General features: G+C 33.2%; 1 protein-coding gene across 1 annotated transcript; it reads left to right on the top strand.

Moving 5' to 3' along the window:
• Positions 1-237: 237 nt before the first annotated feature.
• LOC126772214 (D-beta-hydroxybutyrate dehydrogenase, mitochondrial) lies at positions 238-41,390 on the top strand. Its single transcript, XM_050492480.1, has 8 exons — positions 238-391; positions 13,021-13,149; positions 15,488-15,667; positions 30,094-30,297; positions 31,180-31,333; positions 33,613-33,800; positions 37,056-37,229; positions 39,764-41,390. The coding sequence occupies exons 2-8, from the start codon at positions 13,033-13,035 to the stop codon at positions 39,920-39,922; spliced, it is 1,176 nt and encodes a 391-aa protein (XP_050348437.1). The 5' UTR covers positions 238-391; positions 13,021-13,032; the 3' UTR covers positions 39,923-41,390.
• The last annotated feature ends 18,269 nt before the right edge of the window (positions 41,391-59,659 follow it).

Genomic DNA, 59,659 nt, shown 5'->3' on the forward strand with positions numbered 1-59,659 from the left:
CATTTGTACCTAAATAAAAAAAAAACACAATTTGGTACAAAATGTTCAAAGCGAATCTCACTAACTAAATGAACTTAACGTAACGTACGTAGAACAAGAAAAAACAGAATGACCTTGAATTCACTCCAAGGACAATGTCGTGCGTTTTAACGTTCGTCTGATGGTAACCCGACAGGTTTAGATTCGGATCTATTCAATCCATCCGAAAATGTAGTACCTATGTAATAAATAATTTTGTGTACGTGTTTAAATTTAACGCATCGACCGGTGTAGCGGCGATTCAGCCGATTCAGCAAGTACAGTGGCATCCCGCGGCCGCCTCGCGACGTCGGAGTCGATGAAGACCGGAGTGAAAAAGGCACGACCAACTTTCATTTTCAACGCGGAAAAAGTACGTTAATTTCGTGATTAAAAGTTACAGTTCATATTCCTAATTATTAATACGAATGTTTAAAGATAATACTAATTATAAATGAATTTAATGTAATCGCTAACGACAGGAAAGTTAAAATAAATACAAATTTATTTGTGACAGTGATTTTGTATTTTAATTTGTGAAATAAATTCAAAAGTGCTTATTACATCGGACGTAGAGTTAGTCAGCAGGGAACTGGTAACTATTCCTTTAAGTCCGGAAACTATGTAGTAACAAATTGGAAATAAGTTACAAGTTTGTATTTCGTTCGTTCAATTCGAAGCTTTCAAAGGACTTTCCATGTAATCATTAAAGGGAATCCATAAATTAGTTCGAATAATGTTTTTGCGTACTTTTAGGTTTTGTGTAATAAAGTTTTTACATATTTTATTATGAAACTCTTGATATATAAATATCAAGAGTGTTTCTGAATAATAATAAGATTATTGTTTATAGGTCTGTGCGTCTGAGAATTTTATCTTTTGTTCAAGAGCTATTCTACGTTGACTGTTTTTGGTTATTACGGGTTTGAAGGGTAATCTAAAATTTTAATTGGCACAACTAATCTTTTTTTACGTCTATAAAAAATATCGTTATTAGAATAGATTTTAAAAATATTAGTACATACATCTATTTATTAAAAATTATTTGTTTATTTTATTTAAAACTTTAAAGTCAAATTTATTATTTACGATAAAAATCTTAAGCATATTGTAAACCAATTTTAAAATCTAATTTATTCTATTTATTATACATTAGTCGTTGGCACTGATTACGACGATTCAGATGTAATAAGATAACAAAATTAAAGACGCTTTTATTTTAATGCGCTTGCCAATAGATCAGTGAGTTATGTCAATTTAGAGATGCGTTGATTACAATCATACTAATGGATATCAAAATCTCATTTGATATATCTTTTCAGTATATCTGTGGCAGAATAATTGCGGTGTATTTGTTTGCTTAACAAAATTATACAAGGTGAACTCCGCTATAAAATATGACCCGCGTAAACATACTATGCGTATAAATAATCCGGTCTGCAGCTGTAATAGCAGCGGTTGGCGGTCATTTAAGAGCTTTTATACATTACTGGATTACACAAGCATTTATCGAAATGACGTCGACTGAAAAACGAAGATGTAATCTGATAAATTATAACCGAATACAATTATTATGCTTATATCTAAATAAATACTAAAGCTACGACTTGATTTATGTTTTTCGTTATATACTGTATATATGTGTCACTATCATTGCATTGTATTCAGATCGCAAAAAAGGTTTTGGTAAAGTGAAGTAAAAGCCGTTGAATGTCCCACTGCTGGGCTCTTTCTCTTTTAAAGGAGATCTGTCTTTTAGTCCATGCTACTCCACAGCGGTTTGGTTACATATATGGCAGAATTTCTCACACGTGCAAGTTCCCACGATGTTTGCTTAAACCGAGCACGAGGTGAATTATAAACATAAATTTTTAATAATTCCATTAGAAAACTAATATTGTTTGGTAAATATGATATACGAGAAAAGGTATTCTATATTTGTGCTTGGGATATTAGCTATTCTAAATGCGAGTATACATTACAACCTATGTAGTGGTTTCCGTGAGATGCGTGCGTAATAAGAGATAAATAACAACAGTTATAATACTTATGTTTTATACTAATAATGTCTTTAGTAGATAATTATATAAAAATAACTACGATATTTATCATTTTAGTCTTTGTATTTTTAATGTAAGAAGTCATATTTTATGAGATACTGATTTATACATCCAGTGATATTTTTGGCAGTCGACATTGAGAGACTATTTATATCCTATTCACATACAAAATTCAGTTTTTCTTACGTAACTGTATGTGCGCACTTCTTTTTGTAAAGGATAAATAGGAACTTTTTGTTTAAATCTAAAAGACCTGCCCAAAAACAAGAAAGGAAAGAAAATAAATAAAAGGTCTATTGTAAATGTAAACGTTTATTGTTTATTTGATTAATGAAAAATTCTCAGTCGGCTTTTACGTCACAGGTTGAGATGGTGTACCTAAAATATATTTTGATAAATCCACTATAAAATGTTACATATTTTTAAAAAAATTATATAATATGAAAAGAGCAGAGGTGATTTAAAATCAGTGAAATATTCAAGAGCCATGGGAAGCGTCTGTAAAGCATACTCAATGCTTTCGCGATCGAGGTGTGCAAAATATATATGTAGGTTGAATTGGATTAATTTTAGTTTAAATATATTGCATGGTACATTGTTATCGTCATTTTGGGCATAATAGTTATTTATTATAATAATATTTGAGTATCATACTTATTTATATAGAGTTCTACATAGTTGTAAATTATATTTAATACGTTCTATTTATTTTACTCCAAAGCACGAGTTCAAAAATAAATAAAAAGGAATATTAAAAAAAACCAAGCAATTATCCAAGATTATCTATTTAATAAATATTTCGTCCAGACCGATTTCGGCCAATCTCAAGAGAGATTAGTTAACTACGCAGGAGAAATGCACAAGTGTGTACTCAAACACAGGTGCACTCTCTATTCCCTAGCTCTCACAATTCGATATGACGGCAATCCGACATGACCGGGAAGAGTTCAGGCGCAGGACCAACGGTTTTACGTGCTTTCCGAGGCAAGGGAATGTATACACCTCTAGCTTTCAGATTTCGGACACTTAGAATTTTATAATTTAGCTACTTAGAATTTTCTGACAGAAAAACCTAGGAATTGAACTCCTTACCTCCGGGACGTCGGCCTTACGTCTAGCTACTAGACCAACGAGGCAGTCAATATAATTATCATCAAAATGAATAATGTTACATATAGCTTAGCTTTAGTCCTATTGCTGATAAGATTTTAGGTGTTATTTGCCATGCAAAGAAACTTTGTTTACAGACAATAATGAAATGAAGTCAACAATTAATGTTTATTTTTTGTGAAAACAGGACTTTGTTTGGATATGAAGTCGAACAAGACACTATAGAAACAATCTTTGTTTCCATATAACGTGTCGACGACTAACAAAAAAAAATACAAATAAAACCCTTTCTACTGAAATAAATTCAACTGAAATATAACAATGAAGAAAGAACAATTATGAAAAACATAATTAAAACAATTGACAAAAGCTGCAAAACCAGAACTTTAATTTGTTTCTTTTTTTTACAAAGCTTTTTTTTCAAACTTTTCGTTCGAGGAAAAATTCACAGTCCGTTTAAGGGATGAGAATAACACAATATAATATATTGTTTTAATAATAAATTAATCTTTTATCTTAAATCTTAATAGACTCAGTTTTGTCAACTTTCCCAACGTGGCAGAATAATAACATTAATTTAAATATATATATTAAGATAACCGCTCATATTTAGGTACAAATTAAAATTATCTATTTAGTCTATAATTACACTTCACCTTGCTATAATCTTAAACATGTAAAAGGGTTTTCTGGAATTCAGTAACTATTTAAAAAAAGTATAATTATTAACATTTTCATTATAATATTCACTTTTTGAGGATACTGTTTGCGTCACGTATTCAAGTGGAAACGTTATGAAAAATTCAAATTTTTCAAATAAACAAACATATTACAATAATGTAGATTTTTTTTGTAATTTGTAATAAAGGTTATATAAAATAAATACAAGCGTTATAAGCCAACAATCAGTAATTTATGTTTATAAAGGTAGATAAATTACCTTTAAATGTTAATTATTTTTTTAAACACCGTTAAAATAATACTATTTTTTTTACATTCTGGATGTTTTAAGAAATGGCCGTTCTTACTCGACTTATTGTCGTATTTTAACAACGCATTATAAAATACGTTAATAATCAGAAAAGGCATTGTCAAAATATTTAAAAAATGTCATATAAACGTTTATAAACCGGTAAAACACTGGTTTCTTTATTGCTGCAATCATTGATTGGACAATCTAAATAAGAAAACAGCATTCTTTAAGTTAATACTCCCCAAACAGTATTAAAAATAAAAGCCTTAAATATTACAAAGTCAATCGGAAAATATGGTATCTGTGTTGAAATATTAGCCAAAATAAATTAAGCTTTATTTATAATAATATTAAGCTTTATTCGAGTCAGAATTATTTATGTATATTGAAACTCAAATGTATAAAAACGTGAATCAATTCCCATGAGGTCACCATTAATGTGAGAGTACTATAGATATTAAATCCAAAGTAAATATCCGTCTTGTTTAACTTTTCAATACTTGCGAGAAAGACAACGCCCACGGGATATATATCAAAAATGATATTAATCTGGCGAGGGAATGTTTTAGGTCGCTTGGGCGTTGACTGTGTAAAAATAAACCTGTATCCGCTGTAGTGAGCAGGCAAAACCGATCCGCGACATTTACAACGGGTGCACTTTCTATTTATGAAGCCACAGGCGGCCACTTCGTCAATCTAACTCGCTCCAGTTACGAGTACTATGACTACGCAAAGTCAGTAATACAAATAATAATAATATGGCAACGCATTTACGGGCACTTAGATATACAAAATACCTTATGTTAACTAACAGTTCAATAACTTTATTCATAAACATTTAACATTATACAAAAACAATGGAATACATTTGTAAATAGCAACCGTATTAGAAGATTTATCTATACAAAAAAAAAACAATATCAAAAATTAATTACCTACTCCTATATACCTACTTATTACTATAACTTATATATTAACGTACTATATTTATAGGTACTATACTGTATTTACATGACTGCCTCGTTAGTGTATTGACTTGATGTAAGGCCGCAGATCCGGAGGTCCTGGGTTTAATTTCCAGGTCGGGCCAATAAAAAATTATTGGGTTTTTCTGTCAGAAAATTCTCTCAGTAGCAGCCTGGAAGTTGGAAGTGTGTGTGTACACACGAGAGTGTTCTCGTGCCTCGCAAAGCACATAAAACCGTTGGTCTGGCGCCTGAACTCTTTCCGGTCGTGTCGGATTATCGTCCCATGTTGTTAGAGAGTGCACCTATGTTTGCGCACACACTTGTGCACTATAATATCTCCTGCGTAGTTGGTTAATCTCTCTTGAGATTGGCCGCCGTGGCCGAAGTCGGTCTGGAAGACATTATTACTGTATTCAAATCAATCTTTGATATATTTGTCTGCTAACAAATCAATATATTTCAAATGTTGATCTTATAACATTTATAAAACATGAATAATTAATGCATTAAAATAATATTTGTTCTAAGCGTAATAATAACTTTCTTTAAATAGACAAGTATTTATCATTTCTTAATATAGGAATATTAATAATAAAAATAATACGTACATGTTTGTTGACCTTTGATATTACACTCAATGCTTTCTACAATCAAAATTGAGATTACTTGGTATATTGAAGCTAAAAATAATCAAGAATTATCTTAATAATATAACCACAAAAAATGTATTTTTCTATTTTAGTAAGGAGGACGAATAGCAGAAATTATTTTCGTATTAAAAAAAAACCTGGCATATCTATTCCTGACGCCCTTAGAGATAATGACAAAAATACCTATAATGCAATTTTGTTAGTAGTAATATTCATATAAATTATCGAGTTAAAACACATTTGTTTTCAATTTCAATGAGTCCAAATTCTTGGCTTACCAACCCTTCAAACCAGAACAGAACAATACAAAGTAATACTGTTTGGCATTAGAATACGTGACAAGCACAAAGCCCTACCACTTTACGTTTACGTAGCTTTGAAGATAGCCGCCATCCATCTCCTGGCTCCATCATTAGATCAGCTCGATATTACAAAATAATTTTATTGTTAAGCGAATTACATATATATACCAAGTGTTAAATCGATATGACTTACAACAACTTAATTAATTAGATAAATTCACTTACACGCTGACTTTGTTGCATACAAGTGAAGGTAAGGATTAAGGTTAAACTGTTGTATCGACTTTAATGAAAACTTTATTAGGCGTTAATTATGCTATTATGCGTCGGAATTATTCTCAAGATATGAGAGAAATAAACATCCACGGAAATTGCTAGCATCCTTACATAATATACACACAACAGGCGACTCTATATATTAAATATTTGTTAAAATTTAAACTTACAGAAACGGTGTCACACAAATCTTTCATGATAGGTTAACGAGAAATCTAAGGCGATTTCGAAATTAAGGTATTTTTTTTAATATATTATTCCATTTTTTTTTTGTAATCTCGGGCCAATTGCCTCACCTCTGTATCAATCGGTAACGAAGACCCAGCGGGAATACATCGTACCGCCCGCCCAACGCAATTTTCTTTTTAAGCATCTTTTAATCTCCTATAGATAGTTCCTTGGATTTAATTTTCAAAGTTCAAATGTCAACTTTTATAAAATAATAACGCTGTAATCTATTTTAATATTATTTTATCTGTAATAGGCAGATATGGCCTTGAAGATTCTATTTTGTGGCTTTCTTTTCACACACATTACCGTGTAAAATTTGTTGTTTTTCTAATATTCTTCAAAATCCAACCAGGAATAACTTCTCATAAAATATGAATACTAAGAATTTTAAACTTTCAAATCGATCGAATAATTAATATTTTTTGCGTAAAATGTATAGAACATCGTTAGTTATTTAATTAAAAAAAGCGTCTTACTAAATGCTATAAAATGGTGAAAACCGTTATAAGAATTCAATCCGACCACCACGATCGCAGTTTCTACTACTTCTCTCTTTTATTTTATAAATTCGTTTATTTTATATCTTCGTCTTTTTATTTTATAAATTCGTCTGCTATTTTTTCTTCATTTTTCTATAGTTATTATATATATCTACTGCCTCGTTGGTCTAGTGGCTAGATATATATAAGGCCGCAAATTCCGATGTCCTGGGTTAATCCCAGATCGGGCCAATAAAAAGTGATTGGATTTTTCTGTCGAAAAATACTCAGTAGCAGCACGAAGTCTGGATGTTGGAAGTGTGTACATGTCCGTGTCTCGGAAAGAATGTAAAGCTGTTGGTCCTGCGTCTGAACTCTTTTCAGTCGTATCGGTTTTGCCGTTCCATCGGAATCTGAGAGTGAGGGAATAGAGAGTGCACCTCTGTTTGCACAATTCCGCAATGGCTCTGGTGCAATTGGCTAGTCTCCCTTAAGATTGACCGTCGTGGCCGAAATCGGTCAGGACGAAATCATCATTCATTATTATTTACCTTACCTTAATGTTTCGTACAATTATTTAATAATAAATTAATAAATGTGTTTTTCAAATGAAACTTCTTTTGGACCGATGAAAGTATTGAGATATATGTAACGCTTCTGATGCGATAAATAATTTCTGTAGAGCTATTATATAAGAACAATCTCGAAACTCAGCGCAGAACACGTTCGTGAAATGTTTAAAAGTGATTTGCGAGATTGACTATAATAATTTTAGTATTTAAAGTATTAAAATCGCGTATCACCGTAAGTGAGTTTAATTTAGAGTTATACGAAGTGAGTTGTTACAGAATGGCGTATTTTATTATAATTGTATATTTATTAAACTTTGCTATTATGTTTTATATTGTCTGCGGCAACCACTTGGGCAAACACGCCTCCACACGTTGCCCATCCCTATCGTGGCAATATGTCGCTCGCTTTACGTCTCTTTTCCATTTTTTTTCCCAAATAGTAGCGCAACAAAACAGAAATAACGGTCGTACAGCGGTGCACACCCCCACCATACCCTCGCTGTTTGAGGTCGAGTTCTCTAACATCCGTGGACTCCACACTAACCTCAACGCTGTCCACCACCATCTCGAGACAGCACGGCCAGCAATGTTGTTTCTCACGGAGACACAAATACTCCGTCCTGCCAATACCAGCTACCTTAATTATACCGGCTACACGCTTGAAGAATCCTTCAAAGCGAAAGCCGGGGTATGCTTGTTCGTCAGGACGGATGTTTGCTGTCACCGACTGCGCTGCTTGGAGGACCCCTCCTTCTCCATGTTGGTGGTACGTGTGGACCTGGTTCGTCAGAGCCGAGTCTACGTGTGCCTCTACAGATCCCACAATGGTGACTTGGAGACAAGCCGATAATTTGACCATCTTAGTCGGGTGGCAGATGCTGCGCAAGAGCAATTTCCTAACGCGGAATTGGTGTTTTTCGGGGATTTAAATGCTCACCACGAATCATGGTTGAAATCCCTCAAAACTGACCATGCTGGAAGGACTGCTCATGCTTTTGCTCTCACACGTGACTTGACCCAACTGGTTGATCAGCCCACCAGGATCCCAGACATTGATGGGCAAGCACCTTCTCTACTGGACCTTCTGCTGACTTCTCACCCGGTGGAATATCAGGTTGTGGTTCAGGCTCCTCTTGGCTCTTCGGATCACAGCCTTATATCTACCAGGGTGCCACAGGCCAAGCTGCCGCCACTAGCGGTATGCAAACGTCGCGTTTGGCACTATAAGTCGGCAGATTGGGACGGTATGCGCGATTACTATGCGTCGGTCCCTTGGAAGGAACGTTGCTTCAGTGGGAATGACCCAACAGCCAGTGCCGCTTCTGTTGCTGACGAGATCATGTTGGGAATGGAATACTACATTCCTAGCTCAGATCTCGTCAGTAGGGGTACGCGTAACCGTTGGTTCACTCGTGAATGTGCCGATGCTGTATCATCTAAGCAGGCGGCATATTGCAAGTGGGTCAACGGCTGCATTGCGGGGCATCTAACATTGACTCACTGAAAGCAAACTACAATAAAAATTCCAAGTCCTGTAGAAAGGCATACGCGGCATGAGCGGATGCACAGCGCATTGGTCATGACCTTGTTTCACATCTTAGGGGCTTAGCTTCTGGCGTCTGACCAAGTCTGTGCAAAACAATTTATGCCAACCTTCGCTGCCACCGTTTAGAAATCCGGACGGATCGCTAGCTCACAGTCCGCAGGAGAAAGCCGACCTCCTGTCTAAACTCTATGCCGACAACTCTGTGATCGATGATTGTAGTGCGCAGCCACCAACAATACCTTCATGTGGCCACACGATGCCTGACATCAAAATCAGGCAACGTGATGTGCGTACGGAGCTGCAGTCACTTGATATACGGAAAGCTAGCGGTCCCGATGGAATACCTAATGAAGAGCTAATGTGCAAGCGGTTCCCAAAAAAGGGGATCGGTCTGACCCGGCAAATTATCGACCAATAGCTATCACCTCAGTACTTTGTAAGGTGATGGAACGGATTCTAAGCAACCAACTGATCCCTTACCTAGAAGATCACTGTCTAATTAATGATCGTCAGTACGGGTTTCGACCAAAACGGTCCACAGGTGATCTTCTAGCGTACGTAACACACCTCTGGGGTGAAGCTATCGACAAGCATGGAGAATCGTTGGCTGTCAGCCTCGATATCTCCAAGGCTTTCGACAGGGTCTGGCACAGAAGTCTTCTCTCCAAGCTACCGGCATATGGTCTGCCTGCTCAGCTATGCACCTGGATTGCCAGCTTCCTACACAAGCGTAGCCTTCGTGTTTTAGTAGATGGTTGCGCTTCACAATTCTATGTAGTGAATGCTGGGGTCCCCCAGGGATCTGTGCTATCTCCCACACTCTTTCTTTTGCATATCAATGATATGCTCTCCCTTGGGAACATACATTGCTATGCAGATGATAGTACAGTGCATGGTGGATACCACGGACGCGCAGTGGCTGGGCGGGCGAAACTGAGGAGAGGCGGGAGAATCTTGTCATTGAACTCGATAGGACGTTAGAGCTCATCGCCAAATGGGGCTCTGATAATCTTGTTGAGTTTAATGCCAAGAAAACACAGGTATGCGCTCTCACGGCGAAAAAGTCAACATTTTCCCCTCTTCCCTCCCTCTGTGGTACTCCGCTGGTGATGCAAAGCAAAATCGCCATGCTGGGGATTGACGTTCGCTGCGACCTTAGTCCAAGGGATTACATCGAGGCTGTTATAAAAACAGCTTCACGGAAACTCGGAGTTCTGAACAAGGTGCGGCGCTTTTTCACGCCACAACAACTGTGCCTGCTGTACAAAACACAGGTACGGTCTTGCGTGGAATATTGCTCGCACCTTTGGGATGGCTCCGCTAAGTACCTACTTGAGGCCTTGGACCGGTTGCAGCGACGAGCCGTACGCATTATTGGCGACGTAAAGGTCACAAACACCCTTGAACCTTTACAATTGCGTCGTGAGATAGCAGCACTGAGCGCTTTCTATCGACTGTATCACGGCGAGTGCTCTGAGGAATTATTCTCTCTAATTCCTGCTTCCCCTTTCCTTCTTAAGTCCACGCGAGCTGGTTCTCGATGTCACCGCCTAACTGTGACATCAATTCCATCGCGAAAAAAGAAATTTGGCAACTCCTTTCTTTGTCGCACTTCCAAAAAATGGAATTCCTTACCAGCTCACGTGTTCCCCTCCTCTTACATCCCGGGTTCCTTCAAACGAGGCGTGAAGAGGCATCTTGCGGGCCGGCAAGGCGAAGGCGGCTAGTGCAGAAAATCGTTTTTCCCGTCTGTACTGGCCGTCGTCGCGTTTGGACTCTACTACCACTTACCATCAGGTGGAGTAGAGTCATTTGCCCTCCCGGCGAATATAAAAAAAAAGCCTTCATGAATTTCTACTTAGCTTTAAAGTTTGGCTAATGATGCCTACGGCGTTCAGTCCACCTTTTGTTCCGACTCTGTTGATCACTATAATTTAAATAAAATGATGGGTTCTTTATAAATATTTTTTGTTTGTATTACTAATGAGCTTCTCTAATCCTATTACTATTTCTTTTTGGTTTTTATATAATTGTATGTGTTTTCGAAGCCATGATTACATTGTTCATTTACCAATCATATTTAGGGCTCATAAATTTGAAGAACAGGCGAGTCAATGTAATGACATGCGCAAATAACGTCTTGGTTTCCATAGTTGGCGGCGCATTGACACTGAAAGTATTATTTGATGGTACTGTACCATGCAAATGTATAGACTTCGGTGATTTCTAACCGTCAGATGGCTTATTCGCCGAGCTGAATAAAATAAATACAGGGGGCCAATTCTACTAATATATAACGATTACGAAACGTTCCCGATTCGGTTCCAATATAACTTTGACTATTGATATGATATGATATTAACATATACGGTATATGTTATGTCAAACCCAAACTTAGTTGTTAGCTTTTATGCCGATAGTTGATAATTAAAATAAAGAATAATAAAACGGATAAACGTCAACGATCACGCTTCGATTCGTATCTAATGTGTAAATAATTTTTAAGCCTTCATTTAAGCTTTATAATAGAAGATAAATCGCGTTTATTTACTACTAGAAAAAAAGCTTATAAATTTTGCTTTCTTGCCCTTAAGCTCTATTTTCAAATGACACAGTTCAAATTGATTTAAGAATCAATTAGTATTAAGTCAATATTAGAATAAATAAGTCTAATACTAAATTTATTGCATTATAATAAATGTATTTCAGTGGCGGTTCGCTATATATCTAATAATAAACTCTATTACTACATTCTTCAATGCCTACATTGATCATTATATGAGATCAACGTGCCAACTCTTTATTAGAAGTATTTTATTTATAAACTTTGTCGATAGTTTTTTGCCATTCGATCAATCGTGTAACGGAACTGGCAAACATTTTATTTTACATGATGGATAAAAGACCTTGTAAAAAACAGGTGTCAGGAACTAGATATTTCAGTCAAATTTTAAAGAAAAATGTTTATATTCCGAAGGCATATTGAATTTCATATCACTAAGCAAAAATAGTAAAACTCACACTATTGTTATAAGGATACACATCCCTGATCTACACTAGATATCGTTGATTTTTCACCTGAACTATTCACAGTCGTGTCGTCATTATTGTCGTCCTATCGGATTATGACAGTGAAGGAATAGAGAACTGACCCGTATTTGCGCACACAAATTTCCGTTATATCTCCGGCGCAGTTGTTTTGTTAAGCTTAGCACTTTAGCCGAAATCGATCAATAGGAAATCATCATTATATTTGTTATTATATCAACATATCAACGTACCGATAATATGATATAAATTGCCGTACGAAGGCAGTTTGTTAAGCTCCCTTGCACACAAGTCAATTCTTTTAGTATAAAGAAAATAATCATTTAATGCATGAAATAATGAATTTGCTTTGAGACTCGACGTCATTGTGGGGTCTTTAAAATACAAATATGATACTAGAGGATGGTAGAAATCAACTTAAGAATATTAAGAAAATATTATAAAGAATTCAATCATATAATATATAAACATAAAAATAGTGACAGATCCAATTATTTACTTTTTGAATCATGCCAATGGCGCCATTTTTAAGCATTTAAAACTGTTGTCATTATAAAAAGTAAGGATTCCTTAGTATATTATGAGTATATATTCTTTACGCAAAAGCAGTAATAGTAAAATTTGTGCAGTGTTAGTATTTAGGTTCGCCATCTAAAATGCATTTCTATTTTATTTATTCAACAAAAAATATATCTCTACTGGTATATAATTAGAGGATATTCAAAAAAGTGCACAAATCTACGATACTAAAATGAAGAGCAATTATAATAGTTTCCTGTTTTTTCAGAATTGAAAAATAATGGCCGCGGGCGACGTCACTCGCCGCGCCTCTATCACCGCGCCCTCCATGCACCGACGGCCGTCGGCGCGAAGAGGTTCGCTTATCAAGAACTCCCAATCTCCCGCAGCGTCACAAGTATTTATTTTTATTCTATCTTATATGCTTGAAAGCAATACTTAAATAAATACATTTGTAAACTTAAACTTTTATTATTTCTGTAAAACAAATTTAATATATTTTTTACCTCAACTTTTAAATACCAATATTCCTTATGTTTTTTTTATATATATAATAGGAAGGTGGACCAGCATATGGGCCACCTGATGGTAAGTGGTCACCAAACGCCCTTAGACATTGGCATTGTAAGAAATGTCAACCATCGCTTATAGCCAATGCGCCACCAACCTTGGGAACTAAGATTTTATGTCCCTTGTACCTGTAATTACACTGGCTCACTCACCCTTCAAACTTATGTTACGTTTGCTACGTACCCTGTCAGAGTAATTAGATAGATCCTCTAGAATTGAACTTCAAAAATATTTATGTATCTACCGTCATCCATTTTCTAATGTCTTGCAAAAATAAGTCTACAAAACAAAAACCTAATGAAGTTTTCTTTTATATTGTTCTTCCAATGATACCGCAAATTATGCATCCTAAAAATTTCAAAAATATAATTTTTTTCAAGATTCAGATTATACATAATTTTTAATTGAAAATAATCATAAACAAATTGTAATGCCTAACTAAAGAAGAAAGAGACTTTAGTATGTAATATTATCATATAGTAGTTGCGATTCTCAATTTCACTGACTTTAAATTTAAACTATTGACGTGCCAAGAGTGAATTGCTCGTTCTTGTGATAATTTGTGGTGAAGACGACAAAAATTTTACAGCCTTGGAAAATGTGTCTGCCGCTGCTACGTACACATGTTCGAGAATGTTATTCTAGCCTCGTATATCTTACAACGAAATATGATGATATGGATTCTGGTCCAATTTTTTTTTGACGCGTTTAAAAGTAACAGCTAGGAAATATCCCATTGCTGGTATCAAATTTATTCCACCCCGGTGATACAATATAATTTGATGGATAAACATGTGGCAGATTTTCATTCCACACATGCAGTTATCTCCCGCAGCGTCACAAGTATTTATTTTTATTCTACCTTATATGTGGCAGATTTTCATTCCACACATGCAGTTATCATCACAATGTTTTCTTCAATCACTGAGCCCGAGATGAATTATAAATAATTGAAATGGTGGTTTCAATGGTGCTTGTCCGGGTTGATCCGACAATCTTCGGTTAGTAATGACGGCTTCTAAGTACTGGACCATCTCGGCTCAAACAATATTTTAATTCCTTAACCTTAGTCATTCAATTTTGTTTAAACCATTTTCATCAATGTAAAATAATAAAAAATACTGTTGGTATATACACTCATTAAAGCTGTCATTTAAAAAATGACATAAATGTGTTTTTAATATAAATATTTTGATACGGATAAATTGATAGCATCCAAAAGGAACGAAAAAATATATTCAAATTTGATATTTTCATATAATACGAATTTTCAAGAAAAGTTGTTATGAACAGAAAAAGAACAATTTAATGCTAAAGATGCTTACAATAGCAAAGCGCGCTATGCAACAGGGAAGATGATCTAAATTGCCATTTCTTGTTTCCTTCGTCGCTTCATCAGAATTCTTTATCTATTTATGCAAACTCTGACGTAACACGTTGAGCGAACAGCTTACTAACTCATCGTATATTTTCACTCGATACTAAGAATTATTTTTGGTCAGTATATTTGTGGAACTTTAAAACATCTGCTTATATTTATTTTGTTTTCTACAGAAATGGTTTGCGCCGTAAGTTTCTGTGTAAATATTGATCGGCCGTTAAAGCTTTCACTTCTTACGATCTTACTTATTTTTTTTATTTATACATTCATTTCGTAGTCCGCATTATATACGCTGATCGCAGTATTATATAGTAAAAAATCACAATTATTTTTCAATCGGGGTAACCGGTATATAAACCTTTCATTCAATACGTTTGTTATTGACCGTAAAGGCATGATTTTATCTGTTTGGAACTCTTTCAATCTATTGACGAATTTTAACAAAAGAATCTTTTATTTTTTAAACAAACGAATATTCCCGTGTGTTTATTTTTAGATATAAACACAAAGGTACATGTTTATTATGAATAAATATTTTATTTTTATTACAATGAACTCAACTCGTATGAATAGTATGAGTAGTATGGAATAAGCTCCGAACCGTCTCCTCAAGATGCTTTAGCTCAGTTGTGGGATAATAACTGGTTACTTACTGTAGATGAAGCTTTATTTTATCACTATGTTCTAAATGTAATATCAGATTGAAATATTCCTGTTCGAATGATCACGTATTGAGCTGCACGTGGTTATATGTATTTATTTATATCCATATTCTTTTTTTTAGGAGGTGCCATGGGACATTATCGACCGTTGTGCCTTGCCGATAGTGCTGTGTCACGCGCTCGCCGTGGTACTCTCCGCTTTACTGAACGCACTGCATGTGAGCCAGATCTCCGTGTTCACTTTGTTCCTGTGGTTCGCAATCTCCGTTACCGGCTCGCTCTGGTTCTACCATAACCTTAAGGTAATTAATCTTATATTTAATTTTGTCACAATATATATTACTAGTAGAAATAAATGCAGAATAGATTTTTCTCGATATACTTACCGAAAGAAGGCTGTGCTATAAGGTGCTTGTACTCACAAATTTCCTAATGATGGGAGAGGAACGATGAGCGACACGCTTGGCACAATTTCCATGTTTATCAAAGTTATAGCCACCAGCAAAACATGAAAGAGCAATAACTGACCATGCCAAAGGTGCATTAATCACATTACCCATAATCTCGAATGAGTAATTGATAATTTCAATAAAGGGCTTAAGAGTAGCCTTTTTCCCTGATAGTAATTCTATCACAAAATGTCTTTAGTTAAAAGTACTTTTAACTTATGTTATTGTTCATAGCCGAATTAAGCATATAGGACTTGAATTATGTAGAATTTGCAGAAAACTATACTTCGTTTAACGTAAATAAATAAAATTCTACGTTTGTAATAAAAACAGTAAAAACAAAAGTAATAGAAAGTATATTTGAACGACTAACAAACATTCTTTAACAGAGAAACACTTATTCTTGGCCATCCCCTCTGGAGCGAATAAAAAAGTGCCTCTGATTCGCCCACAAACGCAATCGCTTCGCCCACACAGAGTTTCATTTTTAAGTAAAAGAGATTTTGCTTGATACAAAATCAATTTATTTCTCTATTAGACATTGGAAGAAAATATAAATAAAATTCCTAATTACGTTAAAAATTTAATCCAACTTGGAATACTGTAAAAAGGAAATTATTTTCGTATGAGTTGTTTTTCAAAGTAATAAACTTACTCAATATTTCAGATATATTATAAGATGCTTTAAAACACAGGTAGCTGATAACATCAAAAATATATTTTATTATTTGTTTTTCTATTGCCTTAGAATGGAAAACTAGGTATTATAAATTTAATTTGAATTTATTGACTAAAAGAAACAAAAGCTCAAAGTAATCTGTTATAGTTTAATATTATGGAGTGTTTAGTCTCTCTAGTAGTTAAAAATTCAGTTTTTCAATAATTAATTCACAATTAAAAGTCTAGAACGTGTTTAAAACTTTTATTCTAAAAATATATACGTAGTATATATTTTAAATAGAAGTACATATATTATACTTTTGCAGGGTAGTAATAAAGTATTGCAGTATACTGCTATAAACGGACAACTATCTTCAGACGTCCTAAATTTTGCTCCATTAAATACTTTAAATAATTAATTTTAATTTAACCTTTACTTCTAATTAAATGAATGGACCGCTTCAATGAGGAGGTTCTACGTTCGGCAAAAGAAAATTACTATTTAAAATTGAAATTAATTATCTGTTACAAAGTCATCATTTGTATATTATTTACATCAGAACTTAACTCATCTACAAGAACAGTAGGCAAAGACAAAACAGTTGTGTACCTTTGTCTCCCCTGTTTGAGCGAAGCCGATAGTAAAGTGTTAGTCTTTAATAAATAATAACATTATAAGAAACATAACAACCATTCCTTGCATTATTGATACGGTGCTTAGTATTAAACCTAAATTATATATTTAGAGCTTGTAATTATTAAAGAAGAAAGAGCAACTTCAGAGAATATTAATCAATTTTTATTGTAATGTCTGAAATATGTTAATAAAATATCTATGACCTATCGCTAATACTTTCTCACGCCACCTAGAAAGTATATTTACGAATTATATAAATTAAAAAAAAATACCTACCTATTCTAAATTTGAAAATATAGAAAAAGTATATTAGGATTACTCATATAATTTCTTTTGTATAATTTATAGAACGCAACCTTATTAACCTCGGTATTTTTAAAGCAATTTGATATTACGCTGCTATGAAACATTTGGAGCTTGGCCATAGTGGGGTTGTAGTGGGCGACAAGCAACACACTATTATGCTGTTCGCATTATGTCACATAGAAAAGAGATGCCCTAGTGGATAGAATACGTAGATCTTAAGCAAAGATCACGGGTTCAATCCGGACCAGGACTAATAAGTACATTTGCTAAAAATTGTGCTTATAATTCATAATGTGCTCCGCGCTGACGGAAAATATCGTGAGGAAACCAATGTAAGTCGGATAAACACCCCGGACGTACATCCACCAGTCCGCAGTGGAAAAACATTGTGGATTAAACTCTACACCTTCTCCTCAAGAGGAGTAGAGGCCTTTGCCAAGCAGTTGGACAATTACAGGCTGCTATTTTACTTTATTATGGCACTGATTCTATTTCGCGTGTCATAGCTATTACCTAAAATAATAATAAATATTAATATATACAAATATTTATTATTTCAAATGGTAGAACAAACGGTTATTGTATATGTTGTTGTCGTGATGTAAACAAACCGTTTTTATATTATTTTTCTTCAGCTTCTCCTAAATTTGATCAAAATAAAAAATAAATCATTTACCGATATTATAATATCTTATGTTATCCGATCGCTTAACATGGCTAATAAACAAACATGTTCTCATTTGGAACATTATTAATGATTTTCTTATTATACATGAAAAGAATTAAAATGACACGAAATATTAATAGCTAGTCGAACGGCGCCAATTTAAATATGATCCTTGAATTTTTCGACATTCAACCATCCCACTCACTATAGAACTTCAGTGAATCACGTCTGCGTAGGTTGTGTTATATAAAGCAATAAAAAGTTAACTTGACAAAATAATACTTATTTAGCAAAATGTAGGTATATTAAACTTAAGCCATGAAGGGTAGTTCAGTTAAATGAAATGGATCAGAAAACCAATATCAAGATAGCAATGAAATGATAAAAGCCGTAAGGAGACGTTTACTGCCTATAATAAAAACCAGTTGGAAATTGTAATGTGGGAATAAAATTATTCCAAAAGCGTAGGCGTAAAGTGCAGTGCACGGGTTAACAACAACGATGCCAACAACGTACGCATGAAATGTTCCTACAAAACAAGACAAATTTTCTTTGACAATGGCATAAATTGCACATTAATTATTATGTGTATTTGATGTAATGTAGTACATTATAATTAGTCTATTAGTGAAACAATCCAACATATAACTAAAGGATACACTGTACATTTGTACTGATAGTACGCAAAGACGTTTATAATGAACCACGATATACCTAGCTAATACATGGTTACATCATATACCCGGGATCCACGAGCCAACATGTGTTATACTAATAATATATAGAGGTAAGTTTATACTATCGTAATACGATTACAATAATAGATTAACTTTAAACTATACGTTAGACAAATTTATTACTTTATAAGGTATATAAAATAGGATATGTTGATTACAATTGCAGCTATGTTTGCTGATTATTGGCCTTATTTATGAACTTTGATTAACGTTTATTTATGTGTTTAAAAATAGAAATCAGTGTTGATGTCGCTCTTTCTGTCATTTTAATTATTATATAATATAATAATGGCCTAGTGGTAAGAACGCGTGAATCTTAACCGATGATCGTGGGTTCAAACCCGGGCAAGCACCACTGAATTTTCATGTGCTTAATTTGTGTTTATAATTCATCTCGTGCTTAACGGTGAAGGAAAACATCGTGAGGAAACCTGCATGTGTCTAATTTCATTGCAATTCTGCCACATGTGTATTCTACTAACCTGCATTGGAGCAGCGTGGTGGAATAAGCTCCAAACCTTCTCCTCAAAAAGGGAGAGGAGGCCTTAGCCCAGCAGTGGGACATTAACAGGCTGTTACTGTAAATAAAGGAAATTTTAATTTTCAACAAGTTTAAAATATCTTATTTATATTATATTCTATTATAGATATAAAATGAATATAAACTTTATATATTACTCATATATTAGTTCATTTAACGACTAATGTTTAAATAAATGATAGAATTAATAAACGAGTAGAGTGAACGAAGTTACTATTAATACTTAGGGGTTGCGTATGAGCTCACAAATAATAGCTCCAGTTTCAGTTGCATAACTAAGACCTACAAACGTAGCCGTGATCTAGTCTGTATACACTATAATGTTAGTATTCCCTTTGAATGTGACAATCTATTTCGGTATTACAGCTTCGTACCAATTTGTCTGAGTAGGTTACAGTTATCAGTTAAGCTCTATAACCTGACGTCAATATTTTTTGTATTACTGTGTAATATTTATAAGCTGAGATGACCCAGTGCTGAGAACACGTGAATCTTAACCGAATATTGCATGTCAAAACCGGGAAACCGGAAACTTGCATGTATGGAATAAAGAACTTGCTACCTGTGTATTGTTCAAAGAGCCGCTTCAAAAAGCTTTCATTTTAAAAAAAGAAGATGCTTAAACCCAGCAGTGAGAAATTTAAGGGCTGTTTATACATATTCCACATTTGTAAAAAAACTAAAAATTAAACTACGATATTAAACATAGGTGCTTACTCGTTACTCAAGGACCTATTGGTACAACATTAACGCCTAGTTATTGAATTACTTACTGTTCATAAGCCCATAGGAGTGTCTACGTCTCCAGACCAAATTTCAGCTTTCTTTGACTTCAGGAAGTACCCTAATAGTTTTGATGATCATCAATCAGTGAGTAACTGAAATCTGCGTATTTTAGATATTAAGAATTAATAAAGTATGGTAGATATCCATTTGAAACTTGACACGTTTAATAAGTACTCTATTGATATAATATTCTGAAAATTTGGACTTTCTAAAACTGTCCAGACCGAATCTATATATATGGGTACAAAAATAGTACCCTGCGCCTCCGTTGTCTCGTCTTGGCGATTTTATTAAAGCAGCGTAATATACTTTTACGAAATTACAATATGTATTAGTTTTAGTTTAATATTAAATATATACATACATAACCATAATTATTAAATAAAATTACCAACAATGACCTCTTTTGTAAGCTCTGAACTACAGAGAATTTTCCATTACCAGTCTATAAACAATTTTATGGTGCCATCAAGGAACTAACTTCATCATAAGATATGGAAAGTAAGTAGGTATAGCACGTAACTATAGCAGGTATATATTAACTTATTATATTATTTATATTCTTTTATAAGAAGATATAATCTGTACTCATTCATCCATTGTAATTTTCTAAATTATCTTTGTCACAGTCTTATAAAATTGGTTTATGTTGGAATATAAGTACTGTTTATTTAATGTTAAGGATATTATAAAACTGATGATTTCGGAGATGATAACACACCTTAGGAATGAAACAATTGCCTTCAGGCGTTTACAAATAGAAATAAGAATAATTGCTCTGTAATAACAATTGTTGAAAAAAAATGAAAATTCCAGCTGAGTTTCTTTCGCTGGTTATTCTCACGTCTGAGGTGTTTCTTTTCGAACCGGTCGTAATTATAGTAATTTTTTTTTATAGAATAGGAAGGTGGACGAGCATATGGGCCACCTGATGGTAAGTGGTCACCAAACGCCCTTAGACATTGGCATTGTAAGAAATGTCAACCATCGCTTATAGCCAATGCGCCACCAACCTTGGGAACTAAGATTTTATGTCCCTTGTGCCTGTAATTACACTGGCTCACTCACCCTTCAAACCGGAACACAACAATATCAAGTATTGCTGTTTTGCGGTAGAATATCTGATGAGTGGGTGGTACCTACCCAGACGAGCTTGCACAAAGCCCTACCACCAGTAACTTAATTAGCTACTTGTGAGTAACATATGCTTTATAAATATTTTATTTAATTAATTTACATGTAATCAATAACGTTACACAATAGTTGTACAGTTATTACTTAGTAATAAAGTAAAGCCACATAGGATTACAATTTTATGTAACAAAAAATTGTCAGAAAATTAAAAGTAGAGAAAAGGTATAAGTATTACATAAAGGCAATAGTAGTACAATAAAATACATTCTTAGTTAATATTAATGTGATTAAATTATAATACGAATGTATTGAGTGCACTGTTATTAATAAAAAAATTTAAAAAAAAACATACAAAAGTATAGTCAAGTAATGTATATTTAACTCTAAATGCTATGAATGTTCTTAATGTTTTTCAAATAACCTCTTTTCGTTCAAACCGTGTATTTAAATACATTCAATACTATATTAACTTGTAAGAAGAGCCGCTTGCAGCCTATCTCTGTTGAGATCTGAATTGGAAAATATTGTACTAAGAGAATTAACGGCCAGAACGTGTTTTGACTTGAATACTGTTGAACAAGTGTTATATTGTATCTACGTAGTGATTTCAAGCTAAAATCTCCTTCAAAACGTTTCTTGAAAACATTATACATTATATTATTATTATTACCTGTTCTCTTTACTCGTCAGTATATCTTATAGACCATATTTTATAACACACCATAAGATAAATATTAGATAGCCATTAGATAATTAAATCTTAATTTTATTTAATATGCGAGAGCCGAGATTATTAAATTGTAATAATTGTTCGGTGTAAATTGCCTTTACCACGCAATACGTAACTCCTCTTATATGTTTTTATTTTGGATATTCTTTCAAATCAAAAAGTTATAGCAAATTAATATTTTTCAAATTTTAATTCAATGTTATATATAAAAGTGGCTGTTTAATTTCACCACCAGATATTATATCGTTAACCAGAAATTATAACCCAGCGCTTCAATCACAATCTTTTGTAATTTTACAGAAAAAAAACATCAAATTAAATAATCAAACATAAAATTTTACGATCAAAATGTACCAAATTCATTGAATCGTAATTTTACAGTTATTTAAACTTGATGTTAGCGGTTCGAAAAGATTCTATTGGGAAATACCGGCAAGAAACTTGGTAGTTTTATACAAATGCAAATACATAAAAATTACATTAACTTCATAATACCGTGGTCGAAATTTCTCATTTTTTGTTTTGTTTATATCGATTCCTAAAAATGAAATTCTTTACCAGCTCAAGTGTTCCCCTCCTCTCTTATAACCTGGGTTATAAACTAAACATAAAAATATATTTTTGAAATGCAATTATATTAATATATCTTACTATTATTATCATTCTATTGGGAAATACCGGCAAGAAACTTGGTAGTTTTATACAAATGCAAATACATAAAAATTACATTAACTTCATAATACCGTGGTCGAAATTTCTCATTTTTTGTTTTGTTTATATCGATTCCTAAAAATGAAATTCTTTAACAGCTCAAGTGTTCCTCTCCTCTCTTATAACCTGGGTTATAAACTAAACATAAAAATATATTTTTGAAATGCAATTATATTAATATATCTTACTATTATTATCATTATCAATAAATGATTATGTGAGCGTTGTTCCGTTAGTAAAGATTGAAAATAAATGTAATACCCTCAAATAAACAATTATATGCGATGCGCAAGTTATAGAATAAAATAAAATATATTCTTTATTTCCTCATTTACCTTATTTACGCTTTAAAACATGGTAATCACATATATAAAAAACATAAATAACAAATAAATTAATTAACTTTAAAAAAATATATCTCCACCGGGGTGACCCAGAGGAAACGATATGCGTAAATTAGCAGAAAACAAAACAAATTTTAGGATAAATCAGCTTGTATAGCAAATGTCTAATACATTTAATTATTTATATTATAATTACTTCTGAAAAAGATTCTTACAAATCGCTGATTCTTACAATTCTTACAAATCGCTTTTTTAATTAAATTAATTCTTTGTATTTAACATTTTTTATATAAAAAAATGAATGTTAATAATATTTTTCTTTATGCATTCCTAAATTCTATTAATTATATGTAAGCCCAGTAATTTTCTGGTCCAAATAAAAACAAGAATTTTTCTTTCAATGTTTGTCCCTCAATATAAACGTTTTATGTATGCCGGGACGGGCAACTAGTATTAGTATATTTCTCGCTCTCAATTTCACTGACTTCCGGTTTACCTAGTGCTTAACAGTAAAATATTTTTATAACACATCCATGGCATGACGGTTAGAAAAAGTTTCTAGGACAGGTGTGTAAGGGGCAAAGCTAAGTAAAGCAATGTTATTTTTTAATAATTCTACTAAATTGACGAGCCGGTGGCGTGGTTGGTAGATACTTGCCTTTCACGCCGAAGGTTGTGGGTTCGATTCCCACCCAGGATAGTCATTTATGTGCATGAACATGTCTGTTTGTCCTGAGTATGGGTGTAATTATCTATATAATTATGCATTTACGAAAGAAAAATAGTATATGTAGTACATCAGTTGTCTGGTTTACATAGTACAAGCTCTGCTTAGTTTGGGATCAGATGGCCGTGTGTGAATAATGTCCCAGGATATTATTAATATTAAATAGCACAACAGATATTTGCCAGCGTTGGATTTTAACATTCGCAATGCTCAATTTTTTATAAATAATAATGATTTTTTGTATCTTTGTCTTTTATGCGTCTTAAAGATTCATTTGAATAAAAATATAACAATAAACGTTCTACTCGTTGGAAGCCGGGTCGTGTATCTAGTATGTAAATAAATCATACATATTTAAAGCATAATGGAATAAATGTTTTGCATTAATAAATAGAAATGGGTTCTTTAAGTTTTAATTAATTAAACGTGTATTTATATTGAATTTTATTATTGTCAATTCAGTCAAATAGGTATGCATTCTGCGTGTAGGTAGCACATATTCGCATGTGCTGCCAACCTCGGCATAGTCACTTGCGTCATCCACTCTATTCGAAAGTCCAATTTAAAAATAGGTTAACGGTCGTTTTCACAAAATAGTCACTCCTAAATATATATCTTAAACCTTTCTTTCCTAATATATAAAGCGTATAATGTGCTCAAAATCTACTTTCTAACTTAAATTAATATGTGAGAAATTACTTTTATGTTTCCCTTGCTATAAAAATAAAACCAGGCAAATACGAGTCTAAGTCCTGCCTTAATTGGTCCCGTACAATCATTGGGCCTGAACTTTTTTACTGTTATTATTATTTATCAAGTCATAGCTACAATGGATATACGCATTCTTATTTATTTGTTTTATTTGAAAGATAGACTGACTGGTAAATTGGTCACTTGATGTTAAGTCACTACTGCTTATAGACATTGCCACTATAAAGATCGCCAATGCACCATCAACCATAGGAACTGAAATGTTATGTCCCTTATGTCCTATACACATACATACATTGGTTCACTCATCCTTCAAACCGGTCAAAATGAATACTAATTACAGTGTACAAGTGTGATCAGTATATTTTCCCTTTTGGCAACCATTTGGGGAAACAGGCCTCCATACTTTGCCCACCCCTATCGTGGCAACACGTCGCTCGCTTCACGTCTCTTTTCCTTATTTTCCAAAATGGTAGCGCGACTAAGAAATAACAGTCGTTCAGCGGTGCACACCCCCACCATACTCACGCTGTTTGAGGTCGAGTTCTTTAACATCCGAGGACTCCACGCTAACCTCAACGCTGTCCACCACCATTTCGAGACTGCACGGCCTGCAATGTTGTTTCTCACGGAGACGCAAATACTCCGCCCTGCTGACACCAGCAGTGTGGCGGTACAATATATGTAAAGTAGTGCGGCTATACAATAAGTAGAGCCTACAGGCTTGCTTTACTCTACCATCTAGTACAACAAATCAACTACAGTTCTAAGGAAATTCCTAAGACAGAGAGATCGACTATTGGCGTCAAGTTAGTAATAGGGTTGTACAAGCCGAGAACCCGAAAGGATTTCCCATTGGCACCGTCTCTGAAGTCTCAACTATTCTTAAATGTCAGTAGCTTTAAGTAACCTTATCTGCCCAACCCCTCTTTTTTAACCTTTGCCATTTGCCCTATTTAACCTTTACCCCGACAGCGAAAGCTATTTCCATGTAAACGAATAAGGATTAAAAGACAGCAAGGAGAACTCTTGTAGCAAATTTAAACAATTTTCGTCTTATGCGAAGAAGATAGGCTATGGTAGGCGGACATGAAAGAGCGACATACGAAACCCTAAAATATCTTGCACTTTTCATATAAAAAACCTCAAAAATAAATTTCGAAAGACATTGATGTACTTAATGTTTAATATTTATAAAAATAAATCTAAACATAAATTACCGTGTTTTCAAAAAAGAACAATGGAAAGTTTGCAACCGGATACAAAAGCCAACCCACAAACTCTAGAAATAAGAAGCGAAATAACAATACTGCATATTTTTAAATTAAATCTGTGTTCTTCAAAGAAGATTTTTTAGGGCTTCGTACATTCAATTGAAATGGAAAACTCGCATTATATTTTTAAAACTTGCATTTCATTGCTGTTTCCACGACAAGAGTGTGACTGAATGATTACAATAATCTATCAGATAATGTAATATTTAATACAATATTATTGGACAAATAAGAACATTAGTTATATAGCAATAATAATAATTATGCAAATAGTTTTTTTTTTATTTGTGCGTGACTGTGAATTGTGATAGGACGGTGGAATTAAGAATTAACGATTAGGCAACCCCAAAATACTTACCTTGAATGTCATTACGTCACGCATGGCTGGAAGTACTTACAATTGCTGAATAAAACATTCACTCAGCAGTTATTATAACGGACATCAATCAACCTGTCACCGTCTATTTTCTACGAAAATTTTATTTCGTCGCTCGTCCTATGAATTCCATTCTCTGAATATCAACACTAATAAAAAAAACCATTGTATAGTCTTGTGTGAAATTTCGTAAGGTTAAGCTGGTAGTCAGTATAAGTAATTGATTAAAGTTATAAAATATTGGATTCTATTAAGTATTTTCAGAACAAATAGTCCAGTCTATGCACCAGAGCATGGACTGGATAATTTTCCAGGTAAATAGTTGGGCGCGGATTAATTTCCGGGACGCACCGCTAATTTTTTAAGAGCTACGAGTACATAAGCTTTAACTACTCATCTCTTGCCAGTTATGTGCTTCAGAGGTTAAATGCTACTTTACTTTGCCAAGTCAAGACAAAATAAATTATATAACCTGCCAGAGATATTCCTTCTCATTCCACAGGGGTTGTTTCTGAGAGCTCTGGTCCTTCCCGGTATGAGGGTGTTGTGTTACGTAGATGACACCCTCATCACCGCGACGAAGTGGGACTTTGGGAAAACGGCACGTCTGGCCGAAGGCGGAACAACTCTCACCGTGGATCGGATGCTGAAATGCTGGGCCTGAGGGTCTCAATATCCAAAAGGGAGGCCCTCCTGTGCCATGGTCCACGAAGAGGCTCCCTACGAGGGGCGAGTATAAAGTAAAGGCCCAGATGAGGTATCTGGGCCTGATCCTGAACAAAAGATGGAGCTTCGGGCAGCACTTTGTCCAACTAGGCCCGAAGCTAATCAACGCTGCTGCTGCCTTGGGCCACCTCTTACCCAACATGGGAGACTCAAAATCACTATGCCAGCGCCTATACGCCGTTGTAGTGCGCTCCATGGCGCTGTACGGTGCACCCATTTGGGTGAACGCTCACCGCTCATAACAAGCCTCTTCTGCGGAGATCGCAGAGTCAGATCGTAGTGGTGAGGGCGATACGTGGTTACCGTACGGTGTCGTGGACGGCGGCTACACTTTTTGCCAGCGATCTGCCCTGGGAACTCTAGTCGGAGGTGGTCGCAGAAGTGCACTGGCTTCGGCCAGATCGAGTGGCTACCCAGATAATCCTACTCTAAGAAACACGTAAACGCATTTTTAATACTTTTAATACATGTGAACCGAGAAAGCTGGTTTTTGAATATTGTGTAAGGAGTAAGGAAACATGGGGGGCGTATTAGAAAAGCTTAACTTGAAATTATCGACTACAATTCTCTTTGAGTTTCCTCCGCTTAAAGAAAAGTTATTATGGCTCCAAGTTTTAAATCTTAGTCAGTTCAGAGTTATGCTTTATTAAAAATGGCAGTTTAAATAATAGCCAAGTAATGCCTTTTTCGCGTAGGTAATCCAGGTAAGCAACAAGTGTTACCAAGTCAAGACTAATACGTCGTTCATTTTTTTTATTATTCACCGATTTTTCATTAATAGTTTTTCAAAATTTCTAAAAGATAATGACGTGTCAATTATTTGGTACCGAGTGTTCGCCAGGCATGAGAGATTTGTAGGACCAGCCTTAAATGAGGTCATAATAAATGCAGAGTAAAAATGAGTGATTTTTGTATAGACAAATTCGTAACTAAATAAATAAAAGCAACCTAAAATTGCTTATTATTGGGTTTTATTATCAAAAAGTTCCATGTGACTCCGATGGTAATGATAGATAGGTAGTTGTTACTAGTATTAATTCACAGCATGCATTCTATTTGGGAAAAACATTATTTTTGGCTATTTTTAAACTGACGTGCTTAGTAATGTATAACTCTCAACGGACTAAGATTTAGAACTTTGCGTTATCGTAACTTTTGTTCAGCTTAAAAATACCTATATATCCAACGACGTGTAATACATACGTCACTATTGAAGGGTGGGATCAGAGTTCATACAAATCCTGGCATCATCTTTTACTTTTATTTTATTTTTATTTTTTTTTAATTATTATACATAATTATCTACTGATACTTGCCCGTCCTAAATTGGGCATTATTAATTTCTATTGTTAGAAATTTTACAACATAAATTTGAAAATTACATTTTATCACACTTAATAAATACAATCATAGTAATTGAAGTAATAGTTAATTTAAAAAACTTCTTTCGAAACGAGATTTTATTTAATCCACGTCATAAGACAAATAGAATGACACAACTTTTTCTACTGACAAAAAGCTACTTACAAAAGTAACATTTAGATTTGACTATGTTATATTTAATATCTAATTCTTTCTGACACAAGACGTCTTTGTAGTTTTTTTTGTTACGCCTAATAAGTTCGATTCCATAATTGACAACTGATTCGTAATAATAAAAAGGAATGGTCAACATTACAAGAAAAATTAATGTTACTCTGTATTGATTTCCACAATTCAAGCTTGCTGATCTACCTCAAAGTCAAACTGCCGCGCCATACACTCGATTTGTCGCGTCAGTTCACATACAGTCAGAATATTCAGTTGACAATAATATTATTTCTCTATTGAAATATAAAATATTCTAGATTGATCTTTTGAGATATTGGATAGATTTGTTTTTTCGCTAATTCGCTGACAACTTAAATAATTATCTTATATCTTCGTATAATTTAAAATAACCTAGTTTATTTCATAGATTTTTTTATTTATAGAATGAAGAGAATTCTATTAATAATTATCATAACACTTTATTTAATATATAATATAGAAATCAAATAATAAAAATATTTTAACCTTTAAATTAAAAACTTAATTTAAAATACACTAAAAACTTAATGAATTTTTCGTTAAGCTATTAATCTTTTTTTTAATAAAAAATAATATAATCATTAGCACATATAATTAATAAAAAGGATGTAAACTTTAATATAAATTTCTGATTTGAATATGAGCACTTTAAAGTGTTTCGATAGCGGCACATTGAAATAGCTATTATTAAATAATAACTATAATTATTAATATATTTTACTTAATATTTGTACAGCATTTGCTTAAAAAAAATTGGACGAACTCGGATTCTTTTCTTATTTTATATGAGTTCATTTTTTTAATACAATGAGTTAATTCAAAAATATTTACTCAATAATAAAGTTTATATGGTACTCATTTTAATGAGTTAGAACTCATTTAGAAAGTACGCTTGTCGCATTTTTTGTCAAAGTGTTTCACAAAAACAAGGTAAAATAATCATTTACCCGCGATGAAATTTATACGTTATGTCATTAAAGTTATGACAGTAAATATACGTCACCTGTTTTTGAAGCTGATATTATAAAGATATATTTGTTATAATCTGCAGGCCTGCTGAGTAGACTGACTCTTCAACAGTAACTAGTAATGTCCGACTATTATTAGAATATAATGTAATAGATTAGGCCTCCTTTCATTAAAGAGGAAGGCTTAGAGTTTAATCAACCACGCGGCTTTATTGTGAGCTGATGAATACACGTGTTAAAAATTTGTCACCAAACACATACAAGCTTCTTCACAATATTTAATTCCACCGCTCAAGATGAATAAATAATAATAACAACAAATAAAGCACATGAAAATTTAGTTGTCCTTGCCCCGGTTGCGTTTTAACAACTTCATTTTCTCTATAAAGAATCAGTTAAACATCATAAAGTGATGAATGGCAAAGAGTATTGTGTTCGACATTGCCAATTAAATCTGAATTTGAATTTTAGCCTGACGTCATACCTTTGTTATTCACTATTAGTATTTGATTGAATGACACTTTTATAAGAAATAACCATAGCTTAAAAATGCAACAAAAATAAATCACCTCTATTGCGAGATCCTGTTGTACGTTTTGTTTTTATCGATGTTCGCGTTTTTCCAATAATTATGACCATTTTCGCATAATCGAAATATTGTTACTTATGTTGTAGGTGACAGCAGCAGGGAAGGCAGTGCTGGTAACGGGATGTGATAATGTTTTAGGAAATGCCCTGGCCAGGAGATTGGATGACCTAGGATACCACGTTTTTGCAGGCTTTCAGAGTAAAGCTGGTAACATTGACGCAGATATGTTAAAAGAAGATTGTTCAGGAAGATTACATACTCTTCAATTGGATATTACGTCCGAAACACAGGTCAGTTGATAAAATATTAAGCCAAGCAACAAAAATAAAAATGTAATAATACATGATACTAAAAAATACATGCTTAATAAATCCAACGAATAAGCTTTAAAGCTTCCATAATTTATAGACAATAATATTTAAATTAACGAGATTATTAATTAACAAAGTCTAATAAAGGCCGATATTATACCGTGTACCGCTCGCAGCTAACATCAATTTAACCTTGTACTCACAATTAATAAAAATGGAAAATAACTATTTCTTCAGCTATAAGCCCGCCTACTCGCAGACTTGTCTTTGTTGTTGTTTTTAATGTTTTGTCAAAATTTATAAGTTCATCCGGACGTCCTTTGTCTTAATTAGGTTTCTTATTTGGTTTGTTGTTAGAAAACATTTTATTTAAATTTTTATTTTAAATATTGTTGACTATATTGGCTTTGAGAGTAGCAAATATTCTTTTGAAACATTTATTGGTGCGTCTTGGGAGTTAGATAAAGCTAAAGCGCAAAGTTGCAAATTCCTTTTTGTGTGCTTCGCAGTATGAGTGTGTGCAGTGTGTTTTGTATTATTATTGGCATTGTAAGAAATGTTTACATATAAACACGAACCATTTTTATTATTGAAAAAAAAAAACATTTTTTTTATTTTATTTCACTCCATATTTATTTATTGGTCCTTTAATTATAGATTCTTACATAAACGATCATTTTCGATCTGTCACATATGTCGGGCGTCTCTTGACGGCGACATGTATTTTATTTTATGTTTACTAATTTAAATATGTTAACTAAATAACGAATTACAAAATGAAACTGTAATAAATCTTCAACCTAAATTTAAGCGACCTCACTCGTTATTTGTGTATAACTATTACGTAACTTCGGTTTCCAGATACTCTCGGCATCGTTGTATATTGTTGATCATCTGCCAGAGGGCGCTCAAGGATTGTGGGCCATCGTCAACTGCGAGTCATGGTGTGCACTCGGGGAACTGGAATGGGTGCCGTTCTCGGTGGTACGAAGAGCAATGGATGTTAACCTTTTAGGTAATTACTCTACACAAATACACCGTACTGCCCCACTCTGCTGTTAGATGGCTGTAAGAGTACAAGTTGCTTATTGTATCACATAGATGGCGGTAGGATACTGAATAGGTTTTCAGCAAACAACTTCATCCGTACATTTATTACTGCATATTAGAATTCGAATATAACAAGCATATAAAAATAAGCTACTATATCAATTTAATACAACGTAGTTTCTTCTTTGCACGATAATGGTTAAAAATATTACATAGTCATAAGTTTTAAAATATTAATTTTTAAATATTAATTTTTGATATTATACTGAGATATTTACGTAAACATCATAATGTATGAGTTATCAAGGAATGACAAAGCTTACTAAAATTTATTTCATTCTTTTTATGTCGTATAAAAATTACATATTTAGATCATAATAAATTAATCGTGTTTACTAATTATATGATTGTATGTAACATATAAACTTCAGCGATAAAGTCTGTTACTTAGACAAAAACGCCTCGTTTAGTAAATCACTTTTATGTCACTACATACATGACAGATCTCGTATATTTTTATTAGTCGAACCAAACGCTTTTATAAAATATCTGATACCCATCCGCTTTGTTCATCGAAATATAGATTTTAATTTACATCTTAAAATGTATGTTATTGAGTACGAAACATATATTGTTGTAAGCTAGGAAAAGCCAATTAAAAGATATTTAGCTTTTAATTAGTAAAGATATTTCAATTAATATTTATTTGTATATAATGAGATATTTGTTATAATCATAACAATGTTTTGATAGTTATACTAGACTTTTTTTTATAATATAGGTAGGCTGACGAGCATATGGGTCACCTGACGGTAAGAGGTCAACGCCCATAGACATTGGCATTGTAAGAAATGTTAACAATCGCTTACATCGCCAGTGCCCCCCACCAACCAAAGGAACTAAGATGTTATGCCCTGTAATTACACTGGCTCACTCACCCTTCAAACAACAATACCAAGTACTGCAGTTTTGCGCTAGAATTTCTGATGAGTGGGTGGTACCTACCCAGACGAGCTTGCACAAAGCCCTACCACTAGTAAGACTATACTACTATTGTTTGTATGATCATTAAAGAAAAACTATATTTATTTTGCATCTACTGTGTAACGCTCGATATTGTCGAACAAAATCAATTTAAAACTTTGTATCCAACTGACTAACTATGTATAAAACAAACATGATGCCAGCTCCACTTAAAGCCTAGTATTTCATGAACGTTGTTTCATTAAACTTCTGCGCCAGTGATTTCATTCATGACATGGAATGAAAATTGTACAATATGTTGAGATGACTTTTCTTTATAATGACGTACTTAATTAAATACGACCGAGTTTGTATGTGTCTTTAATTTGTAAAAAATATGAAAACATGGAATATGCTAAGGCATATATGGACTAGAAATAGTGTTACATGAATATCTCAAAACCCGCATGGAGCAGCGAAGTCGAAATAGCTTCAAATTTTTTTTACATACGATGTATTTTGACCAGTCAGAAATTTGTAACAAGTGTTTATGCGGATAAAATTTATAGTGAAAAAGAAATGCAGGTGGAAACTTGTACCAGAAACCTAAATACGAATACATTTTGGTTTTAATAACATAAAAAGCCAATTATCATTTCATTTTTCTATTTTAAATGATCGAACGCCTCGAAGAGCCGAAATTTAGGTTATCTTAGATTGCGCTTGTATCAAATTTATATGTATATATGGTCGACATACAAGTAATTTAGTTAGTTTGTAATTAAGAACAATAATACTGTCTCTATTTTCGTTACAAAGTTCTAATATGTATCCTTTCAAAATAAATAAATTGTATACTTACATTTAAAATATGAAAAGGGTATTTTGTTGAATACTATTTAATTATTTACATTTTATTAATTCATTGAACTTCAAATGAATAATTATTAAATTCTGTTATGAAATAGAATATAATTATTGTCACCAAAAACAGGTAATTGATACAACATGCAAATTAATCTTTATTGTAGGCAGGTTCAAATTCAATTACTTCGCAATATATGTTTTTTGTTATAATAGATTTACATAAAAGAGAAAGATGTCAAGCCCTTACTGGACTGTTAATGTAAGGACATTAATGTAATCATAAAATAATTCATGTTGTACTTTTTACGAAAATGTAAAACTGTAACATCAAATTAACCATGGGAGATACTAAATAGCATAAACTAAACATTAAAAGTATATACCAAGCCAGCTTAATTGGACATATCTTTACAGGACCAGCTCGACTAGTTCAAGTGATGCTGCCGCTGGTTCGACGGGCGAAAGGTCGTGTTGTATTGGCTTCGTCTATCCTGACCCATGTTGCGGCTCCAGTACGAGGTGTCCACGCCGCGTCGCTCGCAGCGCTCGACGCCCTTGCCGCTTGTCTACGTCGAGAACTTAAGCCACGTGGCGTCGACGTCGTAAGTCATGATGCTCATTATATTTTAGACTATCTTTAGATTAGACTAATTGAACACAATTCTAAAGTTACTTCAAATAACGCGATAAGGGCTCACAACATCAAAATGGCCCTAAAGAACAGAGACAATTTGGTTTTCGCGAAGCTTGCTGGAATCACACACAAAAAAAGTTTTTAAATTAAAGAAAAAATATTTAGTAGATTGTTTTTGTTACGGACAGTTTTGTGTTTTATTATTCAACTTGCCGAGTAAATATGACTCTTTTTTTGCTTCTTTTTAAGTAAATTATCGATCTGATTTGAATTGCTAGTTAAAAAAGCAATTCAATATAATGTCAACAGAAAAATGTCTCATAACTGTAACCCGTTCAAATATATTTTGGATTTATTTAGAATATACACACAAAGTATACTTCGTATATTATATATTGGAGAGAAAATATGTGCAATGGCGTTTATAATGAGAGAATATATGTTATGATTTCTTTAAAAAACTAAAATGGTGGAAGGGCTTTGCAGACCCATCTGGATAGGTACCATTTATTCATCAGATTTTCTACCGGTAAACAGCAATACTTAGTTTTGTTGTGTTTCGGTTTGAAGGTTGAGTAAACCAGTTTACAAGATTGGTGGGTGTGGCATTGGTGATGTAAGGAATGATAATTATTTCTTACATCGCCAATGACTGGGCGGTGGTGACCACTTACCGTGAGGTACTTCATTCGCCTCTCCACCTACCCATATTAAAAAAGATTAAATATGTTCCACACCTTAATTAACCATTCTATTTGAGTACTAAATTAAAGGTGTAATGTTTAAAATTTGGTATACATTCTATTATAAACAATAAATTATACAAACATTATGAAATAAGAACCCTTAAGTGTTCATATTAAATGCACAAAAAATATTATTTCAAATATAATTTTATAAAATAAACACACCGTTTATTGGATGCTGTCGCGTCATTACACGACGTAGCGTTATTATCTCTAAATTACGAGGCTTATTTACTACCCTGAGTGAGCCGTAAATATTTTATGCAACATCACACTATGTACACAATAATATCTTCTGATACTTTACAATATGTAATGTTAATGTGTAAAAATACTACGCATTTATTGAAAAAAAAATTGTAAAATAACTTAGTTCATAATAGCATAACACAAAATCTCTAATGAACTACCAACTAGCTATTTTTAAAATTTTTAGTGCCTTTGAAATTAAAAAAAAATAGTTTATAAAATTATTCTTTTTTTGAAATCTTGAAACCTGTGATTATTGAATTCCAAATATTCAAACAAAAATACAAGTTTCAATATATAAACTATGTAAAAACGAAAGCTTATATGAGTCTAGTGTTTCAAATTAACAGTAATCACCTCATAATGGTAAAGTTATTAAGGTATTAATTGTCTTAGAAACTAGTTAATCTAAACCGCATAGTAACTAGCATTCGCAGTCGTAGTAATCTTGATTATAAACACGTCATTAAAATGCCGTATCAAAAGCTGTGGTTGACTGGGTCGCGTAATAGGTCTGAAAAGACTTGAACTTCTAAGAATATGAATTTGCATTGAATTTATGAAATCATTAATTTAGTTACTCTTAATTATACATAACTGCTAACACGAAAATATACATATAAATTATGTACAATTTTTCCAACGTTATTATGTAAACGAAATAATTTTATGTTATCAGAATTATTTAAATAACGACGAATATTTAATAAAATTATTTAATATTTACAACTACTTAAACAATAACCTTGGACTCCTCTACCTTTAAAGTAAATACTTTTTACTAATGGATACTGAATTTATGGACATTTGTGTTAATATCTTGTGCTCGGAACAATGTGAAAAATTTTAGAAAAACTGCATGTGTTCAACCAACACGCATTAGAGTGGCGTAATAGAATAAGCTTCTCAAGAGTAGAAAGAAGCCTTTACCCAGCGGTGGGACATTAACATACTGTGACTTAAAAACTTTAAAATGTCTTATGCTACAATATTTTTTTATGTTTTTTTTTTTATAGAATAGGAAGGCGGACGAGCATATGGGCCACCTGATGGTAAGTGGTCACCAAACGCCCTTAGACATTGGCATTGTAAGAAATGTTAACCATCGCTTACATCACCAATGCGCCACCAACCTTGGGAACTAAGATGTTATGTCCCTTGTGTCTGTAATTACACTGACTCACTCATCCTTCAAACCGGAACACAACAATACCAAGTACTGCTGTTTTGCGGTAGAATATCTGATGACTGGGTGGTACCATTTCGACCCAGACGAGCTTTGTGCAAGCTCGTCTGGGTCGAAATGCAATAGAAGTTGCACTATTACAATGCAAAAATCCCTGATAGAAAAATAATGTTAACCTAAGGAAAGTCTCAGTTTTTATGCTCTGTTGAAAGATCCTATGTGTACGTAATTTTACTTAAGAGTTTATTGCAAAACTCTTAAGTAAAATACTAATTGGCCCATATTAATATTACGCTTTTACCATATACTACCTGTTCTGTCATACATAATCTGGTTACATTATATAAACGGCTATGTAGCTTGCTTGCGAAGCCGAAACCAAAACGTAGAGTGTCAACGCTGTTACTTCCAAGATTCAATTAGCGGGGATAATTCGATTCGTGAAGTTTTAGAAACATACTTGTTGAGAAACCCTCTCTAAACTTGTTTGTGCTGTTCAAAGAGCTCGGAACTTTCTGATCGACTCTCTTTCAGCATCGATTAATCTTCATTTTACAAAAATCGACTATTTGTTTAAATAACTTCAAATAAATGTTAAAAAACTATACTAACTTACTTAACATTATTTTCATAATAGTACCCTTTATAGTATTTTTTTATTTTTAACCGACTACAAAAAAAAGGATTCTCATTTAAATTGAATTTTTTTAATAATATTCAATGTAATAATTCAAATTAAAGTTGTATGATATAAATTCTATCTAGAAAGAAAAATAATTTCATTTTATTATATAAATTATTCGTACCGTTAAAGGACGAAAAGGGTTTATGTAAAAGAATTAAGATTGTCGAACTTTCGAAGTGAGGTGTTAAAATAAGAGGAAAAAAAATCACGAAAGCAAAGATGAAGGACCTTGGAAGGATGGAAAAGCTTATTAATAATAACTTAGATGGCATTTTTCTTATAATACCAATAGTTGATTATTTTATATAAACAATGTGTTTGCTCCTTTCATACAAGTAAATAATAAATTCGTGTCAGGTGGTCGTTGCCGCTGGCGAATATACGACGGGCAGCGCCTGGCTCTCAGAGGAAAAACTTCTGGAACAAGCTCGCGATATGTGGAAGAGGCTTAGCGACGAACAAAAGGGTGCCTACGGAGAAGACTATTTCGAACAAGCACTCCGCAGCTTAGAGAAATATACTAAAAGCCCTGTAAGTACAAGACATTACTACAACTTTTCAACAACACTATGTTACACATTCTAATCGCAATATTTTTTCGTTTATTTTCTAATTTCACTAGTAAAAAATGAACGTAATAAATAATTTATTTACGATCTGAAATTACTCGAGCGCTACTTGAGTAAATTAAATCCAATTTAGTTTGCATATGTCGGTCACCTTTTGTGAATATATGCAACACTAAAATAAATTAAAAACCTCCTGTTCTCACATTTTGATTACAATGAAACAAAAGCTAAAAGAGAAATTTTTCATGTCTGCAGGCAGAGCTCGTTTTGTCGCGTTGTAAGGGTCATTGAACTTTATATGTCACATTATTCACATGCCTTTGAAAAGGGTAATAATTAAAACCATAGAATTATATTAAACCCATCAAAGTTATATCTTACAAGGCTTTAGACAATTTTAGGCATAAAGTACTGTAAAATTTAAGGGCTCAAGCCCCTTACGAAAAGCTTACCATACCTACTCTTTCCTGTTTGTTTTTCTTAAGCTTATCACGATTAAGTAAATTATGTCTTTTCGCCTTTGGTGCACTTTTAATGTCTGCGATATTGTTAGCGTTAGCGGCCAAGTTGTTAGTGTTCTTGCCTGTCTTTGTGCTGATTTTTTTATATTATAATTACTACTTTTTCATTCCTTGTCGTCTGCTAAAGTTTTATATGGATTTCCGCGTTGGTTTTAAACCATTCATAAAGTAAGTAAGTAAAGTAATTCATAAGTCATTTGTAAAATCGAAATATTCAATCTGAAAATACAAATGCAAAAAACATGTTGTTAAGTATATTCTATTTTATATCATGATCATAACATGTAAATATATATATTCTTTCGTTCTTTAAATGCATTAAGGTAGAATCTACCAATCCATTTAAAAAGTCTCATTGTATTGGAAATATGCTTTATTGAGAAAAGTACCCGCACTGGAGCAGCGTGGTGGAATAAGCTCCAAACCTTCTCCTCAAAAAAGGGAGAGGAGGCCTTAGCCCAGCAGTGGGACATTTACAGGCTGTTACTGAGAAAAGTAGTCTATGTAAAATAACGCTATGGCTCACGGGGGCGGTGCAGTATCGTTGAACGTGGGTGAAGCTGCATGAGGCAGCTATATTAACAAATTTAAAAAAGGGTGTACGTTCTCAAATCGTTTTTTTATGTATGTTGTTACCTCAAAATTTAATCATTTATAAGCCAATTTGGAAAAATGTTTTTTTATTTGATTGTTTGTGACATTTCATGTATTTCCAGTATAGTCCCATTTTTTTGTAATATAATTCTTATAATAGGATGCATGAAGAATTAAGAGATCTCCTCAAATATTATAGATATAAATATAGCGATTTTGATATATTTATCAACAAGTCAAGCATTTGCATTCAGAAAGTAGAAATTTGTGAACTGGAACTGATGAAGAAGACAAACCTTAGATGGTCACCTAAGTCAACTTTCCGTGATAATTTATTTATTTGTAATATTATATAATACGAAGATGCAATATAAGGTACTTTTCATTGAAAAGAGCATTAGAAACATGTGATGAGGCAGAAAGGCTCTATTGCTACATAAGAAGATCTTTAAAGACTGTGTATTTATTCTGAAGAACTTTCAATTGGCAATTATAGATTTTGGATTGCTTGCGATAAATTTTATTATTTAATTTATAATATGTGATATAATTTGTGATTATTTAAATATTGAATTATATTTTGACTTTTTCTAAATCTTGTACATTCACAGACAGTCAGATGTCTGCTATAAATTTAAATAACCGAAAAAATATAACATCATCGGCAAATGGAAAACGTATATTCAGTATCGGCGAATATTTGAATAACTATTAAATAATAAAAATATTTTTATTAAAATACGTTATAAATAAAAGGGAGAGGAGGCCTTAGCCCAGCAGTGGGACATTAACAGGCTGTTACTGTACTGTACGTTATAAATAATTATGCCACCTATAATTTGTTTATTTAGCAATATTTCTTCTCTTTCCTAGGTTGTGTGGTAGAAATTGCTTTATATAAATAATATATAAAATAATTATCGCCTATTTGTAAAGTTCTTTAACGTGCATAATTTCATTTTAATTATTATAACTCTGATATCGCGTTTACTAATATTTGATCCTCCAATATTTCAGTCTTAACATAAAAAGGGAAAGGTATTCGTAATATAAGCGATTGTAGTATGCACTTCGTTTATCGGACGTTTTAAATCTCTTGATGCATCGCTACAAACATGACTCGTTTCAGGCGATATTGCTAACCCGTGTAGTGTTCACACTATTCGCCATGCTCATACCGGTTACATAACAGGGTCATACATCCATTATCACAGCCATGCAATCGGGAACGATGAACATGCAATCAATTACATTTTAATATAAAATTTTCAGTATAACAACAAATTAATATCATAATTATCGACACAAAATTTTCTATTCTTCAAAATTGTAGAAGATTTTACTTTGTTCGTGAAAAGATTAATTATTTTTTCATTTTCAGGATGCTGACCTAACTGCGGTGACTCGCGCGTTAAGCGACGGTGTGACCCGGACCTTCCCACTCGCCCGCTACACCCCTGTGTCCCCACGCGAGAAGCTCAAGTCTTTGTTAGCCGAACATATGCCTCGCTCGCTGTACGAAGGCCTCTACACAGATTAAAAATCTTATCTACCATCAAACAACTTTTATTAAAACGTAAATTGAATGCTCTTAAAATACTAAATTTTATTAAACGACATTGTAACCCTAGTTATTTTAACTTTACATATATGTAAAAAATTCTAGTAAAGACCAAATTACTGTCATAAATTTTAAACTAAAATTGTATTTTGAACAAGTTTTCCCTTATGCTAAATGAGGCCAGCTCGCCGTTGAAGCTTGCATGAATTATGTAAGCTTTTAAGGTCGAGTAAGTTTGCTGATCATTTATGCGAGCATCTAACACTTGAACACGTATACAGTATCCGTTTTACGTGACGTTATTTGTAAATTAGGGTTTTTTATTACAAATATTTAATATCAGTTTCCCGTATACGTATTCTGAAAATTTAATAAATAGTATTTGCCATAATTGAACCTAAGGTGAATGGAGACTTCCGTTAAGCATAACCTCATTACATGCAATTATTTAAATTATTATTTTTATTACAATACTGACAATGCTTGCGTATTATTTTATATTAACTTTTAAACTTAAATATGTACATGTTTTAATTCTTATGTTGGTTTTGCTTAGCAGTTGAATATAACAAGATTATTCGTTTAAAGCTTGAATGCAAACCAATGTAATGTAAGTATTCAAAAAGGAACGAATGCAGTTTTATTTTTATTTCATTTCAATCGGTGCATTGAATTCTGAAAATGAATTCTATCAAATAAAAGAAATAATCAGTAAATTAATTAATTCATGTTTTTGTACAGTATTAAAACTCATGGTATTATTTATTTTATATTCTAAACATCACTAAACTTTTAACTAAATATGAATAGCAAATTTTCACTAGCCAGTTACGAGATTTGAGATGTCAGACACACGTGTTCGTGAGCTATGGTCGCTTTAGTGATTGATCTTGCCTTTTATCGTGCAAATGTTCTACATTAAACGTTATCTATATATTTCTAAGCGTATTGCAATTTATTATTCTTGTTTCTATTTAGAACAATTTTTTAAATTATATATATACTTATTCATAAGTAATAGTAATGCATATTGTTTAGTTTTGTTAGTTATTTAAGGTAGACAAATTGTTGTGTTTTAGTAGATTTATCTATTCTAGCTTTTTGAAATACAAATCCAACGCAATCATGAAAATAGCAACAAATATGTCGTAATAAATCTCTTCGCTGAACGTGATAGAGTATGCATTTAGTATCACATCGCGCAAATATTTTGTAAAACGTTAACGGATTTTCAATGAATAAAACAGCAATCAATACATTAATTGAAAACCATTAATATTAAACAAATTATGACAATGAATAATTTCTAGACAATTTGAGCTTATTCGCTACATTTTTAGTGCATTTACGAGAAAGAACACGATAAATTTACTTTGGCCTAAGTAGGTTTTTGTAAAGCATGTTTGTTAATATTAAAATAATTGGACAAATTAAAAAGTTTCTTTTTATTTATTTTTTAACAATGTTTCATCAAACCTATAAATTATTGTAAATGAAAGGAAATACACTCGCATCGCTCATCATCATTATAATTTATTCATAGTTACGACGGTGACCTTGTTCACGTTAAAGTTTATGCTTAAGTCTACAAATTCATCTGCATAATATCAACCTTTGTAGATACAAAGTACAATATACAGCTACAAAACTGTTCAAAGGATATTTTAAAACATCTTTATAAATTGTAATAATAACAATATATGATGACATAACATACTGCAGACAATATGCAGTATATTAAGTTAATTATGTTTCACGACTGTTCTGTTGCCTTACTTAGAAAGTTTCGAGCCAGTTAGGATATTGCATGACCTTGAGAATACCGAATGCAGTATTATTCTACTGGCGCCAATGCGTACATTGAACAGATATACTATATATTGCTTATGTATTATTACTCTTTGTTAATCAAATTTTGTTATTATTTTGATTATAAAAACATATATCACACGTAATCATGTTACAGTATTTTCAATCATTGGGTATCATGTGTATTCTTTCAAAATATATAAAAAGTAATTGAGATTTCGTTATATAACAGAATTGGATAAATCAATATATATTTTTAAAGAAGTAAGTAATTAAAGCATTTAAGAAAGGATATTTTTTAAAAACAGTCAATATTTTTAATAACACAGAATTATAAAAGGAGGTATTCACTTTCAAAGTTTAAAATACTCCAAGTTTCGTAATTCTATATTCGAGAGTTCGAAGTCTGCTGGTGACTTTGTGATCTTAAAGGACAGTGAACGATAAAATAGAATAAAATACCAAATTTAAATGAAATGTCTGAAGCAAATTTAATTAAAAATATCTCAAACTCATTTATATTTATATCCATTAAAACCATTTAAATGAGTTACGTAACTCTTAGACAATTAAAAAACGCAGTTTTTGTTTTAACAAAATAACCCCTGAAATAAATTAAAAAAAAAAAACATTATAATATACTAATTAATTCCATCAAACTGTGATGCTATCGTGACCGAGATACGAGTAACATAACAGGGTAATTTACATTCATATGAAAAGCCTGTGGAATAAAAATAAATAACCAAAAAATGTTTGATGTTTGTACATATATTTACGAGAATATAATGAGAAAGTAATTTAAAACTATATGTTTTAGATATATCATTTTAATTACCGTATGTTATGGTGTATTTGATCACATTAAGGTCACATTATATTTTGTCATCATCTAACTCGGGGTAACTACGGCTTAATTGTCTTTTTATTTTCAAATCACAATGCACCTATTATCATTTAAGAACCCGGAATTATATATGTACAGAAATAGATATAAGCACAAAATGTTATTAATGTACCACAAAGCAGACCAAATTACCTTCATTGACAACAATATAAAATGCCCCTGGCAGCCATCTGAGACCGGATAGGCTACCTTTGACCTCGACCTGAAAACCTTGCGGGAAAGGTCACACTGCAGTAAACTATACTCGGGAATGTCACAACATAACTATTACTACGACAACGGTTTAATCGAAATATTTGAAATGGGCAAGTGGAAACTATGAGTAGTTTAGTGTCAAACTATCATAACATTCTACTTACAATGGAACTTGAGCTGTCGTTTTACCTGTAACTGAATGGTTCAATAACCGACATCACTGTCATTTCAAAATATTTGTTGTACATTGAATCGCTCTGGCGGATTAAATTTCGAACTTTTATACAAAATATGTTTATAAGATAGCCTGGGACATTTTTCACACACGGCCATCTGATCCCAAATTAAGCTTGTACAGAGCTTGTACAATGGAAACCAGACAACCGATATACTACATATACTATTTTTCTTTTTGTAAATACATACTTATATAGATAATTACATCCAGACTCAGAAAAAACATACGTATTCATGCACATAAATATCTGTCCTGGGTGGTAATCGAACCCACAACCTTCGGCGTGAAAGGCAAGCATCCATCAACCACGCCAACCGGCTCGCAACGTCGTTTAAATGTAAGTATAAAATATAGTAAAAAATTAGATATCGTTGTAGTTGTTTTTGTTTGTACCTATATATTATGCACACATGTATGACTGTATGTGTTCATTGCAAATATAAACTAAGCACTGACAATTGTAGTAGCTATTTGGTAAGGGTGGTTTCCGAGATTGAATTGTTTAAAATTCTTTTAAATTAGATTTTAAAATTTACTCTATATTAGCACAACTAAGTAAAATTTTTTGCATTAAAAATCGATATAAATGTTTTAAGCTGTATAATCTCTTGGTATGAACAGTAATCTCAGACCTGCTTTCTGTCATCTCGTCACTATTTAATTAAAATAGTCTCCAAAAAGTTCACTCATAAAATATAAGCTCAATACAAACAAGAAAATCTGTCTTCACAAATTAAAGGTTTAATCCTTCAACCGTGGAATGTGATAGATCTTTTGAATATAAAGTTCAAAATATCAATCAAATAACAATAACATAATTGTTCTAATATTTTTCTATGAAAGAAGTCGTTTTTAATTTGGATCAGTAGTTTTATATTATGTTAAGCTCATGAAAAACAGACGTGGGCGGGTGAGGTCGTGTGGGTATGACGTATTAGCGCAATACTCAAGATCGCATGGCATGATATTGATCGTATTTCAATATTTGTTTGTGTACATATGTCATTGTTATAAAGAACACCACAGTAAACCCTACTTTTCTACAAAGCCGGGTGTTGCTAATATATTAATAAAAAATAATCTTAATAAAATGAATTCATGCGATCCTTAGCTATTCATCCGATTGAGATGACACTTTGGTCAGCAGTATAGCGATCATCAGCGTAGGCTCTGGTAAAAAACAAAATTAAAATTGTTTTCTTTATATGTTTATACTTTAATATAAATATTTTGTGTTATACCCTTATACCGGACCTATACCTTGGGAAGCCGGGGCGGGTAGCCTGTTACTATACAAAATATTATTTAAATAATTAAATTAGAGCAATATGTTAACATATGCATATTCATTTATTACATAATATATCTGTAAATCAGATCGTACTAATGTAACAGTATAACAACGCAATAAAACAAAACAACGTAAATGGATTGTTAATTATATCATACATCAATTTTCAAATCTATATACGTTAAGTGACTCGTATAACTAACTAAAGCATTCTAAGTAATTCAATAGAGAGGATTTTAATTTACACGACGAGTTTATTTGAACCGTTGATTGCTTACACGTGCAAATATCAAAACAAGAATAGTAGCATAGAGAATATACAGCGAAGCGGTAAGTTCGTTGTAGTAGCTTATGCATATCATAGCTTGTGTTTGCTCTTTTCTCTCAATTCAGCTAGTCGGCTAGTAAATAATTAAAACACAACTAAAGCTAAAATATTACAGTTTCTACATGTAATATAACTGTAAAATGTTCATGTCTGTACATTGAGGATACACATATTTCTTGGTGATAAAAAGAATACGTTGTTTTTTAATTAAACGTTTGCGTCTTTGGATATCTGCAAACGCTTCGTAGCGCTTTACATAAAAACACATTCCCCCAAGCATACATTTATTTTCCTTTGGATATACGAATCAAGTCTTTTTGTTTTATCGCAATCGATCTGCAATTAAAAATGTTTTATTATTTTTTGACAATTTGTTATATCACCTTTTATTAAGTTAACAGATATCACTAAATTAAAATAGACTGATAAATCCATATATTGCTTATAGGTAGATAAGTGGATTAGTGAATGGGTGTACAAGTTGATAAGTATATTGTAGTACAATATATGTATTTCGTACAAGGTTTTTTTTTAAAGTGAAAAAGTAGCAGAATGGTTTTATTTCTTATTAGTATACTGTTAACAACTTTCTTCTTTGTAATAAGCCGTATTTAATAGACACAGATATTTTAGATTGATTATTATTGACTTAACTTATCAATAACACGGCCCATTGAACCGCAACAGCAAAATGAAATGAATGTTTTTATTGTGAAAAAATATCCGTTGCTTTTATAGTTAAACACATTTTTAAATCGTTTAAAGAATGAACCCGATCGGTAGAAATAAAGGAATTAATGCAAAAATGAAATTTAGTTTAAAAAATGCATCATTATTCTCTCTACTTAATACACTTCAATGTTATTCCAATTAATCGTCACTTGTTTTACGTATTTGTACTTTACCCTGTAGTTGATGAAACTTATTGAATTTTAAATCGCCAATTCATTCATTAAAAACAAACATGCTTTTGTTATTATGGTATATATTACCTACTACTATTCTATACGGCTATACAGCTGATAATGCGGCTATATGAAGTACTTTATTATCTTTAATAAAGATAATTATATGTACAATTTTATTTTTATGAAAAAAATAACACGTTCGTTTGTTTTACAGACGAGTTTAGACGCATTTTATAGTTATTGCAGTAATTACGGGAAAAAGATGAACAGATAAACGTGCGCAGAATTAATTGCTCAGTTAATTGTTTATTATGTATTTCCCAATCATTTTTGCTAACAACACAGCATCAATGGTCTATTAAAAATACAGCAGAGCTAAGAAGATTTAAAAAATTGAAACTTGGAACAAAGTCAAGGCAATTGACATTATACAAATGGAACTCTTAGTAACGACGGCTAGATATTGAAAAACTTTGCCAATCGAAATATAGGCCTACTTTATGAAAATTTTCATTGAATTATGATTGTAAAATGAAAAGGAAAATATACAAATAAAACTATACAATACAAATAAAATTTTGATCATATACATGAAATCAAGAAGAATAATTACTGCAATAAATAGTCTTACAAGAAAAAAAAACACATTTGTTGATGACCCAGAAAGAAACGGAACGACTGTCGTTCTGACAACTTTTTTCGTATTTTTTAAAACAGATAAAAAATATGCCTCACGTTAACTTATCTACGGTATAGCAAGCAAGGTTGTTTGATGATTGTAGAATAAAATAATAAAAAAAAATAATGCCAATATCAGTAATATATAATTTGATCGTCGTCTACTTTATGAAATATACTCATTTAATGATGTGGCATAATACTCCCATGATAAAAATAGCGATCTATTATAATCATGATGTTATCCTTTCGGAGGATCGGTGCAGGCGTAATAAGCTAATCAACAAACTCACTTTTATAATTATATTATTAGTAAGCTTCACTTCAAAATTTAACATAGTAGTTTTATGATCTCTCATTTCCAAATTAAAATTTGGTTGAATGTTATATATAACATTTAATTTCAACTGAGAGAATGTTCTTCCCTCCTAATTGTTAGAACGTTAGCATCTCGTTTATGATAATTATCCCGAATTTGTCTTCAACTGTTAACAGTCAGGTCAGTCAGCATATAAAATATCAATAAACCTGAAAATATAATTTATTTACTGATATGCCAAATTAGACGTATAACATAAATATATTTGAAATTTCAGTTAGAAAATTCATAACATCTGGCCTTATTCCTCGTAATTTTAAAGAAACTTGGTACAAAATAAGTCGTTGGTGTTGAACTCGTCCAGTTAGTCAGTACTTTTATATAATCATTACATTAAAAACTATAAATTGCAAACTTAAATTTGTATTTAAACTATACAATGCATAATGTTAATTTTAACTTTTAATCGTTTTAATAGACAATATTTATCAAACAATAGTAGTAATCCCCGTGACAAAATGTTTTGAATATAGTGAAGTTGTATACATTAGCTTAATTGCGTGGTAGGATAATGGAGCGACTTTTTCATACTAAAGCAAGCCCCGAACTAATTACTAGACTAGAAATTTCATAAACTAGATCTCACGACGCGGTGAAAGTTAGCTGTATTAATGACATACCATGATTCTTCATTAGGCTTACGACAATATTAATTAAGGCCTAATTAGCTTACTATAAATTTAAAATTATGACATTAAATTAATTAACGTTCATATTTTACGTTCATTATCAGTGTAGGTATTTGTAACAGAGACCATGACAATATAATAGCGATGTGGCTGAATATGTTAGTATGTTTACTGGTGGTGGCTTTGTGCAAACTCGTCTGGATAGGTGTGGGTAGTACCTACATCAACAGATATTCTACCGCAAAATAGCAGTACTTGGTATTGTTGTGTTCCGGTTTGAAGGGTGAGTGAGCCAGTGTAATTACAGGCACAAGGGACATAACATCTTTGTTCCCAAGCTTGGTGAACATTGGCGATGTAAGCGATAGTTAACGTTTATTATAATGACAATTTCTATGGGCGTTGGTGACCACATAGCATCAGGTGGCCTATATGCTCGTCCACTTATCTATACTATATGTGTATTTTAAAAAAAGTTATAAAGTTACAAATCCCGACATCTGGGGTTCGAATCCTGGGCCAGAAAAGATTTTCCTGTCATGTAGTTATCAGAATCTCGATATTTCGATATTGATGACGTCAAAATAAAATACATCAAATAATTGAAACGCCTGCGACTGAAATTTTAATCATAGTGTCCGTAAGCTACGTTATTTGTCTATTTTGCTAGCAAGTATTAAACAACTTCATAACAACTAAGCTCTTACAACGATAAACTATGCTTCCACGGCATCTTCATTTCTGAGAAATATTTTAAGCATAATTTAACGTTTTCTCGTGCTCTGTTTTTAAATAGACAGTTTTTTTGTATGGTGTGTCTATATATTTATATTTTTATGTATTGTATCAAAAATGCTAAGCCATTTTTTTTAACGCTGGAAAAACTCGTTACTTGTTTCCCCCACGGGAATAGAGGGAGGTATGTGGGGCTCGCCAGTGTCCAAGGCACCAAGTGCGCCACGAACATCGGCGTCAATCATCAATACCCTCTAAAAAAACCAGCGGTACCCTTTCCGTCTTAACGAGGAGCGCCACGGGATCGAAAAATGCGAAGACTATCTCAATGCGAATAGAAATATTATCTAGTTATTTAGGTTTCTTTTGGCGTTGATTTTCTAATGATCGTGTTTTTTACCGGAATCCGACTAACAACTGCCATTTCGCAATTAGCGTTATATTATTATGCCTCTACATAATTTTTGTGAAAAGTGGAAGTGTTTACACTCTCCTGCCACGTCGGTTCTTTGAAATTCCTCCTAAGAATATTCAGTACAGCACTCATACTACGCAGCACTATTCACTGAACAATATTAAGAGCACACAGTAATAGCACTTCATGAGATTATTTAGTGTTACATAGTGGGTACTAATATATTGCAATTTATTTAACAATATTAATCGTAAAATACACAGAGAGTCACCCGGACTAAGAATAACTTGAACCTGTTGTGTGTTTGATAATATTTTAATACTTGCGTGCGTGCGTATATCGCAAGTTATATTATATTTTGTTTTTGATGTATTTTTGATCTTTACGATTGCAATTGATATGAACTTTTCAGTTGCAATCGTACGTTTCAGCGCCTACACTCCACAGATCGACGGCTCTGAATCGGAGAAAGAAGCCTTCTGGAATGATCTGGAAGACATGCTCCGCTGCATTCCGAACACCGAGAGCATCGTGATTGGTGGAGATTTGAACGGCCATGTTGGTGACGAGTCACGTGAATATGGACGCGTATATTGCGGCTACGGCTATGGTCGTGAGAATGCAGAGGGGGATTCAATTCTCAGCACTTGCTTATTATCAGACCTTGCCATAGTTAACACTTTCTTCCAAAAGAAACCCGAGCACCTCATCACCTATAAAAGTGGGCCGCACTCCACCCAGATCGATTACTTGCTCATAAGAAGAAGCCCAATTGGTAGAGTGACTAACTGCAAGGTAATTTCTGGGGAATGCCTCACAACACAACACCGCATCCTTGTCATGGACATGCTGGTAGTACCAAGTAAAAAAGTGCCTGAACGACGTAGACCTAAAACTAAATGGTGGCTGTTGAATGGACCAAAACAGAATGACTTCTGTAAAGTCGTAACTAGCTCCAATTTAACAACTTAACACAGACACAGAAGAATCAGTCGATAGTCAATGGTCTAGGATCCAGTCAACAGTGAACACCATTGGAAAACAGGTGCTTGGCACTTCGACGGGAGGCCGCATCATCGACAAGGGGACGTGGCGGTGGAACGGCTCAGTACAGGAGGCAGTTAGAGAGAAAAAGACACAGTTTAAAAATGGCAAGATACCAAATCTCCTGAAGACCAAGACGCGTATAAAGCAGTTAAATGTGCCACCAAATGAGCAGTTTTCAAAGCCCTCTACCTCTACCAGACGTTATCACCTCTTTATGACACGCTTGAGACAAACGAGGGCCAAAAGACCATCTTCCGTTTGGCAAAAGCTCGGGAGAAGCGACACAAGACATTACAAAATGTCTTTGTGTCAAGGACTCAAATGGCACTTTGGTTTGCGACGCAGTTAAGGTGAAGACGAGGTGGCGCGACTACTTTAACGTGTTGCTTAACACATAACACGGTAATGTCTCTCCCCTAGAACTGCCTCCTAATCTCGGACTTGTTGCACTGGTAACACCTGACGAAGTACTCAAATGTCTCCGTACAATGAAGAACCAAAAATCCGTAGGCCCTGACGACTTGCCGATTGAAGCGTGGAAGCAGTTTACATTTTTTATATAAGATGGTAATTTGTTATAAAGTTGTGCTCCATCGAAAGTAATTTTTTTTTTTTTTGCAAATTTTGCTCTAATTTTTGGGAGAATAAGCTTGGTCTACGGGTGCTACTTTTACTGCTTTGTTTTACGAACGTCAAATCTGAATGTATCGATTTATTAATATTTTTTCTAATAAGAATACAGGAATTATGTACATAAAGTTGTCGTAGGTTCATAATGTTTGTTTCCTTGTAAAGTGTAGTTGTTGATGTCAAGGGTGGATATCGAAAAAGTATTTTAATTATTTTATTTTATTTTCTTTGTAGTTCTTGCAGTTTTGTTTTTCCAGTATTACCCCATATTTCTACTAAATACAATAAATGCGATTTTACTAGAGAATTGTAGATGTTATACTTTATTTTTTTAGGTATGCATTTTGAAATATTTGTTAATGACCCAATTAAAGAAGAAAGTTTTTTATTTATGTATTCTACTTGCTATTTAAACGTTAGGTAATTGTCTAAACTATGTCATTTACGTTACTACCGAAATAAAATAAACAGGTGTCGTCTGCGTACAAAATCAAATGAACATTAAGTTTCAAAGTTACAATACCGTTTACATAAATTAAAAATAAAAGTGGTCCCAAAATTGAGCCCTGTGTCACCTGTGGAGCCCTCCACAGGTGACAGGCAAAGCACTACTTTGTTTGTCACCAATTTTGACGATCTGCAATCTGTTTGTTAGGTACGATTTTAACATTTCAAGTACAGCACTTTTATACCTATGTTTTGAAGTTTATGTAGTAAGAGTTTATGACTTACGGTGTCAAAGGCTTTTTTTAAGTCGATAAATACACCCAGAGCTATGTTATTTTTATCTAGGTTCTGTCTTATTTTTGTGACTAGATCTACAGCTGCAGCAGTGGTGTTACTTCTAGCTCTAAAACCTTATTGTCGTTTAGAGATAAAATCAAAAGAGTCTAAATACGTTATTAAGCGGTTGTGAATTGACTTTTCTAAAATTTTTGAGAGAACGGGTAGCACAGATATTAGACGATAGTTTTCTGGTTCTGTTAAAGATCCAGATTTGTGTATAGGTATTATTTTTGCGATCTTTAATGAGTCTGGGAATATTCCTTTAGACATAAGCTTGTTAAAACAGTGTGCCAGACATTTTGATATTTTTTTTTTATAGAATAGGAAGGTGGACGAGCATATGGGCCACCTGATGGTAAGTGGTCACCAAACGCCCTTAGACATTGGCATTGTAAGATATGTCAACCATCGCTTATAGCCAATGCGCCACCAACCTTGGGAACTAAGATTTTATGTCCCTTGTGCCTGTAATTACACTGGCTCACTCACCCTTCAAACCGGAACACAACAATATCAAGTACTGCTGTTTTGCGGTAGAATATCTGATGAGTGGGTGGTACCTACCCAGACGAGCTTGCACAAAGCCCTACCACCCGTAACAGCCTGTGAATGTCCCACTGCTGGGCTAAAGGCCTCCTCTCCTCTTTTTGATGAGAAGGTTTAGAGCTTATTCCACCACGCTGCTCCAATGCGGGTTGGTAGAATTCACATGTGGCAGAATTTCAGTGAAATTAGACACATGCAGGTTTCCTCACGATGTTTTCCTTCACCGTAAAGCACGAGATGAATTATAATCACAAATTAAGCACATGAAAATTCAGTGGTGCTTGCCCGGGTTTGAACCCACGATCATCGGTTAAGATTCACGCGTTCTTACCACTGGGCCATCTCGGCTTTTTGTCTACCTGTCTACCACCAGTAAATTAAATTACATATTAAATTACATAAACATCTACTTACATTTACATCATACTTTTGTACTAATTATGTGCTTATCTATACCACTACTTGCATTCGAATCTAGAGTCTTTCGATCTCACCGGAACTACATGGTTTGAATATTGGAAGTTCATTGATTGTATTAATCGGGTGTAGGATGTTGTGGTATTGTGTTGGTATTCTTTTTGCTAAGAGGGAATCTATTGTTGCGAAATGTTTGTTAAAAACGTTACAAATATCGTTTGTATTAGAAATTATTTTTGATTCTACTATTATTTTAGAGGGAGCACAACCTTGACTTGTTTTATTACAACATAATTTGTTAACTAAGGTCCAGATCTTTTTTGGATTCTTTGCGTTGTTTCTAAATTATTTGAAATAGTATGAATCTTTTTTACTTTGTATCAACTTAACTATTTCAGTTTTCTTTGAATAGAATTTATTTTTTATATACTCATTGTCAGGATTGTTTTTATTTTATTCTCCAATAGGTTGATATTAAAATCACCAAATACTATCGATCTTCTTCGTTGTTGTAGTTGGCTGTCATAGTCTTTAAGAAATTGTTCAAAGTTTGTATCACCAGGCTTGTACACTAACCCAACATCTACGGCGCATTGTTCAATGTGTACCCAAAGGTAGTTGTTTCCACCTTGGTAAATTGACTTGAGGTCTGTGCTGTAGACCATTATGTACGTAAGCCGTTACTCCACCTCCCGTAACGTCTGTCCTAAAATTATAGTAATGTGTATAGTTTTCTATCTGTAGTTGTATCGCTTGATCTTAGGATGCTATCCAAATTTCAGAGAGAAGGATGATTTTAATGGTCGTTGGTATGGATTTTAAAATGCATTTTAATTCGTCTAGTTTGCCTTTTTTCTTAATACTGCAAGCATTTAAGTATAAGAAGGATAAACGCGACTTTTCAGTGCGTAATTCTCGATAATTATTTACTATTTAGTAATTTATAGTGTCAGTTGCATTTATATTTATTGTTGTTGATTGGAGTTTTTGTAGGAGTTTTGACGATAGCCGGTGTTCCGTTCCGATATAACAATTAAATACGTGATTTAATTGTTATATCGGTTTCGCCCTTGGATATACGTTCGTTTAGCTTATTTTTTAAAAGTGTGTAGAATTTATGTTGTGAAATATATAAAGGCAAACGTAGTGTACAGGACTGCGAAAGCTACCGCGGTATTAAGGTTATGTGCCACACCATGAAACTCTTCGAACGCGTAATCGATTCAAGGCTCCGACAAGAATGTACTGTCTCGGAATGCCAATATGAGTTTCGCCCAGGCTGTGGAACCATAGATCTCATCTCCACCCTAAGAATACTGGCCGAGGCCCGCAGGGAAAAGAAGAAGCCGCTGTACATGGCATTTCTAGACTGCAGAAGGCATTTGACTGCGTTCCACGCCAAATTATCTAGTGGGCTTTGAAGATGAAGCACCTGCCACAAATCTATATTGACATTATCCGAAACATGTACCATAATTCAGAATCAATAGTAAGGACCACCGTTAGCGAAACACACCCTTTACCAATCACAGTTGGTGTCCACCAAGGCTCGGCCCTGAGTCCTTTTCTGTTTTTGTGTAGTGCTTGACGTTGTCACAGCGAAAGCCCATGAGCCATCTCCCTGGCTCATGATTTATGCTGATGACATTGCACTGGTAGATGACGACAAGTAAGTATTGGAGCAAAAGGTGAACCAGTGGAAGGGTGTGCCAGAGAGGGACGGTCTGATGCTAAATGTTGCGAAGACCGAGTATATGGCCTGTGGCAGTATTCATTTTCGGATACAGGGAACCCACCTAGCCCCGGCGGCTTTTACGGCGGGTACCGACGCCTCCTCTCCGGTCTTCTTCGGCGATTCAGATTCAAGCTGGTCAGCACCTCCGACCTGCCAATGGGGACCTCAGGTCCTCCTCCCATCTGCAAAACAGCACTCGTTTAGCTAGAGCTGTGATTCGCCTCACATCTGCGGATCCTAGACGGTCGCCGCTCGCCCTGGCTTCTACCCGAAACTGGTACACTTCTACGAGCACCTCGCTGCCTTTCATGACACCGTGCGGTAACCACGTATTGCCCTCACCGCTATGACCCTTTGCGGTCTCCGCAGAAGTGCCTCGTTCTAAGTGGTGAGAGCGTCCACCCAGTGCACCGTAAAGCGCCAAGGAGTGCACCAGAGTATTGGCGTCGGCATGGTGATTCCGGCCCTCCCACGTTGGGTAGAAGGCGGCCCAAGGCAGCAGCAGCGTTGATAAGCTTCTGTGAGAATTTTACTTTGTTTCTAAAATGTCTACAAAAAGACATCTACAGCATAATATATATTTTATATACTTTCAAGTTTAGTTTAAGTATAGTATTGTCACAAAGTATTTACCCCATTAAAATAAATATTTATTATCATAATTTTATGTAGATCAATATTGCCTTTTACACACTGAAATTCGGACCAATAGTTTTATAAATATTACGAGATATGTCTATAAATGCGTGAAAAATACGCGGCTATGGCGTGTTGTACAATGCATTAGCACATTGGTTAAAAAATATCTTCGGATAAAATTCTCATTTTACCCGAACGGAATCGGAACAGGCAGAGAGAATAAATATTATACCCGCTTCATTGATAGTCCACAATAATCACTACTATTATATAAAAATAAAATATTGTATTTAATTATGTCTTCTGTAATTATATTGAATTTTTATTAAATGTAATTCGAGGCAGAACCCGATTGTTATATTTGTCGCTTTTATGATTTATATTTTAATATACACGCAATATGGCGGCCCATATATATAAATATATATATATAAGATAAAATACAAGAAACATCGCTTAAATATATAATGTATATTTTGCCAAGCATTACTATTTATATATGGATACGTTACTCAAATATACTCGACCCATCTTCATATAATATTAGGCATAATCCTTGCCTTGCGATATTGCCGCTTATATTATATATTATTAGCGTCACAGCGAACTTCGTTGAAAGTCAAAAATCTTTATTCAATATAGAAGCGTTACACTTGCTTATCGATTGTCAAAAATCTACCACCGGTTCTGAAATGAACACGTCAGGTCTGATCAGAACCGGTAATATATATATGATACCAAGAAAGAATGGCGCGTAGTATTTTTATCCAAACGTGCTATATAATTAATAACTTTTTAACTAGCTTTAAGTTATTTTTTTAACGCAATGGAAACCTTCAGAAAGGTACCTAGATCCCATGGGGGGGCTAACTGGTTTATATGGGGTTATTACCCACTAAAACCACTGCGATGGCCGTCCTAGGCATGGATCGGAGAGGCTGCGGGATCGTGTTGATATTACGCATCCGCAGCCTCTCCCGTGCTTTGCTTCGCTCGTGGTTCGGCGGAGTTCTCCTCAAGCTTTAAGTTCTAGACTAACTTGATGATATCGCTTTGTGAAACCCCGTCTGGGTATGCACCACCTACTCCATCCATTCACACATATTTCGCCAAGCAGCAGTGTATTGTTATGTTCAGGTTTGAAGGTTGAGTAAGCCAATTTAACTATAGGCACGAGGAACAAAACATCTAAATTCCCAAGGTTGACAATAACCATTAACATGTTCAGTAGATTATACAGTTAAATTTGTATTTAATAGTAATAAATAGGTATATATATTTTAATCTTAGGTTTATAGAGCAAATGTGTGTATTCTATTATATAGAGAGAGCGTGGAGGCGTATTAATAACGTGAATGTACTGAATATAAACAAAAATTCATAGTCAATATAAAGGCAACATACTACTATTATAATTTCTTAACAAAACCGGGCAATAGCATGGGCGTAGCCAGGTAGGAGCGGGGGTGGTTACGACCCTCCAAGTAGTCCGGGCTTCTATTCTTTACAAAAAAAACGTAAATCCAACCCAAATTATATCTATCAGTTAAATTTAATTTTCACCCAAATAAAAATCAACAAAAAGAATAATAGAGAATGTTTGTACCATCTTAATCGAGGCAACATTGTGCATTGAAAAAAATATTCGAAATCGCCGAAATCAAATTCTCGCTACGACAATGGGAAGTGGTTGCAGATATTAATTATTATATTATAAAGGAACATGAAGAAAGTTGATATCGATAAAAAATCACATTCAAATTGAAGATCATTCATCGATATAAAGCATTACTTAATAATTAATTTCAATCGGTATAAATAGCTATCTTGGGAAATATGTATTTCAGTTCGTGCCGTATATAACTGTCGTTTACTCTGACCTGGAGCGTCCTTGGCCTTGAATAATGTAAAAGTTTATTCCACAGAGTGCTCTTACTAAAATTATTTAGCTTCATAAAACTGCATACTGAGTGCATTGGGATTTAGTAATAAAAGTATAGTCATTATTTATGTAGTATTTTTTCATAAGAGGTATGATTTATAATAAAAAAATATTTATCGTTTTATTATGTAAAAGTATTTTATTACATAAGTACTTATTTTATTTACAAAAATAGACATATATAAATCGTATGTATTGACTATGCTGTTGAGCAATTAATGCTTTTTTTCAATTATGAGCTTGCCTTGCAGTGAATGCTAAGTCAGTTTTAAAAGTAAGGTGAAAAGCCCAAATTTTCGTCTATGTTCGTAATTGCCTTTTAATACTCCGGAAGATAAATTTACTACAAGTTTTATTATCAATATAGGCGGACAAGACGGGATGATAAATATATAATTAATTTAAAAAATATAAATATTGATGGAACGTTTACATCTCAATTGTCCTCTCTTGAGTGTGAATGGAATGGATGTACCATTATGTATACAAACAAAAATCGTGATTTAAGGATTCATTTCATAATAAATACTTATTACAAAATGTTTACTACATTTATGCATATTAGCAACAAAAAAATTGTAGAAACTATATGTGACATCCTATCTTTACCAATTTTATCATTAATAAAACTACCAAATTATCAGTAAGTAGACACATAATTCAAGAGAACATCCTAATATTGATGACAGGGGGACCACAATTGACTTATGTTCTGCATTAAAAAAACAATGAATAATAAAATTCTACAGTGGAGCAATGTAATGGAATTAGCTCCAAGCTTTCTTTTCAAACAAAAGAGTCGGTCTTTACCCAGATTAAGGATATTCGCGTATTCTTTTAGTATTTAAGAAGGTAATTAAAAAAAAAGTTCATCAAAAGGTATAAATTGTAGTAAATAGAGCGAACTATTGCAACTTGTGTACACACAGATACCAAAATTAGGCTAGACAGAGTCAGTGAGAGGTGAGCTTGAAATGCATTCTAGAAGCACCAAGGGTAGACAGGGGCGGAGAGAATATTGATCCTCGCCCGTCGCGCCACCATTTGACCGAACATGACCCCCGATATTACGTAGGCATTATACCTGACATCAATAAATTATTTATTTATGTAGCTCTTGTCGATTCACATATATTTTTTGTAAATACAATTTTTAATAGTTGATAACCAATTTTATCTACCTTTATAAAATTAGAAAATATTTTAAAAGACTAATTTCGAAACAGTACGTGTGCGCTTTATTTAATAGTGTAATTATAAAAATTACAAATACTTTCTTTAATTTTAGTATATAATATATTCTCTAAAATATATGTTGTTGAATACTTTTATTCGGTTTTCAATTGTTAGCAAGTTAAGACCTCTTTTTTTTTATTTGTCTATATTATTGTATTGTTGTATTTTTTATTTATTTATTTAATAATCGGTCTTAGTTTCTTTTTTTTATAAGTTTGTTTACTCCATAAAATATTAATGTTATACATTGTCGCACCGGAAAAGATTCGTGTTTCCTGTGCATGTATGTATAAAAAAGTGCTAAATTTTTATGAACATATGTGTGTTGTCTTTATATTGATTTTCTAAAAGCTAAATGAAATATTCTGAGATAATTTCAATTGAATACGATTTTTGTTTTTAAATTTACCCAAACGTTTTTTTCCTTTTTTGAATTTTTTGAATTTATTCAGAAAATACCTGTAAAACGTGAATGTAGGTTTTATTTAATACTTTAAAAGGAACTGTGTAACGACGAACGCTGTAGCAAAAATAGTGTATAAATAATTTGAACTAGTTTATGTCAGCCCATCAAGACCTCAGATGTGTCAATTTCGTAATCGTTAATATGTATTTTGATAAGAAATACATGATTTATGAAGTTAGAAGAACTTATTAATATTTACAATTTAGAACAAAAGTTACCAATCGAATTCAAATTTTTAAGTTAGGTAGCTAATGAAAAATATACTAAAAGTTCGCTTATAAAAGCAAATTAGTTTTTATAAGTTATTATTCACGAACTTATAAAAAGTAATAATTGTATAATCCGCATTGGAGCGTGGCGGTGTAGCCTTCAGACCTTATCTTCAAAAAAGGAGAGGATGCTTTAGCTCAGCAATGGAACATTTACATTTACTGTTACTTGATTGTGCATTGTGTTAATGGCTTATGCAAGATAGTGTTCGCCCAGTGCTCGAAATTTGACAATAATCGTGATTGAAAATTTTATGAAAACTAAAACTCGACAATAGCTTCCGTTTGGAAGAAGAAAAAAAAGTAAATCGCTTAACAAAAAGAGAAAAAGGGTACTGAACTCTTTTGTCTTTGTCTATATAATTGTAGATAAGATGACCTCGTGCTCTATGAGGTTGCATAGGCTAATTCGACATGAGATTTTATATATTTATAATTACTATTGACGACAGACCTTACTTTAACTATTAATCATTGCCCTGTGGCTTATCTGTACGAAAGTATCTTCAATTACATCTATTTTTATAATAATAATTTAATTAAATGTATGAATCAATCAATCAATCAACAGCCAATTGGTGCCTGCCACCTTTTTAAGGTCATCGGTCCACCTGGCTGGAGGGCGCCCTACGCTGCGCTTGCCGATTCGCGGTCTCCACTCTAGGACTCGTCTGCTCCACCGGCCATCGGTCCTACGACATACGTGACCAGCCCACTGCCACTTCAGCCTGCTAATTTTGCAAGCTATGTCGGTGACTCCGGTTCTTTTCCGGATAATATCATTTCTGATCTTATCCTTCAAAGATTTATATATTTATAATTACTATTGACGACAGACCTTACTATAACTATTAATCATTGCCCTTTGGCTTATCTGTACGAAAGTATCTTCTATTACATCAGTTACTTGCTACTTACTTAAACGCTCGTTTTCAATTGAGTTATTAATATAAGAATAAACATACATTCATATAAATAGTATATGAATACACCAAATCAATGAGGCCTTTTTTAAGGATTTAGATTTATTAATTATTTCAATAGTTAAACACATCGACACTAACTGCGGGACTAGTCCACAAATTCAAAGTCGCTCAGCGTGCTATGGAGCGACCTGTTTGAATAATTTATTTAATTTATCTTATTAGAATATTCTTTTAAAAACATCATAGACTGTTTTTATTCGTGTAATGTCCAGTCATGTCGTGGTACCAATTCAAACATTAAAAATCATATACCTACTTGAGTAAAGTAAGTGTGTGATGTATTTATATCAAATTATTCAAAGATTGGCTTTGTCTTGCTTGCTTTGGCAGATCATTTCAGACAAAAATCACCCTCTAATCTTTGGCGAGAGACTATTACTGAATAAAAAAGAATCATAAAAATCCACAATTGTTGAAGATATAGCGTAACAAAAAATTAACTTATTTAATAACCTTCTCCTTTTGTAAAGTCTATTAAATATCGTAATTCATAATTTATATTCAT

Source organism: Nymphalis io, chromosome 12 (genome assembly GCF_905147045.1).
Source record: "Nymphalis io chromosome 12, ilAglIoxx1.1, whole genome shotgun sequence".
Taxonomy (NCBI): domain Eukaryota; kingdom Metazoa; phylum Arthropoda; class Insecta; order Lepidoptera; family Nymphalidae; genus Nymphalis; species Nymphalis io.

What these genes read in the sequence shown, in the direction of transcription:
- LOC126772214 (XM_050492480.1), top strand. Translation starts at nt 13,033, where the DNA reads ATGGCCGCGGGCGACGTCACTCGCCGCGCCTCTATCACCGCGCCCTCC. An exon ending in AATCTCCCGCAGCGTCACAA is followed by an intron (nt 13,150 to 15,487) that starts GTATTTATTTTT and finishes TCTTTTTTTTAG; the next exon opens with GAGGTGCCATGGGACATTAT. An exon ending in AATGGATGTTAACCTTTTAG is followed by an intron (nt 31,334 to 33,612) that starts GTAATTACTCTA and finishes ATATCTTTACAG; the next exon opens with GACCAGCTCGACTAGTTCAA.